Source organism: Palaemon carinicauda, chromosome 4 (genome assembly GCF_036898095.1).
Source record: "Palaemon carinicauda isolate YSFRI2023 chromosome 4, ASM3689809v2, whole genome shotgun sequence".
NCBI lineage: Eukaryota > Metazoa > Arthropoda > Malacostraca > Decapoda > Palaemonidae > Palaemon > Palaemon carinicauda.
Genome location: NC_090728.1, coordinates 101,422,627 through 101,494,715, shown reverse-complemented (window position 1 = coordinate 101,494,715; position 72,089 = coordinate 101,422,627). Strand labels below are relative to the sequence as shown.

General features: G+C 40.6%; 1 protein-coding gene across 1 annotated transcript; it reads right to left on the bottom strand.

Annotated features, from left to right (window-relative positions):
* Positions 1-27,971: 27,971 nt before the first annotated feature.
* LOC137640082 (T-complex protein 1 subunit gamma-like) lies at positions 27,972-65,188 on the bottom strand. Its single transcript, XM_068372536.1, has 10 exons — positions 65,034-65,188; positions 61,847-61,908; positions 51,296-51,472; positions 51,000-51,154; positions 50,563-50,749; positions 48,810-48,998; positions 42,315-42,578; positions 38,105-38,377; positions 29,008-29,202; positions 27,972-28,314 (listed from the first exon to the last, which is right to left on the bottom strand). Exons 1-10 carry the CDS (start codon positions 65,065-65,067, stop codon positions 28,210-28,212), a joined length of 1,641 nt encoding a protein of 546 aa, XP_068228637.1. The 5' UTR covers positions 65,068-65,188; the 3' UTR covers positions 27,972-28,209.
* Between the last annotated feature and the right edge of the window lie 6,901 nt (positions 65,189-72,089).

Genomic DNA, 72,089 nt, shown 5'->3' with positions numbered 1-72,089 from the left:
TCCTTAGGACGTTTTGACTTTTACAGTACTGCTCCCCCTAACGCTTTGTGAAACTGTCGTTAATGTAACTGATTCAGTCCAACCACACTTGATTGGGATTTACTATTCTGCACCCTGGAGTAGCGTCTGAACATCAAGGTGATATCGGTGCTGACAGTCCCGGTATAGAGTAATCTTTGGACTTAAACGTGGGCAGGGAATCAAGCCGTCTTCGTTGCGGTTCTCTAGTTTGTCAAGTGTGAGAGTGTTGGCGCTCTATCCTTCAGGCTCGGGTCCGGAAATCAGAAACAGGGAGGCCTTTCCTGGAATTATTTCCCACACTTAAATAAACAACATTGGTCCTTCGAACCGGATCTGACACCATTGATTTGTGGAATAATGAAATTTTAAACATTATAAATGCATTTGTAGCGTTTTCGCTACATAAACATCACCCGGTAAAGTCTTACCTCAAAACCTCACACAATAGCCAATTTGAAGAATGATTAAGCCCAGACTTTGATAGGTAACGAGATGTACAGTGTTTTAGGACATAATTTATGGTAACCTTTGATGAATAAAGGCACCTGTGTAACCAAGCGTTTTAGCCAGAAAGTTCTACCCTGAAGGAGAACTCAGGTTTTATTTTATTTCTTCGGATCATCGGTATATGTTGCACGTTTTTCGTATGTACTGTGAGCTTTGGAGCTGCTATTTTGATCTGTTAATTTTTCCCCTTAACCATTAATTTGTTTTCACGCTTTGGTTTACTGTTCCCCGTTATAGGTAGGCTACCTTTATCCTTGTCCTTTGTACCCCTCTCGGTGACCGTTTTTCTGTAACATTCTCTGTGCTGTGTGTCATTTAAGTTTGATTTTCTTTGTCTGCCTAATTTTTTTTTTTTTTTTTTTTTTGGACCTTCTGTACCATCGTACACATGGTCTTCCCAAGATGGCAGCCAAAGACAGTCACATTAAACTCCCACAGCAGGCTGGGGAGATGCCGGCTACTTTAGACCTTAATGCTCGTCTTGAAGAACAAACGCAAGAGTTCAGATTCATTTACGAAGAGGCAAACATAACTCTGAAAGCTGTTTCCTCAATAGATTTTGCGTGTGCAACCCCTGAGGGTTTAGAGCACTGTAAAAACGGAGTAGGTAGAGTTCTTGCGGAACTTAGGGACTTTAAAACTTTGTGGAAACCTCATTGGAACAACTCCACTGTCCTGTCTAGTTACACCGATTTTGTCAGTTTGTTAACTGACGCAGAAACGATGCACCTTCAACTTGTAACAGGGAAAAATCAACCCTTCAAATCCCCCTCAAGCGCCTAACGCTAACCCTCAGTTTGTATGCGTCTCAGTCGCTGCAGATCCTGATTCCCCTCCCTTCGATGGTCGTAGAGATTGTTGGTCCGGCTTGTGGAGTTTGTTTCGCCAGACGGTACATGAAAACTCCAAGTACTCTCCCACAGAAAAATACAAGATTTTGTTGCGTACCCTTGAGGGACCGGCGCATAAACTTCTCGGTAACCAAGTGTGGACAGAGGGTCAGTATGAAAGATCGATAGACAGTCTTAAGCGAGAGTATGAGTCCCCCATTCTGACTAAACACCACGTGATAAATAAATTTTATAAAACATCCTCCCCTAATGATGATAGCACTGATCTCCGTCGTTTCCTCATGGAATGGGACAACACGGAAACTGAATATGTACAACTAACTGGGTCGTCTTTACCAGAGGTAATGTTAGAACATGTTTTCACTAGTAAGCTCAGACCCTTCCACCTTGGTATAGTTTACCGATAATACAATCGCGAGGAAGTAACCTTGGCCGAAATGAAAAGGGCCCTGTATGCTCATACTCGCACGAAGGAAATGATGAAGCTCATGACCAGCCCTGACGACGGCCCCAAACCTAATACCTATGATAAACCTGCGCAAGCCAACCGTTGCGGAAACTCACGCTCTTACGGTAAATCACTTAACCAGCCTAGACCTCTTTCCTCCAACGTGAACAATCATGTACCTAAACTTAAAGTTTAATAACGGGCCTGTCCGGTCCGTGGATCTACAAACGACTCCTAGTCGATCAAATGGATGGCCTATCGCTGGCCCCAGTAACAGGACTGCTAGAGGTAAATGTATTTTTTGTGGCAATAGTGACCATGTGCAATCCAAATGTCCCCATTTCTTTGATTCAAGAACTAGGATATCAAAGTTGCGAGAAATGAATCGTTGCACAAAATGTTTTTCCACTCAACACTTTGCCAGCAATTGCAATGCAACCATTGCTTGCCTGTACTGTCAGCAGGCTCATAAATTGCCTGTATGCCCAAATATCCTTGCAGTATCCAAATACTTCATCCAACCCATTAGTGGGTTTGCTAACAAAACCCTAACTCCCAACCCCTTAGACCTCCCATTAATAACCCCCTTAACAAGCAACCCATTAGACCTCCCATTAATAACCCCCCTGACATGCAACCCCTTATCCCTCCCAGTATCAATACCCCTGCGGTAAACCTCAATCACATTGCCTGTATCTACAACAACACCGCGAGTGTTGAGCCTAATGACCTCGCCCCAGTCACATTACCGTCTTTCACTGCCGAATTAGTCTCCGGTAAATTTAAACACTCCACAAAAGTTTTTCTAGAATGTGGGGCACAACGTACTTTTGTGCACCCAAATGTTGTTAAATCATTAAATCTTAAACCTGTTGGACAGATGGTGTTCCAGCTTAACTCATTTAATTGTACCGAACACCCTAAGAGTTCTGATCTAGTACAATTTAATATGAAAATCGGCAGATGGAGACATAAGATTGTGGCTATTGTTAGTCCCAATGTAGGTAAAGGCATCAATACGCCAAGTTACACCCGTACTATCTGTACGCTAGAAGCTAATGGAATTCGTCTCGCGGATCAACGTCCCGATGATAATGCTGCCGGTAGTGAGATCATTCTCGGTGCCGATTATCTTCCCAGGCTCCTCAAGCGTACCCATAATACCCAAGGTGTAAACCTGTTTAGCACTCCCGCCGGTTATGTGGTATGGGAAGAGTTGCCTGATTGGTCACGTCCTGATGTGGACCCAAGAGATGTCAGCACAGTCACAATTACCATTAACCGAATTGATGTTGAATCGCCTATGACTATAAACTCGCCTCTTGAAAACCTTTGGAAACTTGACACCATTGGTATCACTAAAGAACCCTTCAGCCATCTTGAAGAGAAAGCAGTTGATCTCTTCAAGAGAACTACTCAATACAAAACCGGAAAGTATGTTGTTCAGCTACCTTTCAAGAGTGATAAGCGTTCCGCTTCAAATTATGCTAGAGCCTTTGTCCAACTCATGTCAGTCAAAAAATCAAAGAACCCCCAATTGGTTACTGATTACCGTAAGATTCTGGATGAGTGTCTTGAAGATAACTTTATTGAGCCTGTCCCCTTAAGCACCCCTGTTGATGGAAAATGCATTAATTACCGCATCATCCCATAGTTAAGAATTCAGCCACCACCCCTATACATATTGTCTTCAATGCTTCACCCAGGTCGAACCCAAATTCACTTTCTTTGAACGATTCTCTGTACACAGGACCCAATCTTGCATCGAAGATTCAATCGATGATTTTAATGTTCCGCGAGAAGCCCTTTGGTTTAACTGCAGATATTTCCAAGGCATTCCTTCGCATAAAGATTGTCCCAGAACAGAGAGACTTCTGTCGCTTTCTTTTCTTTGAAGATCCAGAAATGACAAGGATTGTCGCATATCGATTTAAAGTCGTTCTGTTTGGCGCCCCCTCGAGCCCCTACTTGCTTAACCAAACTATCCATAATCATTTGGACAGTCAGTCCAGTAGATTGGCATCGACACTCAAAACCAGTTTCTATATTGATAACTTTCAATGCTGTTATGTCGACCCCAAAGACATTCTGAGTGAGAGGCCCCTCATTGAGGCACTTATGTTAAAGGCTAACATGCCGTTAGCCAAATGGACGACTAATGCCCCTCCTAACGGCAATTTCACAGAAAGAGGCATTCATGATTACCTCGGTCTTGAATGGGATACTGTTAATGATACCTTGAATGTTAAATTACTCCCTGAATTAGAGATAAGTCATTCCCACATCAACACTAAAAGAAAGGTTGTGTCTTAGTTCTCTTCCATTTATGACCCTATTGGTCTTATTTCTCCTGTTACAATTCTAGTCAAACTCTTCATTCAAAAACTGTGGATGACTGACAAGGGCTGGGACACCCCTATTGACCCTGAGCAAGTTCAAGAACTAAGTGATATCATCAAAAGGTACAAAGGTCTTGAACAAATTAAAGTCCCTCGTAATGCGCATGATGGCAGTCAACCAGCATTGCACATTTTTGCTGATGCTTCCATGCTCGCTTTCGGAGTAGCTGCTTACATAGTCACCCAGGAAGGTAATTTTCGCCTTCTTACGGCTAAAGCCCGGGTCACCCCTAAACGTATGTTGGAAATGGATGAAAGTTTAACCATTCCCAAACTTGAGTTAACTGCGTTCTTACTGGGCTGTCGTTTTGCCAAACACTTGTCAGAACTGCGCCCAGGCATATGCGCTTCGGTCACTGTTTAGTCTGACGTTTCAACTGCCCTCCAGTGGGTCCATAATTCTAAAAGTAACTCACCTTACGTCCTTCACCGTGTGGAGTAGATAATCAACACTAAATTAACTTGTAATCTTAACCTGAAGCATGTCCTCACTAATAGCAATCCTGCGGACCTGGCATCGCGTGGTGTCGCTGTCAGGCATATTCTTAAGAATAAATTTTGGCTACAAGGCCCTCCTTGGCTCAGTAACCCTTCAGAGTACCCAGATCAAAGCAGGTTCTCTATTAACCCGGAGATATGTGCATGCCCTATTCGGCTCGATCCCCCGGAGTACGACTGTTTGATCATTACAGCTCCCTTGACGATGCGATCTAGTGCTACACTGCACTCCTTCGGTTAATTCCCCAATGGATACAACCCTTGTCACAACGGTGCCCTAAACTAACCAATAAATTCAACCTTCCACCCTTAACAGTCATGTTGAAATGTTCCCAGGCTCAAAGTTATCCTAATATTCTGAAGCAAGTGCAAGGTGAAGACGGTCATCTCAATTCGGACGAACGAGCTTTCATCGGCCAACGTAAACCTTACCTGGATAACCAAGGTCTTCTCAAAGCTAGTTCCCGTCTCAGTAATGCCCCCGTGGAATTAGATTATGTAGATTCCATTTTGCTGGAACATCATTGTGCCCTTTGGACACTTATCGTCAGACATTGGCATGAACGTTTGCTGCACTGTAATACTTCAACACTCCTTGTTGAATTACGTAAACAATTTTGGGTTCCCCAAATGCGGCAGCAAATCAAGAAAATTTTGCGCCGTTGCATCCATTGCCGGAAGGTGCAAGCGGCCCCATACCCAATGCCTCCATTAGCCCAGTATCATCCCAATCGCCTCATTTCAAGAGTGTCCTTCCGAGTAACTGGCTTAGATTTCACTGGAGCCTTTAAGGTATACAATTCACATGTAGATTTTGTTTACATCTTGCTTTTCACCTGCGCAGCAACCAGAGCCGTAGCTCTATAAGTCACAACTTCGTTAACGGTCATCGAATTTGTGCAAGCAGTGCGCAGATTTGCTGCTCGATTTGGTATGCCACACTGTATTGTCTCTGATAGTACTTCCACTTTCCAAGCTGGTCAAACTCTTCTAACTGAACTTATGCATCACCCTGTAATTGATGGGTTTAAATCTTCCCATAACCTGACCTGGAAATTCATCACTCCCCGTGCCCCTTGGCAGGGAGGTTTTTATGAAAGGCTAATAGGCTTCACCAAACTTAATTTAAGGAAAGCCATGTATCACTTGTATCTTACCTATAATGAATTTGTCACTTTGGTACAAGAAGCCGAATGCGTCATCAACGATAGACCTTTACTTTACTTGGATGTCAACGACGTTACTGATACCCCGTTGACTCCGAGTCATCTGCTTTACAGTTGAACCCTCTCACTGCTCCTCAGGTCCTTATGACCGACCTCGATGACCCCACATATAGGGAAGGGAACAGCCTCCCAGCTAGTTATCAGAACCTCACGAACATGTTGCAAGTGTTTTTAAAACGATGGACCCAGGATTATGTCAATTCCTTTTCGTGAACGTCACATAAAAAATAATCGTATCCACCCTGTGCCTCCTTAAATTGGAGATTTATGTTTGTTAATTTTGGATGAAGTAAATCGGGAAGATTATCCCATGGCCCGTATTCTTGAAACCTACCCCGGTCAAGATGGTCATGTTAGATCTGTGCAGGTGCGCACCCCTCACTGAATATATGTGCGTCCCATTAACCGTCTAATCCCATTGGAGATAAATGTCGCAGGTCCCTATATCACTGAACTGGAGCAAGGTGGTCCTGATGCACTCACGACACCCCAGTTACCAGATCCTCCCTCAGAGGACCCTCAAAATGACGATTCTTCTGATGAGGTCGCCTCTTATTATAGAAGTGCTGTAAATTTGAAAGGGATGGGGAATACCCCCTTCCTTCCGTACCCTCCATCTCATTAGTGGACTCCCCCCCCCCCCCCCCGTTTCCTCTCGCTCTTACTTGGCAGGGTGTGGAAATTCTTTCCACGCTTTATTTTAGTCACCCCCGTTATTCCATTTTTTATTTTTTGTTTGTTATTTTCTGGGTTTTACGCATCTCGTTATTCTTTGTTTCCTTTGTAACCTTCATTATTATACCCTTAAATATTCATTGCTGCTAACATGTCCATCATTCCCCTGTAATGCTTTACCTTTCATCACCTCATTCCTCTCTAGATGATTTTATCTAATTTCCTGAGCTCACAGTACATTACTCTGACGATGCAACCGACCGTCGACAATTTATAAAAACAGCGCTTGGTTGCGTTCTGTTCCAAATGCTCTTGAAGCTTTGGATGTTTAACCACAATTGGTTTGTATTTAAGTAACTCTTTAATTTACGTAACTCATTGATCTTAGCTTATTGCTATTTACATCTCGGTACCTATTTATAAGTCTGTTTAGCTAGGATTGTTTCTTGCGTTATTCAACATCACTAAACGCCACTTAATTTTTTTTTATATATATATTAATTTTTATAAGCCAGACAGTAGAATTTCTTTATAATCACTTTCCCCTGGAGTTTCAAGAATGATCCTTGTATTTATAAAAAGCAACCTTCAGCGAACCACGTACTCATGGAAATTTTAAGAAGAACCACTCGACCGGCTTGCCATAACTCAGCGGCGGCAGGCAGGAGGGTTCGAGCGGCCCACTTAAAAAACAGGAAGCGTGGAAGACGGACGTAGGCATAGCCCCTTCAACTTGGACGCCGCTTCAACTTAGGCGTCGCTTCAACTACCTGTTGGTCAACCAGTTACTAACCAACAGTATGCCTTGCTTTGAGCCATTATTTAGAAGATAGGCTGATGAAGACAAAACACGACAGTGCAGAACTGAAGATGCACCGTGTTCCTAACAGTTCACAATATGTTTCCACTACAAAGTCTACAATCAACCCTCAAGAGCGTGAGTACTAATTAACGGTGCTCAACCTTGGCCCAAGAACTTTCCCCCCCTTTTTTTCTAGCCTCTATTTGACGATGTGCACATTTAGCTAGGAAGTCATGTTCAAACTGTCTGGTTTAATCATTTGTGGCGTGTCCATTACTATAAGCTGTGTTCCCGTTCCCCTCTATCAAGTTTGAAATGTTTTGCCCAAGAGGAATGTGTTCAAAGTAGTGAGTAGAACTTTTGGTATTATTTCAGTCACCATTTTTACTTTCATTGGTTGATTAGTCATTTGATTATTGATTTACGATTTAATTGATTTGACCATTTTCTTGGCATTTTTCATTTTTCATATGCCATGCGGTCTTTATTCAAATTTCAATTAGGTAGTTTTGCTGGTTTTTTCCTGTGTCAGTTAGGTGAAAATTCCTGTGGTACTTTATGGAAATGGAAATAAACACCATTATTAGGTTAAAATTATTAACTGTTTTTAACTTAACCTTTACATTTTGAAATGACTAAATGAGTTACCTCATGAGGTGAGATATGACTTAAGGTGAAGTTTATATTTACGTCAATGTAAAGCTATCGGTGTCAATCCTTTATTGTAATGTTCTACGGTATTACCTCCCAGTGGTCCTTAGGACGTTTTGACTTTTACAGTACTGCTCCCCCTAACGCTTTGTGAAATTGTCGTTAACGTAACTGATTCAGTCCAACCACACTTGATTGAGATTTACTATTCTGCGCCCTGGAGTAGCGTCTGAACATCAAGGTGATATCGGTGCCGACAGTCCCGGTATAGAGTAATCTTTGGACTTAAACGTGTGCAGGGAAAGCAAACCGTCTTCGTTGCGGTTCTCTAGTTTGTCAAGTGTGAGAGTGTTGGCGCTCTATCCTTCAGGTTCGGGTCCGGAAATCAGAAACGGGGAGGCCTTTCCCGGAATTATTTCCCACAAATTCAATCAAAACCATAAAAGTTAAGAAGTCCTTACAATAGTTAAATAGTTTTCAGAAGACCTGCTTCTGAAATAAATCTAAAAATGCCGCTCGCATAGTAGGACACATCATTTCCAAGAATCTTGGCAAGGATGAACCTGCCATCCTCACCTCGAGCCTCAAACAGATATCTATTTCTTAAGTTATCAAAACTAGGGCATTCGGTCAACAAATGCCTCACTGTTAAAGGTACTAAACAGTCCTCGCAATACGGTTAGTGTTGGCCCTTCAGCAGAAACGCGTGTGTCAACCGTATGTGACCAATACGACAAAGAGTCATCTCCCATTTTCGGTGATATGATATTTGCTACTTCCCTCATTTTATTGCCATCTAGACTATCCCAGTGCTGTTGCCATTTATTACAAACTAATTTCTTGATGTAAGATAGGAAATCATTACACGGAATGGGATACCTCTTTGGTAGCAACTCGGATGCCGCATTCTTCGCCAGTAAATCTGCCTTCTCATTCCCAGACACACCTACATGTGCTGGAACCCAATAAAATCGAACTGTTATACTTCTCCGTCCAATAATAAAAAGCCATTCTAAAATCTTTAAAACTAGAAGGTTACTAGAATTAAAAACTTCTAAAGCTTGAAGAACACTCCTTGCATCACTAAAAATTGTAAAATTACCCTCCTTTCTCAAAGCTATTTTCTCAATAGCGGTTAGTATGCCATACAGTTCGGCAGTAAATATGGAAGCTGTTAGAGGAAGTGCACCTCTACAATCAAAATCATTACTATGTACTCCAAATCCAACGCCAGCATCAGATTTGGAGCCATCAATATATATAAAAGTCGATCCCCTATGTTCTGCAACATGTTCCATAAAAAGAGACCTGGATTCTAAGTCAGTCATATTCTTCTTAACTCCAATAAAGTATTTAAAAAAAGATACGTCAGGTAATTTCCACGGAGGCGTTGATGATACCTTGAATGGAATCACCTTATTTCTAATTATATCCAGATTGTTTAATAATTGTTTCACCCGAAACCCAAAAGGTTGAGGAGACTTTGGGTGCAACTCAAAGTAGGTTGAGTGCCTTACAAGGCTTGCTGTCTGAAAGGCTGAAGAATTAGGGAGTCTTTCCAATCTAAACCAATACCAAATAATAGAGGACATTCGGTAAAGGTCTAGAGGCAACGCCCCAGCATTAACAAGGAGACTTGTGATAGGTGAGGTTCTAAATGCTCCTGTGGACAATCTAATACTAGTATGATGTATAGAATCTAATATTTCTAACCAGCTTGGGGTGGCTGAGGAGTATATTTCGCATCCATAACTAACTTTGGAAAAAATCAAGGCCTTGTATAATTTTAAAATAGTATTGCAGTCTGCCCCCCATGATGTATGGGACAATACTTTTAAAAGATTCAGAGCTTCAAGACATTTAGCTTTTAATGCTTTTAAGTGAGAAACCCATGTAAGCCTACAATCAAATATCAACCCTAAAAATTTAGCTTCACTTGCACATGGGATCTGTTGACCTTTGATGTATATATCCGGGTCTGGATGTACTCCCCGGATACGACAGAAATGGACAGTTGTAGTATTACTTGTCGAGAACTTAAATCCATTCACATCGGCCCACTGGATAATTTTATCAATAGAGAGTTGTATTTTTCTCTCAACCATTGCCATTCTAGCTCCACCAAATGATATGGAGAGATCATCCACAAATAATGTTGCGAGAACTTCCTGGGGAATGACTGAGGATATCCTATTAATTGGTAGTGTAAAAAGGGTTACACTCAGCACACTCCCCTGAGGAACTCCTTCTTCCTGGTATTTACTCTCAGATAGAGCTTCCCCAACTGTCACTTGGAAAACTCTATGTGAAAGAAATGACTGAATAAATAGTGGTAGCTCTCCTCTTAATCCAAAGTCATGGATTCTTTTAAGTATACCGTATCTCCATGTGGTATCATATGCCTTTTCAAGATCAAAGAAGACTGTCACATGGTGCTGTTTGGAAGCAAACGCTTCACAAATGAAGTCGTATCAGCACATCAGTCGTTGAGTGCATTTTTCTTAATCCACATTGAATGGGTGATAAAATACCCTTCTTTTCAAGGTACCACATCAGTCTTACATTGACCATCTTCTCCATGATTTTGCACAAATAAGATGTTAATGCAATTGGCCTATAATTTGCTGCTAAAAACTTGTCTTTACCGGGTTTTAAAAAGGCTAAAATAATGGCTAGTTCCCAAACACTTGGATAACTACGATCATGCCATATTCTATTAAAAATGCTTAAAATAAATAACTTTGTATTAAAAGGTACGTGTTTAATCATTGCATATGGAATTCCATCGGGTCCAGGGGCTGTATCGTTACGCGTAGCAAGTGCAGAATAAAATTCTCTTTCAGTAAAAGGAGAATTGTATGACTCTTGCTTTCTTGTTGCGAAGTTTAAAACTTTCTTTTCTTCAATGCTCCTATACTGGTGACCAGGAGCTGCTTCACACTTGCACGATACATTTGAAAAATGGTCAGCCAGGGCATTGCTAACTTTGGTTGCTCCAGTCATATACTGGCCATTTACCCTTAACACTGGTGGTGGGTTTGGGGTGAATTTGCCTGCTATCTTTTTTAATTTCCTCCACACAGATGATGGTGTTCTACTGTTAATGGAGGAAACAAATGACATCCAAGACTGGCGCCTAGCTTCTTTCATGGCTCAACAGAACTGCGCTCTACATTTCTTGTATAAGACTAAATTCTCCTCAGTACAGCGCATGAGCAATCGAGTTAAAGACTTTCTTGTGGCTCTGTGCAGGGTAGTTAGTTCTGATGACCACCAGGGGACTGGTCGTCGTCTGAATATCCCTGTTGTTTTGGGAATGGAATTGGCTCCTGCTGTGTGAAGAGTTCCATTAAGTAAGTCTATGGCATCATCAACACTTTCAAACTGTTCTGCATGTCCTTCAATTTAACTTAACTCCTGAAATCTATCCCAGTTTGCCTTATCAAGATTCCATCGAGGCGATCTCTGTAAAGGTGGACCATTGTTGGTGTTTATAATGATTGGTGCATGATCACTAGTATGCCAATCATCTAATGTTCTCCAATTAAAATTGAGAAGACAGTTAGAGCTTGCAACTGATAGATCAATGCAGGACAAGGTACCTGTCTGAACATGAAAATGTGTGGGCTCTCCTGTATTAAGAAGTCCGACATCTTCATTCTCCAAAATTGATGATATAATATTACCCCTTGCGTTTGCCAAAACATCACCCCATAAAGGATGTCTACTATTAAGATCTCCTAGTAAGAAAAAAGGTTTTGGGAGTTGTTTAATCACCTCTACTATATTATCATACGAGATGTTATCATTTGGAGGCAAGTAAAGAGAACAGATTGTGTATTTTCTCCCTATATCAATCTGTACAACCACTGCCTGCAGAGGGGTACAGATAGACAAAGATATTTGGGGAACTTCTCGACGAACGTATATAAGACTTCCCCCATGGCTCCCTGCTCGTTGATCATATGGTGTCCTATAGCTAACATACTCTCGAGGACAAGGAGTATTAGCATCAAGCTTGCTTTCTTGTAGACATACAGATATATGGGAGTGCTCACGTATGAGGAGCTTAAGTTGTTCATATTTCACCCTTAAACCATGGCAATTCCATTGCAGAATGGAGGAAAAAAAACGGATTTTGAGCGAAGCGAAAAATCTATTTTTGGGTGAGATAGCCATGGCGTCCTGATGGAAGGTTCCTGTTTGGTAGCTTCCTTGGGTATAAGACTACTAAGATATTCCCAGAGAATTTAACCACAGGTTATCACAGAATTCTAACTTCTGGAGCGAGTATCTCAAAGGTTTCCCTTTAAGACATCGTAATACAACAGGGGACACGCATGTCTGGTCGTGCCACATAGCTATCTCCACCCCGAACAGAGTTAACGCTTCGGTGTGTAAGGGCTGAGAATAGCTGGGAGCCGTTCCACAGCTAATCTCACTCGTGGCTACTACTGATACTCGAGACGTAAACAAACGGACGCCATTGCTCTAATGACGTCACGAGCGTCTTTATCCTGGCGCCAGTTGCTGCCCATCACCATGATACAATTGTGTAGGGTGGGAACAAACTGACGAAGTAGTAGGGAGGGTCCATCAGGACGCCATGGCTATCTCACCCAAAAATAGATTTTTCGCTTCGCTCAAAATCCGTTTTTTGGGCTCAAGCCATGGCGTCCTGATGGAAGAGTACCAGAGAATCAATGTATCGTGGTAGATTTTCCCCCTAGAGTTAAGTGCCTAGGCATTGACAAAAATAGCAAAGTAATCTTAGGTAAGAACCATAGGAACGAAGTATCCTGCCCCCCATTGGTAGGAAGTTCCCATGGGCTATGCCGACGTCAAAGTGGTATTGAAGGGCTATTCATCTTGACAGAAGAGCTTTTAAGAGCTTAGAGATGAAGCAGAATGTTTGATATTTGTATAGGAACATTCTGAGTAGGCCAGTGGTGGTTGGGCACTGTGTGTAGGGTTCATCTCCTGATTATCAGAAGTAAGTATTCGAGTAGGAACCTTACTGAGACAAGGTGAATATAATTTAAGAATAGACATCCTAAATTCTTCATGACCATAAGAAAGGAGGAATAAATAAAACTATGACAGTATGTATTTCATAGTAAGTAGGAGCTGAAAGAGACGCACAAGTAATAAAATAGAAATTTTATTTCACAATGCAGAAAATAAATAATTTACAGCAAAAAGTAAAGTTCATTTACAGTAATAATAATGTACATAGAAATAAAGGCTTGCTCTTGAATCTGAAAGGGAATTTCAGGGTTAGTAGGTACTCGTTCTCGAGGAACGCAAGTCTTTAAATAACACATCATGCTCAAGGCATGCGGCACTTGTGTGACACTATGACATTCCACCTGGGATAAGAACAGTTATAAAAGCACTAAGTGTTTTTAGACATCACTATGAATCACTCGAGGGTCAACATAGGCACCCGAAGAGTTAGAGTCCCAAGTAACTCACTGTTCTACGCAGAGTTAGGTGCAGGTTTCATAACACTACCTGCGGCTACCACAAAATGTTTGATTTCGTGCACTTGTTTCGCATAATGTTTAAAGAAAACTCGCGAGGACTTCCAGCCCGTAAAGTTCTTAAGGCTCTCGAAGTCCATGCTCTGAAAGAAGTTCAGAGAAGATGCCACTTTTCTAGGATCATGACCAGCGGGTGTACTGTTCGGATCCGCTCTGCGAATGAAGTAGGTGATTTTCGCTCTTAATTGTTTCAGTGACAGGTCGCTGCCCGATGTTTCTCCTTTGAAGAGTTGGCCTCCACCAAAGTTTGAAGTTCTGCGAAGATAGACCTTGAGACTCTCTACTGGACATAGAGAGACATCCTCCTTCAGGGGGCATATTCTCCAAGGGCCCCATCTTTTGGTGGGTAATTCATTTTTGGCGAGAAACGTCGGATCGGGGGAGAGGGTCACTTCTCCTGAATCAGCAAACAGGATGTGTCCCTCTTCTCTTGATAATGCCACTATTTCGCTGACTCGAGCTCCCGAGGCGAGAGCAAATAAAAATATAACTTTCTGAGTCAGATCCTTGAGGGGGCATGAATCATTGTCCAAGTTGGAGGCGAAATGGAGCACCTTGTCTAGTGACCAGGAGATCGGTTTCGGAGGGGGTGCTGGACGTAGGCGAGCACATGCTTTTGGCAGTTTGTTAAAGATGTCGTTGGACAGATCAATTTGGAAAGCATATAGAATTGGTCTAGTCAAAGCCGATTTGCAAGTTGAAATCGTATTGGCTGCTAATCCTTGTCCATGAAGGTGAATGAAGAAGGACATACAGAAATCAATGGTGATTTCTTTAGGATTTTTTGCTTTAACAAAGGAGACCCATTTCCTCCAGGATGATTCGTATTGCCGTCTCGTGGATTCGGTCTTGTATTCCTCTAGGAAGTCTAGACTTTTCTTCGAGATCCCAAACCTCTTCTTTGCGGCAAGGGAGAGAAAATCATGAGATGAAGGTCCTTGATTTTCGATGATGAAGCGAAGACAGTCGACTTCTGTACTTGTTGAGAGAGAACTGGGCCCGGGAGAGGGATCAGCTTGGGCTGCAGCTCCAGGACCAGGGGGTACCAGTTGCTCCGGGGCCACTTGGGAGCCACTAGGGCCGCTGTCCCTTTGAAGGTTCTCAGTTTGGAGAGGACTTTCAACAGAAGGTTGGTGGGAGGGAACAGGTATATCTTCGACCATCTGTTCCAGTCCAGTGACATGGCGTCCACCGCTTCTGCTTTGGGGTCCTCGTACGGGGCTACGTACAGAGGAAGTTGATTGTTGTCGCTCGTTGCAAAGAGATCTATCTGAAGTTCTGGGACTTGATTGGAGATGAAGGAGAATGATCTTGCGTCTAGAGACCATTCCGACTCTATCGGGTTTGTCCGAGATAGAGCATCCGCTGTCACGTTGCGGAATCCTTGTAGGTGAACTGCAGACAGGTGCCACTTCTTCTTCTCCGCCAGACGGAAGATTGGGAGAAGCACCTGATTTATCTGGGGCGATCTTGAGCCCTGGCGATTGAGACAACGAACTACCACCGAGTTGTCTAGGGTTAGACGGATGTGGATCGAGGGCGGCGGGGATAGCTTCTTCAGAGTAAGAAGGACCGCCATGGCCTCCAAGATGTTTATGTGGAACGTCTTGAATAGTGGAGACCAGGTCCCTTGAGCTTGTTTCAGGTGGGAGTGACCTCCCCAGCCCTCCAGTGAGGCATCCGTGTGGATGTTGAGTGATGGAGGAGGGTGTTGGAGAGGAATGGACCTTTTCAGGGCCATTGCTTCCGACCACGGCTTTAGGAGGCGTCGAAGTCTGTTTGGAAGCCGTCTCTTGAGGTCTCTTCGAGCGATGGATGCCGATCGTCTCCAGACTCCCGCGGCATCCTTTAGCTGTGCACGAAGCACTGGGTTTGTCACTGAGGCGAATTGTAGAGAGCCTAGAACTCGTTCCTGCTGTCGTCTTGAAATGCGTTTGGATTTCAGTAGTCGCTTGACAGACCCTGCTATTTCCTTCCTTTTCTTCTGGGGGATGGAAAGGCGGTGTGACTGAAGATTCCAGTGGATTCCCAACCACTGAAACTTCTGAGCCGGAGAGAGGCGAGATTTCTTCTCGTTGATCTTGAATCCCAGGTGTTCTAGGTACTGGGTAACTTCGTCGCAAGACTTTGTACACTCTTCGGGCGAGGGAGCCCAGACTAGCCAGTCGTCGAGGTAGGCCATCACCTGGACGTTTCTTAGGCGGAGCTGTTGTACTATGGCATCCGCCAGCTTTGTGAAGATCCGAGGGGCCACATTGAGGCCGAATGGCATGGCCCTGAAGGCGTAGCTTTTCCTTTGGAGTCGAAATCCTAGGTAGGAGGAAGCGTGATGGTTCATTGGAATGTGCCAATAGGCATCCGCCAGGTCTATAGAGACCGTGTAGGAACCTTGAGGCAGAAGGGTCCTTATTTGTTGAAGCGTCAGCATCTTGAATTTGTTGTTCTCTATGAACTTGTTGAGGGGGGATAAGTCCAGAATGACTCTGAGCTTGTCTGAGTCCTTCTTGGGAACGCAAAACAGTCTCCCTTGGAACCTGGTGGACTTTACCTTCCTTATCACCTTCTTGTTCAAGAGGTCTAGAACATATTCTTCCAGAATGGGGGTTGATGGTTGAAAGAACCGCTGGAAGATTGGGGGTGGTTGCACCCAACTCCAGCCTAGACCGTTCTTGATGATGCTGTGTGCCCAAGGATCGAAGGTCCAACGATCCTGGAATTGGCGGAGTCTTCCTCCCACCGGAAGCACTTCATTGCTTCTGGTGTCCCGAGGACTTGTTGCCTCGGCCGCTAGCTCCCTTTCCTCCTCTACCTCTGGAGGGACGACGAGAGGCGTCTCTGCTTGCACCCCTGGACGAGCCTCTACCTCTGGCATGAAAGGTAGTGGATGACTGCTCAAAGGCAGGGGTGAAGACCGGTGACTGTGACAACACCGGTTGGGGGACCAACTGAAAGGTCTGTTGTGGTTGGGCAACCACTTGGGAGGTAGCGGGTCCCGGAAACTGACGTCGTTGTTGACGCTGCTGGGGTTTCGGCTTCTGAGGTTTCCTCTTAGGCTGAGGTCCATCGTCCTGAGAGGTTTTCCTTTTTCTGGACATGCCCCACTTGTGGAGAAGGTTCCTATTCTCCGTGGCGGCTCTGTCAGTTATTTCCTTGACAAGGTCAGAAGGAAACAGGTGCTTTCCCCAGATGTTGGAGGAAATCAGCCTCCGGGGTTCGTGTTTCACGGTGGCACCGACAAACACGAATTCACGACAGGCTCTACGAGCCTTTATGAAATGGTACAAGTCCTTCATTACCGTGAGTAAGTGGGATTTGGCCAGTACCATGTAGTGATCGGGTACTGCTGTGTCACAGGCCATTACTTCAAGTTGGACTTGATGAGAAAGCGAAGCTGCAAGCCTCTCCTTCGTGTCTTGTTCCCGGCGAAGGAGGTGGTCGTTGAGCTTAGGGAGGTCTTCATTAAACTGACGTCCGGCGACGTCAGGATCGAGCCTACCCACGACGAAAGTATGTTGGACATCTTTCCATTGCCTAGTGTCAGGGGGTGTCACGATGGAGAAGGGTCTGCACTCCTCCAGTGCAGGGCAGGGTTTCCCTTCTTCCGCCGCTTTAAGGCATGCAGCTAAGGCCTTTTCCAGAAATGGAAGAATCGCAGTGTCAGGTGCGACATAGGTAGGATGCTTCTTGCTCAAGGCAGGAAGCTTAGAGCAGGTAAAGCCCCTGCTCTTAAATGCGTTGGCTAGCATAGCTTGGGCCTTTGCGAGATCGAACACTATCTCTTCTTTAGGTTCGGTCTCCTCCTTCGAAGCAGGTTCGGAACGAAGTCGGACGTAACAGTCCGGGTAGGCCTCGAAGCTTGGGAAGAACTCCACATCTTCCAACGGGACCGTGCCGATCTTGTCGCTAACAAAGATCCTGCCGGTCGCAATAACCATATGCTCTGCATACCTCCACGGGTTGGCATGAGAGCAAGCTGGGAGATCCTTGACCGAGATCTTCTTCGTGTCTCTGGATCCAATCATAGACCTGATGGACTCCTGGTTCTCCTTCAGTCTGTCGTCCATGACAGCTCTAATCAGTCGGATCAGTTCTTGGGTGGAAGAGGAAGGATCCGGGGTCGAGGAGGTAGACGGAAGGGACAATTCCGTCGGTGTAGGAGTAGGCGGAGGGATGGACGAGGGAGTAGCTCCAATCTCCGACTCGGTGTATTCCACCTTGTCTTCGTCCTCTTCGGCTCCTTGAGCCATAAGCGTCTTCTCCGTGTCTTCCGAGACGTCGGAGATCCGTTCATCATCCTCGGAATCCAAACGGCACTCGTGCATGGACTGAGCCATGACCACATCAGGTTCCACTGAAATTTGGACAGTGGGGATTGCTTCCTTTGGAACCACTGAGTCAGGGGAGGCCTTAGGGAACAACAGGGACCTCAGTTCTTCGGTGGCCAGGTACGGTCCAGTAGCATTTCTCTGAAAACCACGCACCCACTTGCGCAGTTTCTCACGAGCAATGTCTCTAACCTCCGCTGAGGGAGGGTTATGGAAGGCCTCAACTAGGTAGGCCTGGCAGACCGTACATTCCAGTGGGTTCCAGAACTTCCAATCCCCTTTCTTGTCTGAGCAAGGGGCGTGAGTCCTGCACGCCGTATGTCCGTAAAACTGGGAGCGTTTCACAGCACAGTAGGCGAAATCGCACTTCATCTGCTCCTCCTGTGGAAGAAAGAGAAAATGAGTATGGGGGAGCCATAGGAATGGCTCTTAAATTAAGTTAATATTAATCATTAATTTTAACTTAAGGAAGGTGTGATGCATAGAGAATGAAACAGTAAAGGAGACACGCTCCATGCATCTCGCCCGGCTGGTTACCATAGGCTGGTCCTGGGATAATCCAAATGACCTAGATCATTGGATATAGTTTCCTAGGATTCCCATTATATTGGAACTCCATGGAAAGCCAAGGACAAGGTTGGGATCGAATTCATTCGGTTCCCAGATAAGAGCCAGAAGGCCTCATTAAGGGTAATTGCTTCTGGCAACCAGCCGCGCTAAGATGCACATAGCATGCTGGAAATAGAAGAATGCAAAGAGACAGCATGATCACTAATAGAGCAGTACTAGGTACTGATCTTAGAAGCAAAGCAGCTTATCTATTTGCAAGGTAGGGCTATCTAGACTTATGATAGCTACAGAGAGGGGGTGCAAGTATTCTTGACGCCTCCGGGGCATCCGGCAGCCGCCGGCACGCCGGAGCACGCTCCAGCATAGATTCTGGCATTAGAACAGACAATATTCAAAGTCAGTTAGATACCAGGATGGCGGCCGCCGGCACAACGGCGGCACGCCGGCAGGGAGCGGCGGCTCCGGCAGCCGGAGGATGCCGGATTGGTGACTGGGGTAAGGATGGTACAGGTAGTATCGGGTTGCCGGCAGTATATGCCGGAACTCCGGAGATCGACCGGCAAGCGGACGAATAGATAGGAGAAGGAGAGCCGCCGGTAGTAGCCGGCGGCAGCCGGCAGTCCCTCGGTACACGGGGGGCTGGGGGCAAGGGTAGGGAAGTCACCAAGAGGGAGGCAGGTATTGCCGGCAGTAGAGGCGGCAAGAGACCGGCACCCGGATAGAAAGAGAGACAGGGGGAGGGGGGAAGGGATGTAGGAAGTACCGTCAGGGTTCCAGACATCCCTCCCCCTCCCTGAGGGGGTGTACCCATGATAGAGACAGGCTCTAGCATCCATAAGCAGGGGTCACTAGGGACCGGGAGCAGGTAGCCCAAGGGAGGGCTAGGGAACACCCAAGAGGGGGGGGGGAGACTCCCCCATGCAGAGCTACACTAGTAACTAACCTTATAGGACACTATGAAGGCATATGTACCAGAGCGGACAGCACAGGGAAGCTCGGGTAGCCCTACTCTTCCACCCTAAGGAGGAATTGTAGGACAGGGGACAGATGAGTATAAACTAACCTAAGCATAGGCTAGGCTATACAAGAGATAGGTGGGGAGGGAGAAGAGAGGGGTCTTCCCAGGAAGGGTTTCTGTACCAGAGCGGCCACAAAGGGAAGGGAGGACACTCCCTAACCTAAGATTAGGCTGATCGGCTAAAAACGGTGCAAGAGTACAGTTTCAGCATGGAACAGAGAAACCTTCCTAACCCGGCCTAGATCAGGGTTAAAAGTCCTGAACTAGGCAAGGAAGAAGACGTATCGCTATCGCAGGAAAGTCGTAGACTATCCTAGCCATAGAGGTAGGCTAGCCTAACCTCACTCTCAGACGCAATCCTAAAGGGGGTTCATTCCTTTAGGGAGGACTGAGAGGCGATATAATACTCTATTAGACAATAAATCCCTTTACTCAGAAAAGGGATCAAGGCTAAATAGAGGGAGTGCCAAGGCAGGGGATGAAGGAAGCATATAGGGGTCCTAAGGTTAGGTTAGGCTAGAAAGAATCACTGACTAGCCTATCCCCTATATGGTCCCTGAAGGCGAAAACATTTGCATCACTAGTCAAAAGTATTGTAAAATAATAATGCCACTATCTTCATAACTTAGTCTAGGATCACTGATAAATCATGCATGAACACTTGTATATAGGCTCCTGGCCTGGGGGCTATAGTAGCCGACTGGTATGAGGTCAATCGATGACCGATAAAAAGCGTCTAACACGATATAAAAGTTCCTAGCTATGAAGACTAAATAAACTAATGTATTCGATTAGTATATAATGCCGGAAGCGTTGTTGTGGCTAACTAAATAAGACATGCAAAACAACAACGACGCCATAAAATGGCGGGTCCGGTAGAGGCACAGCTCCGCCACAAAACATCAAATATTTCGCGAAATAATATTTACTTTACGGCCAGAGCTTAATTAAACAATACTGGAACCTTGTACTCAACTTTCCAGAAGAAGGCGAGGCTGAAGGTAACGACATAGCGAAGATGCAAAACGATAAAGTTCACACAAGGGAAAATCCGTCTCAGTAGGGCAGCTACTAAACAAAGGATGAAGACGCTCGTGACGTCATTAGAGCAATGGCGTCCGTTTGTTTACGTCTCGAGTATCAGTAGTAGCCACGAGTGAGATTAGCTGTGGAACGGCTCCCAGCTATTCTCAGCCCTTACACACCGAAGCGTTAACTCTGTTCGGGGTGGAGATAGCTATGTGGCACGACCAGACATGCGTGTCCCCTGTTGTATTACGATGTCTTAAAGGGAAACCTTTGAGATACTCGCTCCAGAAGTTAGAATTCTGTGATAACCTGTGGTTAAATTCTCTGGGAATATCTTAGTAGTCTTATACCCAAGGAAGCTACCAAACAGGAACCTTCCATCAGGACGCCATGGCTTGAGCCCAAAAACTATGGTTTATTTTTCGGAAGACACCTTTGATGAAGTCTTCCCATTGGCAATATTTGATCTAACAATATTTCCCAGTGGTATCTCTAGAGAGGATCTTGATATAGTGGGCTTTTTGTGTTCCTCTTTTTCTTTGTGTCCTTTTGATCTAATTGTTGAGGAGGATGGTGGACCTCAACTTGAATTTCTGATTGGTTCAATTTACCTTCTAGTTGATCAGAAACATCAGCAGACAAGATATCATATTTATTTGAAGTCGTGACTTTAATGTTTCTTATGGTAGGAGGCGAGAGAGATAGAGGTCTCTCTCTTTTTTGATTAAAAGGTTGTGATCTGTCAGGTTTTTGCACCTTCCCCACTACAGGTTCACCAGGTAAATTGGTTTCAAGTGGAACCTCCATCAGATCGGGCAAGGACACGGCCTGAGAGAGGTTTGTACTATTGTTTAGAATCAGAGTAGTTGGCTTTTGAATAACTTTCAGATCTTTATCTGTTTTGAGTTTTCTACAATTTCTGGACATAGATTTTCAATGGGACTTTAAACCTCTTTAACTACTTTCATTTGTTTCTTTATCTTAGAAGTAGAGATATAATTTTGTCTGTGTGGTTTGGCAAGTTTTTCTTCAGAACCGTTGAAAAAGGTTGCCTTGGTCTTATCGGCTTTTCAAGAGCTCTTTTACCAGCCTCTTTAAAAGTAACCCTTTCCATGGTCCTAATGGCCTGAATTTCTTTTTCAAAAATAAACTTAATGCAGCTTTTAGATGTAGCTGGGTGTGCTTCCCCACAATGTATGTAATTAGGGTTTTCTATGCATACTCCATGACTACTTTTCCACAGTTGGCACAAACAGCTGGCTTATTATTTAGTTTTTCCTTGCATTTCTAGCTATAATGGCCATACATTTCATATATTTAGCAATGATAACATCGCAATGGTGAAGGGATATAAGGTTTCACCTTCAAAGATAGCCAACCAGCTTTAATAACATTTGGTAATCTACATTGATCAAATGTTATAATCAAAGTAGCAAGAGAAATATGTTGTTCTCCAACTCTCTTTCTCATTCTGACTACTTTTACTACTCCTTGACTTTTCAGTTCATCCTCAATTTCTTTTTCCTCTAAATCCAGCAATTCTGGAGCATATATCACACCTCTACTCTGGTTGAAAGTAGGGTGCGAAACGTATTTTACACTGTGACCATCCAATGTTGTAAGTGTTTTTGATCTTTCACCTTGTAATGGGGATAGTGTCTCTATCAAGAGACTTCCATTTCCTTGGGGTAGAATTTTTGGCTGCCCTCCACATAAAGTGACTATTTCCCTATTAGCTTTGAAAACATTTAAACGCTCATTTCTTCCGTTCTCAAATTCCAAGATAAAAAAATGTTCATAATTCACTACTTCATAGTGACCAGGTAATACTTCTACTTTACTATATCTTTCTGTACTGTCATCATTTCTCACTCTCTCTCTCTCCTTCTCTAGTGTTTTCTTATCATTCTTTCTATAACGCATATAAGGTTCCAACGTTTACAATAATGTATTAGAACCCGAGTTGGAGGTATCTGTACCGAGGTCCATGTTTGTATTTTCCAGGTCGTCAACAGAGGGGTGGGTTTTTTGTTATGAGCAAGACGGGTTATCCACCTCTTATCTGAGGATGTCAGTCCTCCTATCCCATGTGGCCCGACACGAGAAGAGGTTTCAGCGGGGACCAGTTCTCTATTAGAGAGGGGCTGCGTCTCTTAAGGTGGGCGTACACTGGTCAGTGGGGGTGGTTAGCCCCTCCCACTGGCGACTCCAATGCCTGGCGTCACCCATTACCCGCAAATATGAGTGACTTAAAACCGGATCACTGGAGCCCGACTCTTAACAGACTTGGTCTGCATCCAATGGGGTCTGCCAGAGGGTGATGGCGTCTAAATTGGCACAGGTTGAGATAGAATGCCGTCCATCCCACACTGTGCCAGATCCAAAGCAGCCAAAGTATCCTCAAATAAGCCAAAGTCGTCAACAATATCGTGCCCAAAAGGAAGAGATGGGAAAAAAAAGAAATAACCAAAAGGAATAAAGTGCTGAATGATTTAGTTGTTCAACAGCTGGGCACCGAGGTCCAGTGGGAAGTAGTTCCCACTGTTCATTAGAGCCCAGCTGCTAATCCCTAAGGCCCCCATCATCATCAAGGCTTCAGCATCTGGGGGGCTGAGATGTTGAAGGAAGGGGGGTGTGACAGTACTTGAATGGTTGGTGAGATTGTTTGATATGTGTTTTGTGTTGTCAATGGTACCAGTAGATTGGGTTTGTGCATGTATTGTACCACTATATACGGGTAAGGGAGATGTGCACGAGTGTTGTAATTCAAGGGGTATTAGTTTGTTGAGTGTAGTTGGAAAGGTGTATGGTAGAGTACTGATTAATAGGATTAAGGATAAAACAGAGAATGCAATCTTAGAAGTACAGGGTGATTTTAGAAGAGGTAAGGGTTGTATGAATCAGATTTTTAGTTAGGCAGATATGCGAGAAATATTTAGGAAAAGGTAAGGTGTATGATGCGTTTATGGATCTGGAGAAAGCGTATAATAGAGATGATAGGGAAGCAATGTGGAATGTGATGAGGTTATATGGAGTTGGTGGAAGGTTGTTGCAAGCAGTGAAAAGTTCCTATAAAGATAGTAAAACATGTGTTAGGATAGGAAATGAAGTGGGCGATTGGTTTCCTGTGAGAATGGGACTGAGACAGGGATGTGTGATGTCGCCGTGGTTGTTTAACTTGTATGCTGATGGAGTGGTGAGAGAGGTGAATGCTCAAGGATTGAAATTGGTAGACGAGAATGACCATGAATGGGAGGTAAATCACTTGTTGTTTGCGGATGATACTGTACTGGTTGCAGACGAGGAAGAGAAGCTTGGACAATCAGTGACAGTATTTGGAAGGGTGTGTGAGAGAAGGAAGTTGAGAGTTAATGTGGGTAAGAGTAAGGTTATGAGATACTGTATGCGGGAAGGGAAGGTGGTGCGAGGTTGAATGTCATGTTGAATGGAGTGTTACTTGGGGAGCTGGATCAGTTTAAGTACTTGGGGTCTGTTGTTGCAGCAAATAGAGGAGTGAAAGCAGATGTACGTCAGAGAGTGAATAAAGGATGCAAAGTGTTGGGGCCAGTTAAGAGAGTAGTAAAAAATAGAGGGTTGGGCATGAATGTAAAGAGAGTTCTGTATGAAAGTGATTGTACCAACTGTGATGTATGGATCGGAGTTGTGGGGAATGAAAGTGACGGAGAGAAAGAAATTGAATGTGTTTGAGACGAAATGTCTAAGGAGTATGACTGGTGTATCTCGAGTAGATAGGGCTAGGAACGAAGTAGTAAGGGTGAGAACGGGTATAAATGAGTTTGCAGCTAGAGTGGATATGAATGTGTTGAGGTGGTTTGGCTATGTTGAGAGAATGGAAAATGATTGTCTGCTAAAGAAGGTGATGAATGATGGAAGAAGTACAAGAGGAAGGCCAAAGTTTGGGTGGATGGATGGAGTGAAGCACGCTCTGGCTGATAGGAGGATAGATGTGAGAGGGACAAGAGCGCGTGCTAGAAATAGGAATGAAAGGCGAGGGATTGTGACGCAGTTCTGGTAGGCCCTGCTGATTCCTCCAGTGCCTTTGGATGACCGTGGAGGTAGCAGCAGTAGGGGATTCAGCGTTATGAAGCTTCATCTGTGGTGGATAACAGGGGAGGGTGGACTGTCACCCTAACAGTACCAGTCAAACTCGGTTGACTCGCTCGTCAGGCTGGGAGGAACGTAGAGAGGAGAGGTCCCCTTTTTTGTTTCATTTGTTTGATGTCGGCTACCCCGCAAAATTGGGGGAAGTGCCTTGGTATATGTATGTATGTATGTATATCTTGAAAACTAAGGGATAAAATAGAATTTGATAATTAATAAGTAGTTTTGAGATACATGCATTCAGTTTTTCTTTGTATTTTTACAGACATTATTAATAAATCATGATTATCATGAATTTTGTTCCTTTCTAGATATTAATAAACCAAGAGTTATTTATTATAATTTAACCATAAATGAAGATCCCTTTGCTCAATATCTTCGTTCTTTAGGCGAGACGCTCTCTTCTTTACTAATTCCGTCGATATTACCCACTTCTGAACTCTTATTAGAGCAAATTTTCTTCTTCCTTACGTTAGCGAGATGCTGAAATTGTCTTTTCCTCTTTGGTACGATTAAATTCTTGCAGAAACCGAGAAAAACAAGACATGAAAAACGAGTAAATGTCAAGAGGTCAAACTCAAACTGTACTGTACTCTCTCAGAGTTTCGTTCTAGGACTGAAGACCGAAGGGTGTAATCACCGTGTAATACATCATCTTGTGACTCATGGAATCTATGCAGGTGCCATTGCTCAATTTCTTTTATATTAAAATGTAATAATTATCAAAACTCACGACGAGAAGAAATACTACATTTTCTTGTAGGGAACAATGTTTTTGGTTTATCGAGTTACTTTCACTAATTACCCTGTAACTTTGAAAGAGGGATTTTGACAAAATATTTCCTTTATGGATTCTCTATTGCCATACAAAGCTCAGTGAATTTTTGTAGGATTTTGTTTTTCTTCCTATAACCCCATATATTGGTAAATACATACCGGCGGGGACCCTTAAAGGTTTGTACAGGAGAAACAGGAGGCCTATCATCTTTGGAAGGGTAACATATCATATTTGAGTTGGAATGACTATACTCAGCTAAGAGCTTTTGCTTCAACTGAAAAGGAATTCAATTCAACCATATAAGAAACCCTTTCTGGTACAACTCAGGAAGATAAGTGGTGGGCTACCCTTAAATATGCACTCTTTGGTGTAGATGCAACAGTTCCTCCTGTACTTAAACCTGATGGCTCTGTCACTCACTGTCCAAAGGAAAAGACAACCCTTTTAGCTGATGTGTCTGACAGTAGCAGAGTAATAGGAAATTGGATCTTCCTTATTCCAGTTTTCCTGAGGCTAAACTAACTACTTTAGCTTTTCGATCTCGTGAAATTAAAGGTCTGGACCTTGATGCTTATGACGGTGTAGACCCACATGGTATTTTTCCTTTTTTTATAGACTGCAGATTTCTTGGCTCCAAAGTTATGTTATTTTGCCCAAGTTAGCATGAAGAGCTATTAACACTTGTTGGAGAATCAGAAATGTTACTCCACTCTGTAAATGTGTTTGTGGTAGCTAAAGTCCAACTGATTATCTCCTAATTTCGTTACTCCCACATTATCCGAGATACTTGAACGTCTAAATAGGTTTGCAGAAGGCAATTCTGTTCCCTAGTTTGCAATTTGGCTTTTGTATAGGCCTTAGATCACATGATGATGACCTTACATTCTCCAATACTGTATAGAAATCTCTTGATTGTGGTCAGGAAGTTTCACATGTCGTGTATATAGTATGAAAAGTAATGGGCCGAGAACACTACCCTGTGGAAAACCAGATATCACATTCCCATACTCACTATGGTGGCCATCAACAACTCATTTTGCGACCTTTTACTTAGAAATTCAGTAATGATACTGAGAAAAGAGCCACCCACTCCAAAACTGTTTTGAGTTTCTAAACAAGGGTTTCATGATTAACTGTCAATGACAGCCCTAAAACCAAAGCCAATCATTCATACTTCATGACCACAAGGAATTTCTTTACAGCAATGAAAACTGTAAAAGCCAAATTGCAAACTATGGGAACACATTATTACACTCGACACATATTTAGACATTTTGCCAAAGACTTTCAAAACCTTTACATCATATGGGAGTTATGGAAATTGGCTGGTATCGACAGGGCTAGGGCTACAACTAAAACATTTATCATTATTATTATTATAAGCTAAGTTATAACCAAATTGGAAAAGCAATCAAAATAAATATACTAAGAACAGTACAAACATTAAATTAGATCTTACATAAAAAAAAAGAACAGGAGAAATAATCCAAGACAGTGGAAGGCCATAGTACAGAGGCTATGGCACTACCCAACAATGGTTTGATTTTGGCTGTCCTTCTCCTAGATAGAGCCACTTACCATAGCTATTCTCTTCTACCATTAGAGGAAAATAGCCACTGAACAATTAAAATTTCAGTAGTTAACCTCTTGAGAAAAGAAGAATTGTTTGGTAATCTCAGTGTTGTCAACTTTTCAGGTGTATGAGGACAGGAGAATATGGAAAGAATAGGTCAGACTATTTGTGTATGTGTAGGCAAAGACATAATGAGCCTTAATCAGAGAGAGGGATCCAATGTAGTACTCTCTGGCCAGTCAAAGGACCCAATAACTCTAGCGGTAGTATCTCAACAGGTGGCTGGTGCCTTGGCCAACCTACTACCTATCAAATGTAGTAACATAAATTCTCCAAAGGTAAAAACTCTCTTCTTGCTAACTTGCAAAAAATAAGACAACTTGGAAGATAGGAAATCAGCAGTCTGTATACAAAACTTTGAATTTTTTAAAAATAAATTCATCACAATTGTTTACAGCATGTTCTAATCTATATTGCAGTTTTTAATCATATTATGATATACAATCTGGTTTCAAAGTTCAGTGTACAGTAGTAAGTTTATGTTCTTTATTTTGCAAAAATTTTCATCTGGCTTGTTTGGGGTCAAATTCTGTAACATACTTTGCTGGAATATAAATCCGATTGATTTTCCCTGTAGCATTGTTTGCAAAAAAAAAAAAAAAAAATGCAAATAGTCTGTAACTACAACTCTGTCTTTTTTTTTATTAAAACAAACTTCATTTCTATACTTTCAACACCAATTTTAGTGTTATTTTTTCACTTTACTAACATTCCTACGTACTTTCCCCTGAGCCTTCTCATTCTCCAGTTTTCCATTTTACCTTTAAATAATTTAATTACTCCTCTACCTTGTTCACTGATTACTATTATATGCACTTGAAAATTATTACCAACGCTTACATGAATGTTAAAAGAAAGGATTCCACAGATAAAACTTTCAGACTTTTAGCATATAAAGCTTTTATTTCATGTAAATATTCACTTATTGTAAAAAAAACAAAATATGGTATTATTTATTTATGTAGAAGGAATGTTACCAACATAATACAACATATCTAGTTGTATTTGCGAAAAACAGAATTAGAAAGCGGAGACAGATGGCCATAAATTAATTGCAACAATTTTCGAGTAATTTGTTTCTACAAAATCCAAATGCAGAATGAATTTGTCAAATTAGTCCATTGGGCCAGCATCTTGCATTTCCTTTGGATTACCCTCGCCTTTATTCTTTTTGGAGCCAGAAACAATGTCATCAATACGAAGAAGCAACACAGCAGTCTGAAAAAAATAAATATTTATCAATTTCTGGATTATATTGGATTTCCTTTTACAATGTATTCATATCACGATTTTCAATATAAAACAATAGGCAATTTTAACTGATAACCCAGTATACTCAAGTACCCTTATATAAAAATAATACTCTGACAACGAAAGTTGTCATTTCATCCCTTCCCTAAAGACATAAAATATCAATGGATTGCATTTATTGATCTAGGTGTTGAATCCTGTTGGGACATTTCACTGCCCAAGTGCATCTGCACTAAAGCATTAGTTACACGTAAGTGTTAAAAGTTTGAAAAGGTTAGAAAACGCAAGAATGGAGGTAAAGTAGATGGATATAAAGCAAGGGGAGCGGCAACACTGCAAAGACTCGACTAATGCCTACAGTGCACTGTTGGAGGTGCACTGACGGCACTACCAATGAAGCAAAACAACTGAAAGAAAATCTTTTGAACAGGTCAAAAACCTTTTTGGATCAAAAAATCAAAAGTAACAGAAGAGAAAATCCTTAACTGAACTAAAATTGGTGACCAACTTTAACTAGAAGTAATCATAGGTCTAGTACTCTTTATTTGTGCACCAGAAATGTGAATAGCAACTGGTATGTATATAGATTTTAATTAATCGAATGGAACAGATACAGCAATCTCTCTGAAAGAAATCATTACCACAAAAAACTCTCATTACCTCAACAGCAGTCTTGTAAACTTGCAGCTTTACAGTCAGTGGCTCCCAAATTTTGATGGTCCTCATGTCTGTCATTTGTCCACTCTCTCCATCCACACCCCAGAATGTCTCCCCATTGGCATGCTTTGCACGCAAGTTTGTTAACAGTCTGATGATGTTGGCACCGCAGTTTTGTGCAAGAGTTCTTGGGATGACCTAGAAATAAATGGAAAATGAAAATAAGTATGACATACCATGTACTTTCATTGGAAGATAATCATAATTCTAGGAAAGCAAACAACCAACTGCTAGTGTACTATCAAATTACAATAATTTTTTACAACCATAATACAACATTATCAAGCACCGTAAGTCTCAAAATGTTACAATGTAACAAACCAACCTTATTTACAAATTCAATAAAACCTTATAGCAAAAGTTGGCAATTAAGGTTAATATCGTCAGGGGGAATAATTTCAGGATGATTCGAGTTATGAAATTTGGGTAATACTGAGCAGTGCAGGGGCCGGGTAGGCCATTTAGTGCCAAAGTGAAAGTGAGGCAAATCCTAACTTTTGCACAATGTAATGTACACTTTAATAAGTAGCTGGAAAGTAAAATGGAAATGTAATTGGAATAGAGGAAAAGTAGAAAGCAAAAAAATCAATTTGGAGATTTTAGGGCTGAAGGGATATTGCACACCCTTTAATAATGCCTTCAGATGATACAAATCTCCTTATGGGCTTGGGGAATGGAGTCCAGCCTTGACTTCTTGAAGTGAAATACATTCACAATAATAATAGGGCAGTAATAATAACAATAATGAGTTTCATAATGTAAATTATTTTGTTTATAAAATGCCCCCTGTGGCCGCGGGGGCATATAAAAATTAGAATAGCGCCAACGTTATCCCTGCGTGTCGTAAGAGGCGACTAAAAGGGACGGGACGAGGGGGCTGGGAACCCCCTCTCCTGTATCTACATCCTGTGAGACATCAACAAAGAGATGGAGCTGGGGGGGAGAGTGACTGCTCCCCGCACTCTAGTTTTGGGGTGTTTGAATGTGCGTGGATGTAGTACGATAGAGAGTAAAAGATGTGAAATTGGAAGTATGTTTAGGAATAGAAGGATGGATGAGTTGGCCTTGTGTGAGACGAAGATAAAAGGAAAGGGTGAAGTGATGTTTGGTGAAATGTCTGGTAGAGTGTCTGGGATTGAAAGGGGAAGAGCGAGAGAGGGTGTGGCTTTGTTGCTGAGTGAATGGATGACAGGTAAAGTAGTGGAATGGAAGGAGATATCTAGGTTAATGTGGGTATGGGTTAGGTTGGCAAGGGAATGTTGGGCGTTTGTCAGTGCGTATGGGCCAGGTAGTGAGAAAAGTGAAGAAGAGCGAAATGAGTTCTGGAATGAATTAACTAGGTGTGTAGAAGGACTGGGTAGAAGGAATTATGTAGTTGTCATGGGTGATTTAAATGCTAGAGTGGGCGCTGGAGAGGTAGAAGGTGTCATTGGGAAGTATGGTGTACCAGGTGAAAACAAGAGTGGTGAGAGACTGGTAGAAGTGTGTTGAGCAAGAGATGGTGATAAATTTTAGCTTTCTCAAAAAGAAAGATAAAAACAAGTATACATGAGTAAGAGTGGCAAATGGAAGAGTGGTAGAAGGGGCTTTAATGGACTATGTGTTGATAACTAAAAGAATGTTTGGAAGATTGAAAGACGTGCACGCGTTTAGGGGTATGGCTAACGGTATGTCTGATCATGTTTTGGTGGAAGGAAAATTAGTTGAAGCAAAAGAGTGGGGGAATAGAGTGGGGGGATGTAAAAGGGAGCTAGTAAGGGTTGAAGAGTTAATAAAACCAGACGTAAAAAGTGAATATAAAAAAAGGGTGAAAATGGCATATGACAGAGTGAAAGTAAGAGAAACTGGTAATTTAGAAGTGGAAGTTAGTAAAAGAACATTATGTTGGGATTGCAAGTGATGTGTATGGCAAGAAGTTTGTTGGAGGCAATGTGAGGAAGGATAGTGAATGGTGGAATGAAGGAGTGAAGGTAAAAGTGGAAGAGAAAAAGAGGGCATTTGAAGAATGGCTGCAGAGTAATAGAGTAGAAAAGTATGAAAGATATAGAACAAAATGTGGAAGTAAAGAGCAAGGTTACCGAGGCAAAGAGGGCGGCTGACCTGAGGTGGGGTCAGGGGCTGGGTCGTTCATATGAAGAGGATATGTAGTAGTTTTGGAAAAAAGTGAAGAGAGTAAGGAAGGCTGGTTCGAGAATTGAAGAGACAGTGAAAGATGGAAATGGAAGGTTGTTAAAAAGAGAGGAGGCAAGGAAAAGGTGGGCGGAATATTTTGAAAGTTTACTGAATGTTGAGGGTAATAGGGAGGCAGATATAATTGCTGTTCCAGGTGTTGAGGTGCCAGTGATGGGAGAGGAGAATGAGAGATTACAAGAGAGGAAGTGAGGAGAGCACTAGATGAAACGAGAGTAGGAAAAGCACCTGGTATGGATGGTGTGAGAGCCGAGATGTTGAAGGAAGGGGGTGTGACTGAACTTGAATAGTTGGTGAGATTGTTAAATGTGTTTTATTTTGTCAATGGTACCAGTAGATCGGGTTTGTGCGTGTATTGTACCACTATATAAGGGTAAGGGAGATGTGCATGAGTGTTGTAATTCAAGGGGTATTAGTTTGTTCAGCGTGGTTGGAAAAGTGTATGGTAGAGTACTGATTAATAGGATTAAGGATAAAACAGAGAATGCAATCTTAGAAGTACAGGGTGGTTTTTGAAGAGGTAGGGGATGTATGAATCAGATTTTTACAGTTAGGCAGATATGCAAGAAATATTTAGCAAAAGGTAAGGAGGTGTATGTTGCGTTTATGTATCTGGAGAAAGCGTATGATAAGAGTTGATAGGGAAGCGATGTGGAATGAGATGAGGTTATATGGAATTGGTGGAAGGTTATTACAAGCAGTGAAAAGTTTCTACAAAGGTAGTAAAACATGTGTTAGATTAGGAAATGAAGTGATGTCGCCATGGTTGTTTAACTTGTATGTTGATGGAGCAGTGAGAGAGGTGAATGCTCGAGTGCTTGGACAAGGATTGAAACTGATAGACGAGAATGATCACGAATGGGAGGTAAATCAGTTACTGTTTGCGGATGATACTGTACTGGTTGCAGACTCGAAAGAGAAGCTTGGCCGATTAGTGACAGAATTTGGAAGGGTATGTGAGAGAAGGAAGTTGAGAGTTAATGTGGCTAAGAGTAAGGTTATGAGATGTACGAGAAGGGAAGGTGGTGCGTGATTGAATGTCATGTTGAATGGAGAGTTACTTGAAGAGGTGGATCAGTTCAAGTACTTGGGGTCTGTTGTTGCAGTAGATGTACATCAGTGAGTGAGTGAAAGATGCAAAGTGTTGGGGGCAGTGAAAGGAATGGTAAAGAATAGAGGGATGGGCATGAATGTAAAGAGAGTTCTGTATGAGAAAGTGATTGTACCAGCTGTGATGTATGGATCAGAGTTGTGGGGAATGAAAGTGACGGAGAAAGACAAATTAAATGTGTTTGAGATGAAGTGTCTGAGGAGTATGGCTGGTGTATCTTGAGTAGATAGGGCTAGGAGAGAAGTAGTGAGGGTGAGAACGGATGTAAGAAATGAGTCAGCAGATAGAGTGGATATGAATGTGTTGAGGTGGTTTGGCCATGTTGAGAGAATGGAAAATGGCTATCTGCTGATGGTGATGAATGCAAAAGTTGATGGGAGAAGTACAAGAGGAAGGCCAAGGTTTGGGAGGATGGATGGAGTGAAGAAAGCTTTGAGTGATAGGAGGACTGACGTGAGAGAAGCAAGAGAGCGTGCTGGAAATAGGAATGAATGGCGAGCGATTGTGACGCAGTTCCGGTAGGTCCTGCTGCTTCCTACAGTCGTCTTGGATGACCGTGGAGGTAGCAGCAGTAGGGGATTCAGAGTTATGAAGATCATCTGTGGTGGATGACGAGGGAGGGTGGGCTGTGGCACCCTAACAGTACCAGCCGAACTCGGTTGAGTCCTTAGACAGGCTGGGAGGAACGTAGAGAGGACTGGTCCCCCCCCCCCCTTTTTTTTTTTTTTGATATCGGGTACTCCCAAAAATTGGGGGAAGTGCATTGGTATATGTATGTGTGTTACTGAAAGTAAATGCAGCTACCTGGCCAAAGCAAAAGGATGGTTTTCTTTCAAATACCACTGCCAACCTGGGTTAAAATATAATCATGATATAATCCCAGAGAAGGGGTACTATATAGCATATGCCAGGTGGAATGGATTTATGGAATATGGGCCAAATGGTCTTGCACTGGTGCCTAGTACTGTGAATTGAAGTTACAAAAGGGTTCTTTGCAACTTTCTTTGACTCCAAATGCATTGTATTCTGCCTTTTACTTTTAGCTGTTCTCTTACTTTACTTGAACGAGACTGACCAAATTACTGTTCTTAAAATATGATTTGGCTACTCAACATCCAGATTTCTGTATTTATAATTGTTTCTTCAACTATATACAACTCCTTTAAAATTTTAGTCAATTCTTGACTGCATATTTACTTTTGAGACATTCCGAATGTGGCTTTTTCAATTGGACAAAAAATTGGCTTACATAGTCTTTTAATATTATCAACCCATCTTGAAGAAATGTTTTAATTCTGTAATTCTACCTTGTTTCGAGTAAAGTCAAACTCTAGCTACGAAAGAATCGGCTTACGAAACTTTCACTTCACGAAAGGAAATGCTAAGAATTTTACGACTATCACGAAAAATGTTTCAGACAACGAAAGGCAGTATGGAGCGGGAGCCCAACCGTATCCGAGACAAATTTTAAAATTTGCGCGCCGCCAGCCCGTAAACTCGCTACCATCCTCCTGCGTTCCCATTGGTTATCTCCCTACTTGGATGCTAGTTACCACCATGAGATCCTGCTCTCCTATTGGTCGACATCTACTGTACTGTACTGTATCCCATCGTGCATCTACGCACTGGCGTTCCTGTCTATTCGTTTGTGATTTTACTTTCGTAATAATTTTACTGTATGTACTGTTATCGTGTGTGATCCTACGATACATCATTCGCCATGGGTCCCAAGAAAGTCAATGATGTTAAAGGAAAGAAGAGGATGATGCTTTCCATGGAGATGAAGATGGAAAAAATCAAGAAATACGAAGCCGGCATGCGGTTAAGTGTGCTCGCGACGGAATATGGCCGAAATCCATCTACGATAGGAACGATCCTGAAGCAGAAGGAAGCTATCAAAGCAGCAACACCTTCTAAGGGTGTGACTGTTTTCTCCAGCAAGAGGAGCCACCTCCATGATGAGTTGGAGAGACTACTGCTTGTCTGGATAAAGGACAAAGAAATGGCTGGAGACACTATCACCAAGTGATAATCTGCCAGAAAGCCAGCGCCATTTTCAGTGATCTCGTGCATGCTCAGGCCGAAGCTGACGCAGGAGAAGGAACATCAAAGCAGGAACCCCAAGAGTTCAAGGCTTCTCGTGGGTGGTTTGAAAAATTTGAGAGCTCAGGCATTCATTCGTTGGTGCGTCATGGGGAGGCTGCAAGCTTGGACACGAAAGCGGCCGAAACCTTTGTTAAGACCTTCGACGAGCTGACTGTCCGGGAAGGCTACAGTCCCCAGCAAGTCTTCAATTGCGACGAGACTGGGCTTTTTTGGAAAAAAAAAAATGTCTCGTCGAACGTACATCACAGCAGAAGAAAAGACGCTACCTGGGCATAAGCCTATGAAGGATAGGCTTACCAGAGTGCAAATGCCAGTGGGGATTGCAAGGTGAAACCCCTGCTGGTGTATCACTCCGATACTCCTCGAGCCTTCAAGACCCACAAAGTCACTAAGGAACATCTAAACGTGTTGTGGAGGGCTAATGAAAAAGCCTGGGTAACAAGACAATTGTTTATCGAGAGGATAAATATTTGTTTTGGCCCGACTGTGAAAAAGCATTTGGAAAAGAGGCGCCTCCCTATGAAATGCCTGCTGGTACTGGACAATGCCCCTGCTCACCCCCCTTCCCTCCATGAAGATATTGCACCACAATATTCCTTCGTCAAGATTCTCTATCTTCCACCGAACACCACCCCCTCCTCCAGCCCATGGACCAGCAAGTGATTTCCAACTTAAAGAAACTCTACACGAAATAGCTCTTCAAGAGATGTTTGGAAATCATTGAGAGTACAAACCTCACCCTTCGTCAATTTTGGAAGGAGCATTTTGATATTGTCATATGCCTCAAAATGATCGATCAAGCTTGGCAGGTGGTTTCGAGGCACACCTTGAACTCTGCTTGGAAGAAGCTGTGGCCTGATGCTGTCTCCGCATGAATTTCGAGGGCTTCCACGTAGACCAAACTGAAGACAATTCCGAAAATGTTGACGATCCTGAACCTGATGCTCAATCTGAAGTTGCCGAGAGCGTTACACCCGAGAAATCCATGGGTCTGGGGGGAAGAGGATGACCCACTGACAACCGCAGAAATTAAAGAGGGTCTAGATGGCTACTTTAAAATGGTGACTCTCGTGGAAAAGACACACCCAGAAAAAATTCTCACAGGTCGTGCGCGCTTGAGTACTGTAATGAAGTTTGCCCGAGTTATTTCAGGAAAATTTTAAGAAGCAGGCAGAAACAAGCTTCTTTGGACAATTATTTTAGTAAGAGGCCTTTGGTAGAAGCAGACCAAGCGCCAGCTAAAAAACGAAAGAAAAGTGGCAGTGATGAAGAAAATACATAGTGTAATTAAATTTAGAAAATAGAAAATGTAAAGTAGAAAAAAAATAGATAAAGGAAAAAAATTTTTTTTATTTTAAGTTTATCGTAAAGTTGTGTTGATATTTCCTACCATTTGTAGATGCGTTTCTTAAGATTAAGTGTTAATGTTTTCTGTCATTTATAAATCTGTTTTGTAAAGTAAAGTGTTTACGTTTTCTGCCACTTGTATGTAGACGTTTCCTAAAATTGAGTGTTAATGTTTTCTGTCATTTATAAATCTGTTTTGTAAAGTTAAGCATTTACGTTTTCTGCCACTTGTATGTAGAAGTTTTCCGCCATTTTCATGCTCCTCTACCGCCCCACACTTAGCTCTCCGACATCGCCTTACTCAAGAGGTAAGGTTCCACATTTTTGTAACTATTTTCACAGTTTGCTCTAATTAAACACTTCTTTTTCAAAATATTAACATTAATTTATTATCAAATGATCAAAATACAGTACTTTTCATATATTTAGCACATTTAGGGCCGAATATCATTTTTATAATCATTTAATGTGGTGTTTTTCTAGGGTCTGGAACAAGTTAGGCTATTTACACGTAAAAGGTGACTCACTACACGAAAAAATCACTTCACGAAAGCCCTTAATGAACCAATTAATTTTGTGTTGGGAGGCATAACTGTATTGTTCTACTGTCTGGTCTTCAGCTGCTGATTCTCATCGTAATTTATTGAACAATAATTTGCATTTTATTAAATTTCTTAGGTTAGCACCCCCAAGAGAGATTAGTTCACCAAACGTTCAGCTGAGCTCCACACGGCATTAGATAAGTTTGAAGACTCAGTCCTACATGGCTGAGCACTATGAAGTGCGAAGTAGGAGAGATGATGAATGGAGAAGTATTGAATTAAAAGCTCAAGATAGAGACGACTGGCGATATCTAATCGAGGCCCTGTGCGTCAATAGGCATAGTAAGATGATGATGATGATGATGATGAAATTTCTTATTCCTGATCATTATACATGTTGCATAAGATTTCTCATAATTCTGACAACCCTTTGCATTCAGATGTCGGACTATACCATCCTGTATGTATTACTAGTAATGCAGTAATTCTAGCAGTTTTGCCTTCTTCACCATAATGCTCAATGCTACACGGAATTCTAGAAGTTTAATTCGAGCTGTGACATGATTGTTGAATAATCATCTTGATCAGGCACTGATTTGACCTGATTGTGGAATAATAATCTTAATCAGGCACTGATTTGACCTGATTGTGGAATAATAATCTTAATCAGGCACTGATTTGACCTGATTGTGGAATAATAATCTTAATCAGGCACTGATTTGACCTGATTGTGGAATAATAATCTTAATCAGGCACTGATTTGACCTGATTGTGGAATAATAATCTTAATTAGGCACTGAATCTGAGAAACTTCAGAAGTTCAAACGTGTAGTAAAAGTTTTCATGTTGAACATGTTGACAATTCTTTTCATTGTTTGTATATGACAGATCTATTCTAATATTACTGATCTTATATTTTATAAATATTTCATTTTATTATTATTTCACATATATAGTTTATTTACTTTACTCCCTGGGCTATTTCCCCTGTGGGAGCCCTTTGGATTTTGCAATCCTGCTTTTCCAACTAGTGGTATAACTTAGCTAGTAATGATCACGATGATGATGATAATATTGTCTAGTTGAGAGTATACTCCATGGAATAACATGAAATACATTCTAGAGGTGAATATGTGCTAAAAAAAATCAACAAAATATTACAAATTTCCAACCAATACCAAAATACATCATACATATACCAAAGGCACTTCCCCCAATTTTGGGGGGTAGCCGACATCAACAAATGAAACTAACTAGAGTGCGGGGAGCAGTCACTCTCCCCCCCAGCTCCATCTCTTTATTGATGCCTCGTAGGATTTTTATACAGGAGAGGGGGTTCCCAGCCCCCTCGTCCCGTCCCTTTTAGTCGCCTCTTACGACACGCAGGGATAACGTTGGCGCTATTCTAATTGTTTTTTATGCCCCCCCGCCACCAAAATAAACACATTGATGAATACCTGCAATGTAGGATTCTTATATTTTTCCCAATTATAAAAAAATAGTACAGGAATGTAAGTTGAAAAAAACCTTATTGAATAACCATACCAGCGTATATTAATTAGTCTGATACTGAAAACTGTACTGTAAAAATGTTTTAGCTATCTATGGTTACAAATGACTAAAAGAAGTACTTGATACTGCTATGCCTAATGACTTTTAATCGTCTAATCAACATTTTTAAACTTTTATAATAATTATTTTGGATTATAACACCACTACCAACAAAAAATATAAAAACAAATACCTCTAAAGCTTGTCCAAGAGCAGAGTAGGGCCACTGTTTAACTCCAGAAACCGACTTGGCCTTTTCTTGAAGTATGTGAGACAAAGCCATTTCCACTGCACCACCTCCAAGGACAAGCTTGGGCTCTACCACAAGGTTGCGTGCTACCCCCAGAGCATCGTGTAGATTTCGCTCAACTTCATTAAGGATATCTTTGCTGGGACCACGCAAAAGAATTGTACAGGCTTTGGGGTCTTTGCATTCAGTTATAAATGTGAAATACTCATCCCCTATCTGAAATAATAATTTATTTAAATTACATATAATTCATAAATTGTGTGCATGGAATAGCATTAAATACATAAGATGCCAATATTAAATGAACACTTGGCACTGTCACCTTATTTATTAAAAATTACCCAATACTGTACAGTAATAAAATGCTTAACCATTTGAAAGATAATTCTATGCTAATGTGGTACATACAAAATTTTCTTAGCTCAAAACTTTTTTATATGTATCATTCTATCAACGCATAGAAATCAATTTCAAAGGAAATTTTCATATGGATGTTTTTCTTTTTAACTGGACATATTGATTGTAGGCTATAAAATTCCCTATTTTTCATGTGTGAATGACAGAAAACCGATCAATATTTAAGAAAGTATTAGTTATTTTTCTCAGAAGACTTCATGTTTTGAGAAATTGGCTTTCAAAGTTTTTTTTTTTATTTTTTTTTTTTTTTGTAGATTGGTTTATTACACTTTAGTATGCACAAGTATGAGCTTTTAAAATTAATTTAACCTCACCACTGGGGATCATAATGAAATATTCATTATATTTCAGGGTTACTTATTAATCAGTGGTGAATCCCTTTCCTCAAATCAAGAAATACATATGCTACATGTATCCAATGCCGACACATGAGCAAGATGTTGCTAGCCTAACACATTGTCGTCTGCTTAATTTTCTGGGTAAATTTTACACATTAAGCAAATTTCGTTATCGTCGACACTCTATGCATATTTCAGCATAACCATAACATAAGAACTTTAAATACATAAACGATCAATGTATCTTGGAGAAACACACATCAAACGTTTACTTACGGCACTATCGAGAGAAGAATCTATCTTCTCTTTCTGAGCTAATCACAGACAATTACACTCTTGAAGTTTATGGGATACTTGAATTAATCTTTCCTTTAATTTCTCAACGGAAAAGTAAATAAGTACATGCCCTGGTCAGACAAGGGTTGCGTAAGAGAGCGAATGTGCTTGCATAAATATAAAAAATTAATGTTTTAGCCATAAAACAAATTTTCATTAAAAAAAGGACTATTTGAAACACGAAATATAGATGTTCTAGCAAAATTGCAATAATGTGAATTTCCAAAATTCCAAGCAGAGGTCGTGAGTCGAGGCCCTTAAAACATTTTAGAATAGGGGGCAGTTTTTTCAAACATTTTCTGCTAATCTATTCTAGAATTTAATATTGCCTTAATGTTATTGGTTACCAGTACTTGGTGAGTAAGTTGGCACCATGGAGCAATTCTTCAGCAATGAGGAGGACCGTGAACTGGTAGAGTAAGGGGTGCAGGCACTATAAGGGCCGATTACAAAGTAACATCAAATTGTGAGCTTAAGGTTGGAAGAATTTCCTTCAACCCTTGAACCAATACTTAATAAAAAATAAACGAACACCTAAATATCTGTCATTAACTGTACAGTTTATCTGAAAATGAAAAGATTAAATTGGACTTTTTAATCATTTTAACCTGAGGGCCAAATGGCTTCTCATTCAAAACTTGCTATTGTCAACATATGTCATACATACAAAATTTCCCATTTTACCCCAATTAAATAGCTTCAATCCCTTATATACTACTCACAATAGGGTGTGTATGGCAATGAATGGCATAGGTAAACTATTTCCGTATACAAGACAGTATATCATTAAACAACCATTTCACCTTGATAATTAGTGGGGAGGCAAGGGGAATTATGTGAACAACAAGAGTATGAAAATAAATTTCATTATTAAAATATAAATTTACTTCCATGCATTTCACCTGAGGTTCATCACATAGCTAAATTCCACACTATGTAGGAAGGTTAGTGTGGGAAAAAGACTAAGCAATTAGTGTGGGAAAAAGATTAAGCAAATAAAAAATCCTGACCAAAAAAGACTAGCCTCAAATCTTCTTAAATTGAAGGCTTCACACTGAAAGCTGGAGAGAACTTTTGCAATACTGCATAATTCCAGACTGAGAAACAAATAACTTTTACACTGGAATATGACCTGTAACTACCATAGGACCCAATACCCAGCAACTCTTTCAAAAACCAGGATTCCCTGAAACAGACCTTGGCCAAAACAATTTTGTACCTCACGGAGCTGCTGCCAAAACTCTTCCAAGGAGAGATTCCTATCGGAATCCTAATTTCTATAATAGCTGCAGTCTTAATATCATCAACCAGAACTTTCAAGTCCATGACTTGACTGGAACCCAATTCAATGTGAGCTTCAAGACACTTAAATTCTTGATAAGGAAAGTTTATAGAATTCTTGGAGAGAAGATACCCTGGCATCTTGACCCCACAAAAATAATTAGGAAAAGTTTCCTTATAGCTAATAGCCTCATCTTACATAAAACTAAACCACACCATATAATCGTACAAAGAAACCTAAGCTCAGCGAAGCACTAGACACTTTTCTCCTGTGAAGGAATGTGGAAATAATGCGAAACATTTGCCCTGAATCATTCTTTACCCTAAATCACTTTATCAGTAACAAAACCCATAAGAATGAGCCTGCAATTCAATAATATTTTTAGCTATCGCTAATAAAAAAAAAAAGCATATTAGTCATTCTTGAAGGATAGTCCTTCCAAAGGCTAAAAAAAAAACAACCGGATTTTTCAAATGCCGTACTGCTTCACTCTAATTCTAAAAAACATCTGACAACCCGAGATTTCTCGATAACAAGAGACTTTACAACATCCATAATAATCACCGAAGAAGATAAATATGAACTTGCAAAACAGCCTGTCTGAGAAGATTGGCTCTAAAGAACAATCACTCTTTCTGAGAACAAAAGGGAGCCATCAGTGACATCTTGCTTGTTTATCACCACCTGAATCATAAAGAATGGGGGAAATGCCTAAAGGTCCAGGTTTGACCAGTCATGCAACCAAACAGCCACCTTCCATGTCAGGGAATCCAAAACATGCTAGAATATTGCCATCTTCTTGTAGAGGGAGGTAAAAACTCTTTACACAAATGGATGGAGACTCAACTTTTTACCACTTCTTCCAACTATAGGCCAGTGACGTTGTGTTGTTTGTAAATACCGCTTTGCATATCACCATCACCAGTTACTTCCGAGCCGAGAGCACCCTGAATACTGTTAAAGACTCCCTTTCTGACCACATCCCTGATAGAAGATAATCTATGATAGCATCCCACCCTTCTGTTGATACATCCGTGAAAATAGAAATGTCCGGGACCCTAACCTCTTAACGAAACATCGTAAAAATTGTTGCTTCTATATTATTTCACAAAAACTATTGGCACCCAAAATAACTAACTCCATTCCTAACTTATTTATGTAAATTACATAACTTACATTTCCTTTGAACTTTTAACAATTACCTTGGAGAAATTAACTTTTTATTCCCTGAAACAAATTTTAAGTCAAATGGACCATCTGTTAAAAGTACTCCTTACTGCAGGAAATTACTTTCAATCTTTTGTAATGATCAAATAAAATCTATCAGTCTTATTCTTATTTGAAGTAAGAAATTGGCAAATGTAGGACACTGAAAATAGTAATTTATTTATCTTTGTAGATATACACATCTTGAGTCAATGTACTCAACACTAATACATAATTGTATATGTTGCAAATAAAGTACATTACTATCTGTTTTAAAAAAAAAAAATCCAAAAATAAGTCAAAAATTAAGAGTAATTTATTTTTCTAGTATCTGCGTACTCTCATCTAAGTGAAAACATCTTAATTGTGGGGGAAACTAAGGAACTAATGATCAGGAGTTATATTCAGTACTTTGTAGTGGTTAGCATCAACCCGGGTGATGAAGGGACATTGGAAAAACCCCCAAAAGCTATAATACACTACAACATGTACTCTATCCAGTCAACAGAATTGTTTCAACTGATAATTCATGTCCATGTAAAATATCTATAATCAGAAAAGTTATGAGCCATACCTTCTTGACTTCAAATAGACCTGCTCCAGTTCCTACATCTTCTTCCTTGAGCTCTTCTGTGCGATTGACAATTACAGCTCCACACGCTTTTGAAAGTCTGTTGTTGTCAGATTTCTTAACTCTTCTTAAGCAAGTAATCCCTGCCTTGACAAGATAATGCTGGGCAAGATCTGAAACTCCTTTTTCTGTGATTATTAAATCTGGGCTGAGGGCTATCAGATCAGCACACATTGATTTGACATGTTCCTCCTCCATTTCTAGCATCTGGAAAGCAATAAATAAAAGGCATACAGATAATTAAACTTCCAATGAAGAAACCAAGAATAAAATTTTTTCAACGCTAATTTCTATTCAAATATGTTTCATTGCTCCAATATATCTCTTGCATTCATAGGAATAGATGGACATATGATTGTAAGAACTGCGTATATCACAAATTAGAAAAAAAAATGGGACAGGATCGTGGCAATAAATAACAATGTACTAATTTACATACAGTACAAGGATCAATGGACATGTGCTTATAAAATCTCTATGTTTTGGAATGGAAAACTTGAAAGGTGCAGGAACATGGCAATAGCAATGAAAACAAATCATGGAGGGAATTCATAAAAGAAGGTGTAAACCAATAAAATTAAGATTAATGCTTGTAGACCTGTATGGCATTCCTGTAAGATTGTTTTAAAGATACTGTAGACCCATTGTACACTTTTGTTTAACATACATACATACATATACCAAGGCTCTTCCCCCAATTTTGGGGGGTAGCCGACATCAACAAATGAAACAAAACAAAAAAAGGGGACCTCTACTCTACATTCCTCCAGCCTAACAAGGGACTCGACCGAGTTCAGCTGGTACTGCTAGGGTGCCACAGCCCACCCTCCCACATTATCCACCACAGATGAAGCTTCATAATGCTGAATCCCCTACTGCTGCTACCTCCGCGGTCATCTAAGGCATCGGAGGCAGCAGCAGGGCCTACCGGAACTGCGTCACAATCGCTCGCCATTCATTCCTATTTCTAGCACGCTCTCTTGCCTCTCTCACATCTATCCTCCTATCACCCAGAGCTTTCTTCACTCCATCCATCCACCCAAACCTTGGCCTTCCTCTTGTACTTCTCCCATCAACTCTTGCATTCACCACCTTCTTTAGCAGACAGCCATTTTCCATTCTCTCAACATGGCCAAACCACCTCAACACATTCATATCCACTCTAGCTGCTAACTCATTTCTTACACCCGTTCTCACTCTCACCACTTCGTTCCTAACCCTATCTACTTGAAATACACCAGCCATACTCCTTTGACACTTCATCTCAAACACATTCAATTTCTGTCTCTCCGTCACTTTCATTCCCCACAACTCCGATCCATACATCACAGTTGGTACAATCACTTTCTCATATAGAACTCTTTTTACATTCATGCCCAACCCTCTATTTTTTACTACTCCCTTAACTGCCCCCAACACTTTGCAACCTTCATTCACTTTCTGACGTACATCTGCTTCCATTCCACCATTTGCTGCAACAACAGACCCCAAGTACTTAAAACTGATCCACTTCCTCAAGAAACTCTCCATTCAACATGACATTCAACCTTGCACCACCTTCCATTCTCGTACATCTCATAACCTTACTCTTACCCACATTGACTCTCAACTTCCTTCTCTCACACACTCTTCCAAATTCTGTCACTAATCGGCCAAGCTTCTCTTCTGTGTCTGCAACCAGTACAGTATCATCCGCAAACAACAACTGATTTACCTCCCATTCATGGTCATTCTCGTCTACCAGTTTTAATCCTCGTCCAAGCACTCACCTCTCTCACCACTCCATCAACATACAAGTTAAACAACCACGGTGACATCACACATCCCTGTCTCAGCCCCACTCTCACCGGAAACCACTCACTTCATTTCCTATCCTAACACATACCTTACTACCTTTGTAGAAACTTATCGCTGCTTGCAACAACTTTCCACCAACTCCATATAACCTCATCACATTCCACATTGCTTCCCTATCAACTCTATCATACGCTTTCTCCAGATCCATAAACGCAACATACACCTCCTTACCTTTTGCTAAATATTTCTCGCATATCTGCCTTACTGTAAAAATCTGATTCATACAACCCCTACCTCTTCTAAAACCACCCTGTGTTTCTTTTGTTTAACGAATGCATTAAAAAACAAGTACTGTACATGTTCAAGACTTTACATACTGTCCTTCTGCATGAAACTAAAATTCTTTTTTAAAATTTTTGTCATTTCTATTTATGCACACCTGAGTTATTTATATGGGTTTACTCCCAAGTTATTTTGCTATGACCAGAAAAGAAAAAAAATTAAGTGGCAACCATGCAGGTTACCCGCTGTATTTCCACTTTGGATGAGCGCAGACCTACCTGGTGAGGCTGGGCCATTTTTCTCATGGTCAAGATTAAAGAGGTGGATTAAGGAAGACATTTAGATAAGTGACTGAAGTTAGTACAGCTAGGAAAAATACAAATTGCTTTAAAGATCTGTAGTTTGTTCCTAAGAGGATACAAACTTCCAGAGTCATTTGTATGAGGAGTCTTCCTTAGGTAGGAGGAAATCTCGGTTGTTAGATGGTTATCTGTCTAGCAATTGTTTGGGGATAAAAAAAAAAAATATATATATATATGACATTCAAAATACTGTAGGCTTGTAAAGAAGCAAGGTCAAGGTGTCAGCCTAAAATCCCAAATCATTGACCCAACAAGAGTAAATATTCTGGTATGAACAATATCTAGAATATATCAATAAAAATTCCCCATTCATACTGTCACAAAAAAATAAAAAAAATAAAAAATTCAATTATTCTTACCTGCACAAAGGTTTCTTCAGTGAGGTTACTCTCAAGTGAGGGATGAACAAAGAAGGAAGTGAAGAAATCACGCATTGCACTTTCATACCTTTTATGTCAAGAATAACTGACAATGTGACAAAAAGGTTGTCTTACAAGAGTTTGGCTTGAGATTATTTGTTGTGCTGCACCAATAGGCCCCACAGAGAAAGTATCCAGTGATCTATGGGTATAGTCCATTAAATAGTGTCCCGTGCCAGACATCTGAACTAAGGACTTGAGCCACCGAGTGCTTCTTGCAGAAGTGCTGGATAACTTCCAACCGTGAAGAAAATTGCAGGGAACTGTGACTGAACTTCCTTACATGTAGTTGATGCAGTAAGGTTGGCCAAGCTGGAAGTTCCCTTGAAACTTGACGAAAAAATTCAAGTTTTGATACGACTCTGCTTGAGACCACCTTGGGGCAACTAACGTTAGTCTTGCTTCGTTCGGAACCTGACACATCAGGCAGAATGGGGGGAAAGGCATATTAGGCCATCCCTTCCTATTGGTCTTGGAATACGGCCTCCATCGCCGCAGCCGAGTTGCGGATTGGGGAGCAATACACCGAGTTTGTTGTTTAGGAGAGTGGTAAACACATCCAGGGTTGGGGAACTCCATGAAGTCAAAATCCTCTCTGCCACTTGAGAAAGTAAAAGACCATTCTGAACCAACTGTCGTCCCCAATCATCCCAGATTGTCTGTAACATACTCATTTTCCCTGGAATAATTGGGCTGTAAGAGAGCGTATTTATTTGGGCCCATTGGTGTATTAACTGCTAGCTGGCAAAGCAGATTTGATACAGAAGTTCCTTGCTTGTTAATGTAGGTCCCTACTGTGGAGTTGCCGCTCAACACCAGAGTTACACCTTCAAGTCTCTGAAAAGTGGAATAACGCGAGAAAAGCCACTTTCACCTCTAGGGAGTTGATATGGAGGATCTTGTCTTATCGTGACCATGTCCCTAAATTCTGCTTTCTCATAAAATGGGCACCTCATCCTTGGCAAGAGGCATCTGTAAAAAGAAGAGACTTTGGATAAAGAACTTGTAGTGGGGATCCAGCTGACAAGTTCTCCAGTTTCAGACACCACAAGAGATCTGTTCTCACTTCTTGGAGCACTTCTACTAAGGCTGCAGAAAGCCGTGATGTCTCGGACCATTGGCTCTTTAGAGCCCACTGCAATGAACGAAGGTGCATCCTTCTAAAGGGAACTGGTTTCTCTAGGGAATACATGTCCCTGGAGTTTCTGCCAAAAATGAGCTGGAAGAGATTCCCTTTTAAGAAATGGGGATGCCACTGTCTGAATCTCTGTACCATGTCTAAAGTAGAAATCACATCCACGCCTAGGTATAAAAAATGCTGCTGTGAGATTTCTCAATGTTCAGCTTGATTCCCAATGCCCTACAGAAGAGGAGGAGGAGATCTGTGAAGCAGCACCCGAGATCATGATTCAGCCAGGAGAAGAAAGCAGTCCAGGTACCTAAGTAGCCTGAAACCCATAGCATGAACCATGCCGAGCATAGGGCAAAGACTCGAGTGAAGACTTGAGGAGCTGTGGACAGGCCAAAGCAGACCTTGAAGTGGTAGATCTGGGTTCTGATAAGTAATCGGAGATACTTTCCAGACCTGGGATGGATAGGGATTTAAAAGTACGAGTCATTCGGGTCTTTGGTCAACAAGAAGTTGTTCTTTATGATGGCTTGAAGAACAGTGCCTCAAGTCACCATCTTGCACCTCATTTGGAGCACAAACTGGTTGTGGGAGAGGTCTAAAACAGGTCTCCAGCCTCACAGAAGCATTCTCTACTTAGAAAATGTGCCTGAAGGAGCCTGGAGATCTGTCTGAAACCTACTATACGGCCCCTTCGGCAAGTATTAGAGACATTTCCACATCAAGTTGAAGATCTCTTTGAGATCGTCTCTAACAGCATGATGGAGCTGTTGGAGTCAGTGTAGGGAGGGGTGACAGTTAGTGAATGGGATGCGACATCCTGAACGAAGTATCTTTACCATTTAGCGATCCGCCCAGAAAAACTGCCACCTGTCTCAATTACTTTACAGGCATTCCCCTACCTGTGATAAGTCAGGGGATCTTCCCTCCCTATCAAAAGCCATGACAGCATCTGCCCTTTCATTCCGTGAAGTGACCTCTCACAGAAGCCATAGGTCTAATCCTGTTTTCTTATAGGCTGGTTGTTGTCTGCAGGTACCAAAAGCAAACGCTGCTATACCTGCTTATAGGGGGAAAGGCTTTTGAAGTTACTGAGGAGTAGGCATCTTGTCACTGCTCATTCTCATTAAAGGCAACTGGCTAGCCTGCTCACTCATTTCTACAGCTGCAGCTACTTCGGTGGGAGGAGAGTACGGGATGGTTGATCATGTTCGAGTTGCGCAAATGGAGCACGTCTCAGGGAGAATATAGTTTTGAACATTCAGTCAAAACTGCATCTTGGCATTTCAAGATACATTTTCCCAACAGGGAAACTGTCTGATGCAATAAGAACTCTAAGAACTTGGCCCAAAATCTGGACATTTCTTCAATTTTTTTTCTTGACCTCTGGGTCTTTCATATTCTCTATAATAGCAGTCACTGAACTGAGAAGTGGTCCAGTCAAGAGCAGGCCTGAATAGCTGACATGGCAGCTACCTCTGTGCTTTACATCTCAGATGCCAAAAAGGTGGAATAAGACCAGCTAGCTTGTCGCTAGGTAACACCTGGACGAAGTGCTGCCACATCTGGGTCAATGGGTAAAGGGCTAGAGTGTGCCTTGGAATTGACATAATTCTTTAATGGGATCACGGGAAAGGATGTAACTTCGACGATCTGCCAGATCTTAGAGTTCGCAACAGAAAAAACTTGTTTGTTAAACAGATCAAATGCATTACAGGCTTGATTAGACAAGGACACATCACACCTGTGTTTAGTACTGTAGGATTCTGGAAAGTTTTGATAGACAGCACAGCACCTACTAGTTATTTTGGAGCACAGCGTGTCTCCAAGACCATCTAGCCATCATACCAGGCTCAAATTCGTAAGGAAATGAAATGTCACTGATGGCCAAGACTTCGAGAGGGGTTACAAACACAGTGCAGGTAGGAGCCCCAGGAGTGAGATCTGGCATATCTTAACCATGCACGGTTGCCAGTTAGGCCCTTCTTTCTTTTCTGGTCACAGAAAAATGATTTGGGAGTAAACATATACGACTCGGAAGTTTGTATCTGCATAGGAACAAATAAGGATTGCATCAAGTGTATAGTGGCTCTTCAAATCTTGGGTAGTAATATACTACACCCATAAGGATATTAACATTAGTAAAAGCTGACTTTTCTGATGAGTTAAGAGTTTCCCATTCAGATTAGTTTTGTTGATCTTGCTAATCAAAGAAACTTTTTTCTTAAATTGAAGGTAAAAAAAGGGAGCTAGGTGAGTAGAGAATCAAATAAATGGGTGAAAATTGTAAAACCAATGTACTCAAGTTAAATAAATATTGCACAGAATCTATTGTGGGTACTGCCTATGGTGTCATTTAGGGACAATATAAACAGTCAATCATTATACTGTAGATGGTTCACAAAATGTCTAGTATTATTAAAACAAATATGGCCATTAAAGAACTTACCTTTGTGAAATCTGTTTCTGCAGTAAGTTCAACATCTGTCTGAGATTCCCCTTTCTTATATTCCAAAGGACAATCTAATAATATTATCCGTGGGTTTTCAATACGACGCTTCATCTTTTGGTGTGTGACATCTTTGTTGACCATAATACCACTAAGAACTTGACACTCCTCGATGGTTCCACCTGGAATCTAGAGTAAGAAAAAATGTTAAATCAACATCCCAACCTAACAATGTATTGAATTTTCTTCCATCAATATCCACCAAAAAGGAAACTAAAAATAGTTACATACTATGGGGAAGAGAGGTCAACTATATTTATTAAATCTGTAGATAAGGGTGTAACATTATGCTGGAATAAATTATACTTTGGCAAAGAATAAGAAACTAGATGAGTAATATGAATTTCATGGCATCTTTTAATCAAGCTTTAGAAGCTCAGCCAACCATTCAGAATTAGCAGCATTCTTATCTTTATATTTTGAAATCTTAAGGACATAAAGCAAACATGATGACCCCATCTTGTATACATCATTGTTCCTAAAGATACAAATTATCATTCTGTGGAGTGATGCCAATAAACTCAGTGAAGGCCTTAGTCCTGGTGTTAATTATTTCAGAATATTTTTGTCAACTTCGCCCTTTTCTCTGTTTTCATATCTTCTAATGTATACTTTAAGGGGCCCGGTCGGAATGCCAACATATAGGGTTATAGTAAGAAAAACAAAATCCAAAAAAAATTCACTGAGCTTCATATGGCAATGGAGAATATGTAAACAAAATATTTAGTCAAAATTCCTTATTTTCATGGTTACGGGGTAATTAGTAAAAGTAACTCAATAAACTAAAAACAAAGTTCCCTACAAGAAAATGGAGTAATTCATCTGTTATCATAAATTTTGATAATTATTAATTTTATTGTAAAAAAAATTGTGAGCAGTGGCATCTGTATAGATTCCATAAGTCACAAGACGATGTATTACACGGTAATTACACCCTTCGGCCTTCAGTCTTACCACAAACCTCAGAGTACACACGTTCGGGTTTGACCTCTGACATTTACTCGTTTTTACATCCGATTTTCTCAGTTTTGCCGAAAATTTCATTAAGACAAAGACGAAAAGGGAAGAAAATTTGCTCTAATAAGAGTTCAGAAGTGGGTAATATTTGCAAAATTAGCGGTGTTAGTCTAGGAGAGAGATGATGAAGGAGCGACCGTCTCGCCTAAAGAAACAAGATATTGTGCAAAGGGATCTGCATTAATGATTGCATTATGATAAATAACTTTTTGGGGGTTTATTAATATCCAAATTCATAATAATCATGAGTTATTAATATCGTCTTGATAAAAATACAAAGAAAAACATTAAACAGCCGTATCTCAAAACAATAATTAATGACCTTCAAATTCCACCTTCGCCTTAGTTTAAAATATATAACATTGAAATTTAGTATATAACTTAGAAATACATTATAAAACAATCAAACGTTGCCTCTACAAACTATAAATTGGACTAAGGTTCACAATATAAACCATAAAGATAACATGTCAGAAACACACACAATACTTTACTTCAAAAGAATCTAAGGATATACCTTAAATATATGAAGATGGGACTTCATTTGAATATTGGAGAAGATTCATTAAAATAGTGTTACATCAAGTTTTTGTTTAAAGTAAATAGCACACCCTGTCTCACAAAAAATTTAACAACCATTTTAACAAAAAAGCTAAAAACCAGCTCTAAAACTCACTTTTTCAATTCTTGCCCACTTTTTCACGTCGATTTCCTTGCGTCCATCAGATTCAGTTGTAATAGTTTTTACAGCTTTAAGGGCAATAGCACATGCTAAGTCTGCATACTGTCCCATAAATTTGGTACCAATACAAGACTTGATGACATCAACCATTTTCTCTTCACATTCCAAGTCAATTGGAATACTGAAAATATAAAATGAAGTATTCAAATTACATAAGATATTTTTACTTAACTAATAGCAACATACCAATATCTATATCAAACCAAAGGTTTGCAGTCTCAAGGAGAAATTTTAAATAACCACCAACCGGAGGTGACAGGACCCTTGGATATCTGCTTGCACAGGTAAAGAACAACTAAACTCTACTTCGTACATCAGTGGGAAGGTTGAGTGGGTGACATGATGATGATAATATGTTTCTGCAAACTCACCTTAGCTGATCTTCAAGGGTATTAATAGCATCTTCTAATGCTTGTCTGTAAGCTTGAATAATAATAACAGGATGCATTTTGTGCTGCAAAAACTGTTCAGCAACCGCCAACATCTCTCCAGCTAGAATGACAACACTTGTGGTACCATCACCAACCTACAAAGTGGAAACGGAGTCAATTTACTCATACCATGATCATAGAAACCAAAATAAATAACACTCAAAATAGTATAAAAAGCCAACATGTTGCTTACATAAAGTAGCGTTATTTCTTTATCTTAACTGCACCACACTTACCTCCTCATCCTGAGTGCGAGCGATCTCAATCATGTGCTTGGCAGCTGGATGCTGAACAGTGATTTCTCGAAGAATTGCATTACCGTCATTTGTCATTACAATCCCTCCCATGGGATCCATCAACATTTTTAACATAGACCGAGGCCCTAGGCAAGTACGTATCACATCTGCAATCATCTGCAAGAAAAATGGTACTTCCCTGAAACAAGCATTGTGACTTGGTGCTTATACCACATTCACTACCTTACCCGTACAGTATAGGATGAATTCAAATAGAAATTTTCCATAAAACTTATACTGTACTGCATTGTATAACTTCTACAGTCCATTAGGTCTCAATTATTAATAAAGCATCTAAATAAATACCTAGCTGTTATTTTAACACAATCCTTAATTCCCATATTGTGAAAACTACATTCAGTCAAATTCAAGTCAACTGAGACTCACTGGTCATTAAACTGATTACTGTACTTTTAGTTTAGAGGGTGCACTAGTTTCTCCAAGGCTAGAGTTGTTCAACTTTTGGTTTTAATTATAAAAATCAAGGAAACTACAGAGGTTATCTGAGTAATGAAAACAATTTAAAAAAAATACCTACACTATATTCAGAGTTCAAGCCAGTGGTGCACTGGTCCCACAGAAATTTAACAATTATGGAAATTAAAAAAAAAAAAATCAGTATGGGGTAATCAAAGTAAGAGGAGAGAGTTTTCCTTGGTAATTAGCAACAATGTGTTAGTGGTTAATATTCTCAGCAATTCTATCAATACAGATACTGTATTACTTGTGCTTGGTTAAAATTTATGCAAATGCAAGCTGGAAAACTAAAAGGTATTCAGGTATAAAAAATCTGTGTAAAATACCTAATACAGTACATATCTTGCATGCCTTGAGCATGCTGTGAGCATCAAATCTTCTTACATACTACAGTATGTATTTGTCATTAACTTGGCAAATATCTCAATTCGTTTAAGAACTTATAAAATATGCTCTTGTCTACATCCAACCAACTTACCATAAATTAGAATGCTAGGCAATATTTACCTTCAAATTTTTATTTCAGTTTCTACCTTTAAGTAACAACCAAAAAACCACTTTGGGGCTCTCAACATAATTCTTGTCTTACTCTTGCCGTTCTCTCACTATTAGTCACCTTTAATTTTCAAATTCCCTTCTAGTTGAAAAAAGTTAAACTGAAAACACCATGCAAGTACAAAAAATATTATTGAGGAGCTAGAAATTGTTTTTGGTTACCATAAAGCAGATACAGTATTGATAGCAATTTGAAATTGGCTGAGTGAAGGTAAGCACTGCCTAACATTGAAGTATGTAGGCTAAAATGGGGAGGTAGACATGGACATAGTTTAATAAAATAGCCATTCTCCCATTTACTCCACCTATCCAGTGCTTTGACTACTATTCCCATCCTTCCTCAAAACATCTGCAAATCACACACTCTTCATCCTCCATTCCCAACGTGACTTAATTTAAAACATAATGAACAATCTTTCCCTTAACCCTACCTGTATGTGCTACTACAGTACATAGTAACCTCCAAACTTTAACCAATCCCCATACACTTTGTGAATAATTCATCTCAACAGATTCTATTTTAATTCAACATTCAAACTTGTATTTCAATGAGAACCAACTAAAAATTATTTACATCAACTTTGTTGGATTCCATATATAATCGACTTATTACACACATCTGATTGCATATTTCTAGTTTCCTTGTATTGCATATTCTATGACTTACCTCTCTGTCATTACCATGCAAAATAAAATGTGTTGTAGCAAATTTTTTATCTCCATTTACTACCTAATTTTCTCCCTTTACTCTCACTTCTTATTAGTACTTTTAAAATGATTCCAACTGTCTCCACAATCTACTCTATCAACACTTTAAAACCAATACTCTACCGTTGTTTTCATTCTCTATCAACCCAAAAAACCACTTGTAAACATCTGCAATTCCAAATTCAATTCATGATCTCTTAAATAAACAACTTTGAGCAATCTATCCTCTCACACTTTTTATTTGTTCCTAAATGAATCCAAACCTTTCGTCCTTTAATGAGTCGGAATCTAAGTGCTATCTGCAGTTCAAAATTTACCTGGTGAGACATCAGTCTCATACCAGAGTTTTACCCGACTTCCCGGCCCACCAGGTGACATAATTGATAGCTTTTAATTCAAATTACCCCTAATGAGTCAATATGGATGAAAATCAACACAATATCGTGGTTGAATTGAAATAATTTCTATCTCAGAGCAAGATCAAAACCTAGCCCCCTCAAATGAAAGACTAGGCTGTTACCAATCATGCCACCAGAGGTTCTAAAAGAAGTCAGAACTTAAGTGCTATCTGCATTTCAGGATTTACCTGGTGAGACTGAACAATTACAGTTTGGTAGTTAATCTCATGAGAGAAGAATCGTTTGGCAATCTCAGTGTTGTCAGGTGTAAGAGGACAGAGCAGATTATGTAAAGAATAGTCCAGACTATTCAGTGTATGTTTAGAAAATGAACCGTAACCAGAGAGAGGGATCCAATTTACTACTGTTTGGCCAGTAAAAGGACCCAATAACTCTAGCGGTAGTATCTAAACGGGTGGCTGGTGCCCTGGCCAACCAACTACTACAGTATGTATATTCATATAAACAGTATATAGCCCGACACTTGCTCTTTATTATATAGGGGATTTTTCTTTTGGGGGGCCCAGCCAAGTGTGTCCCAAGGACAAATACATTCTACTTTACCTTGATGTTGTGGACACTCAATCGCTGGATAGACCATCACCTTCTGCTGGTATGTCAGAAGTATCTGCCAAATTGGGCTCGTGGTATGGTTGACGAGAGCTCAGTCACTCCTCCTTGGAGGAGGAGGGTGGCTACAAGGGCAGCATACACACTACCCTTAAGCTTAGTGCAGGTGGGACCGCTCACCTGCAACCAATATCACAGCTGCAGCTGTCCCACCGGGTTCACACTCCATTTGATAAACCCCAAAGGAACTAGTCAGAAGGCAAGCCCCCTTACTCCCTCCTGTCACAGGAAAGCAGCTATCTTACGGCATGGATACTAAAGTACTCTTACTTTAAAGCAGGAATAGGGAAAGTGGGGAAAATGTCTTATTTTGTCCGAGCCAATGGAATCTGCTATCAGTCCCCGTTTCACTTGCAACTGATCCAAGGAAAAACCAGCAACAAAGGTGGTAAATGAACAAGGAGATTAGCTTTCTAAGGGCCAGGATGCTTCTTGTATGTCACAATAGGAGTGACGAAGGTAGAATAACTCGCCTTAACTTGGCCTATGTATCTACTTGAATGAACCCTAAAATAACAGTCAATGGGTGAGATCAGCCATTATCCTGAAGACAGCATGCTACAAATCTGAAGAAAACTTTTTCAAGAAGCCTCATGTGCAACTACTAATACAAGTGTGCTACCTCTGAGTTTGTTGATACGCACAAAAGAATAATTCCAAGTTGAACAACATTTCCAGGTAATTTGTCTTTTGGTTTGGTTTGAGATTAGACTATCTTTAATCAAAATCCTCAGATGGTAATATGAGCAAGCAGTCTTCTCAATTTAGCCTTGGAAACACTACGAAGAGGTCATTCTAAGCAGCTCAACCCTGTCACTTGGCTGAACACTTTCAGAATGACCGAAGGCTTGCATACACTACAAGTCCTTTGAATTACCAAAAGCATGAATTTTTCTTCTCTGGAAGCGGAGCAAAAAACCCAATTTCCAACTGAACACAGCCTGACAAGTTCCAGTGTGGTTGAGAGGAAGAATGATTTGTGCTCCAACCATACAACAGCTCATGTTATCACCCACCAACGAGGATAATTGTGCCAATGCAACTGCTCAACTCAGACTGATCCACTGATCAGCATGGGATCGAGTACTACGTGGTAACGATTTTGTTCTTTCAAAAAGACTTTTCAAAGAGTCCTCCCAGACTTCTTGCAACAGGGCTTCCGGGACTTCAACTCCTTTCCTGAGATGAACTGTACGAATCAAATGGGAAAGAGGAAGAGGAGGCTAGCTTCACACGACAGCATATCCTTCTCCTCAATCACCTAGGAGTAGGTGTTTGGTCCAGAACCAATCACCTGGTACTGGTGCAAACAGCAGTCACACACACACTGGTCTTACCTTGCTGACTGAATCTGAAAGTACCAGTTGGCGATAAAACTCTAACGGCATGAGGAGTAGCGTGAACATCACCCCTATCAGCTTTCTATACAGTGCTGAAAATCAGTCTGGGTAGAACTGTTCACCTGCAACAGATAGCAAAGCAGTTGTTATAACAGGCTAACAATTTCTAGCCCAAAAAGTACAGGTAATTGCATGAGCTCTGTACTGGCACAATGAGGCAGCGTGAACGATATCCGTATCTTCCAACTGTGAAATCGATCCAGGTAGAAGCATCGACAGAAAACTGATGAAACCACAGTGGCGTAATACCAAGCTCACAACTGCTAATGGACCCACAACTTATTGGCATAGCCTAGTGCATAAGGGAAAAGAACAGTGTTCCTCTACCACTAGCCTATGATGTTAATGTCTAGTCAATAGTAGGACTGCTCCCACCTGCACCAGATGTAACAGCAAACTTCCCCTTGCCAACCAAACATTCTACCTTGTGTTAAGTGAGGAGCCATGGTCTGGGGAACCGATAATGACTCCTTTCGCTAGAAGGAAGCAAACGAGCTTTCTTTGATGCAACACAACTACAGTGTAGATTTTGTTACAAGGAGAGTACTGGGAACACTAGTTACACCAGTTGTGCCCACCAGATGAATAATTTTCATTATTGGGCATGCAAGTATAGGCGACACACTTGAGGTAAAGCAACTACCATAAAGTGAGAGCACTTACGCTCCTAGTTCGTCTTCCTGATCAGAAAACAAAGCTCTAAAAAGTGTGGGGCGGCTTATAGTTAGCCCCTTAAAAAGGTTATAATACGGGGCTTCGATGGTTTTAATTCAAATAGAAAAGAAATCTATTTACCTTTTGGCACAATTCCACTAAAATCTATCCATCAAGAAAGCAGTGCAAAAGTATGTACTGGATGCAGCCAAAAGGAAGAGTGGCTATTTTGTGATGCATAGGTGGGAGGTGGTTCCCCCTTGTACCACCTGTCATTATCAACTACAGCTACTTGTTAACAATTCAATGATCATTCCAACGCCACTGAAAATATACCCACTATCTTTTTTAAGGACAAAAGATGTGTATAAAAGTATGAACAAACTACCTAATTATAATTAAAATTTTGTATAAACTAAAAGCATTCCTTTGAAACTATACATCCTCAGCACCTACAACAATTCCACATTTCCATTACAGCTTTCTCAAGGTCCTTTACACTACATAGTTTTTTTTTTTTTTTTTTTTTACCATCAAACCTCCCTTACAATTATTTCACACACTAAATCCAACAATAAACCTTCCATGTTTAGATTTATATTTAAATTTCCATGAATTGCTTAGTAACAAGCATCAATAAGCTTCTATTTCTGATACAAAATTGAGTAATACTATCATCCATTCAGCTTTAGCTCCTAACTTACACATTCTTTTCGATGCACCATCATGCAAAAAAGTAATTAAACGTGTATTTGAATAGCTAAACCACAGAATAACTAAAGATAAAAATTGGGTTAATGGTTACACATGCAGAGCAAAAACTTTTTTTTCAAACAGAACAAAGGTTTTTGAACAATAATAGTACCTAACCTTTTTAGGAAATGGCAAAAATTTTGTCCGATTATAATATGACAACCAATGTTCAGCAGATGTTTTGTATTATACACACACACATATATACAGTGATACCTCTACGTACGATCTTAATTCGTTCCAGAAACTGCTTCGTATGTTAAAACGATCGTATGTTGGAGCAAATATTCCCATAAGAATACATGGTAATTGATTTAATTCGTTCCTCAGCCTAAAAACCCATAATAAATCCTTAATAAATGGCTACACATAATTACACATGACATTAATACAATAACTGTATAATAAATACATATTACAAACCAAAGAAAAGAATAATAATAATGAAATAATAAATAAAAAACGGTTTGTAATGTAACACTTTACCTTAGCGACAGGCCAGCGCAGGTGTAGGGACTTCTACGCAGGAGGAGACGGAAGATCAGCGAGGAGGTAGGGACGGTGACTTTGTACGATAACGTGTACGATAACTTACACTACTACGTGAACTTTAACTTAACTTAGCTTATTTTTTTTTTCATTTTTATAATTTTATATTTTTTTTTTTTACATTTTTTCTTTTCTTATTTCTAATTTTCATCACTTTCACTCGATTCGGTCTTCCTTTTCTTTGCTTCACTTTCATTCATTTCATCATGATCACTAGACCGTTTTAAAGATTATTTAAAGATTTAAAGAAACTATCAAGTGAAAGTTGCTTTGTACGGCTTTTGAGGATTTTTCTAAAATGCGTTAGGCAAACATCATCGAACTGCGCAACAACACGGCAAACCTGAAGTTTCTGTGGGTGATGCTTGTCGATGAAATCAACAACATGTTGATGATATGCCAACATCTGTTTTATTTCCGCCGTACCTAAGATTTCGCCTACCTCCTTGAGTTCCTCGGTGGTGAGCTCTTCGTGATGCTCATCAACGAGTTCGGTGATGTCATCTTCATCCACCTCCAAACCCATGGACTTGCCAAGTAATACAATCTCTTCGACGTCTTCCTCGGCGGCAACCACAGGTTCATTCTCGGGGCCAAAACCTTCGAAATCTCTGGGAGCAACAGCATCAGGCCAAAGCTTCTTCCAAGCGGAATTCAGGGTCCGACGAGTTACTCCCTCCCAAGCCTGATCAATCATCTTTAAGCAGTGCACGATATTGAAGTGGCTCCTCTAAAATTCACGCAAAGTTAAGTTGGTGCTTTGCGTGACATTAAAGCACTGCTTAAATAAGTGCTTGGTGTACAGCTTCTTAAAATTAGAGATGACTTGCTGGTCCATGGGCTGGAGGATAGGGGGTGGTATTCGGTGGAAGATACACCACCTTGATGAATTTGTATTCGTCGATATCATCTTCGAGTCCGGGGGGGTGAGCGGGTGCATTGTCCAAACAAAGCAAGCACTTCAAAGGCAAATTCCTCTCCTGAAAATACTTCTTGACAGCAGGGCCGAAAACTACGTTTACCCATTCCACAAAGATATACCTAGTAACCCAAGCCTTAGAATTAGAACGCCATAGAACATGTAGTAGGTCTTTATTAATTCTATGTGCTTTAAATGCCCTAGGGTTTTCGGAATGGTAAACCAATAACGGCTTTATTTTGCAGTCCCCGCTGGCGTTGGCACAAAGCGCAAGAGTCAACCGATCCTTCATTGGCTTATGTCCAGGCATTTTCTTCTCTTCAGCGGTAATGTACGTTCGACTAGGCATCTTTTTCCAAAACAGACCGGTTTCATCACAGTTGAAAACCTGCTGCTCTACGTAACCTTCCTCCGCCACGATGCTTTCGAACTTTTTAACAAAGTCTTTAGCAGCCTTAGTGTCCGAACTCGAAGCTTCTCCATGACGAACAACTGAACGAATCCCGGTCCGTTTCCTAAATTTCTCGAACCAACCTCGAGACGCCTTGAATTCCTCCGTCGTAGGATCGGCTGAACTCTCCCCCGCGTCACCCCGAGAGCGTGCCGCCTTCAAGTCACTGTAGATAGCGCTGGCCTTCTCACAAATGATCATTTCCGTGATCGTATCTCCAACAATCTCCTTGTCCTTTATCCAGATCAACAAAAGGCGTTCCATCACTTCCAGAGTAGGGCTACGACGTTTAGAAATAATCGTGATCCCCTTCGAAGGTTCACTGCTTTAATGGCTGACTTCTGTTTTATGATCGTCGAGATCGTAGACATATTCCGGCCATATTGTTTAGCCAGATCGCTAACACGTACACCTCGCTCATGCTTTTCTATGATTTCCTGTTTTAATTCTAATGAAAGCATAGACTTCCTCTTTTTCTCACCACTGCTACTACTTCCTGAACCGAAACTAAGCTTTTTAGGACCCATGATTACGGAACACAGAAAACAACACGTGAAAAGGCAAGATAAAAAAACTGTTAAAACTGAGCGAATAGAGGACAACCACACGATCCGCACGCGATGAGAGGACTGATCAAGGTGACGCTCGATTGGCGTCCCTCCGATGTGCTGCCGTCTAACGGCGTCAACAACAAACGACGCTGGACGCTTTCGAGAAAATTCCACAGGTAAGCGTATTGTTTACTTCGTATGTTGGAGCAACACTTCGTATGTTGAGACAGAAATTTGGTCGAATTTTACTTCGTATGTTGTAAAATTTGTATGTTAGGACAATCGTATGTAGAGGTTCCACTGTATATATGTGTGTGTGTATATATATATATATATATATATATATATATATATATATATATATATATATATATATATATATATGTGTATATATATATATATATATATATATATATGTATATATATATATATATATATATATATATGTATATATATATATGTATATATATATATATATATATATATATATATGTGTATATATATATATATATATATATATATATATATATATATATATATATATATATATATATATATATATATATATATGTATATATATATATATATATATATGTATATATATATATATATGTATATATATATATATATGTATATATATATATATATGTATATATATATATATATGTATATATATATATATGTATATATATATATATATATATATATATATATATATATATATATATATATATATATATATGTATATATATATATATATATATATATATACATTGTATATATATATATATATATATATATATATATATATATATATATATATATATACATTATATATATATATATATATATATATATATATATATATATATATACACATGTATATATAAATACATACATATATATATATATATATATATATATATATATAAATATATATGTGTATATATACACACATGTATGTATGAGTGAGTGTGTGTATATATGTATATATATATATATATATATATATATATATATATATATATATATATATATATCCTCACAATAAAATCTAATTTCTACCTTCCAGCTACGGTGATAGATAATCCACATAATAACGGAAGGTTTGTTAGCATGGGAACAAAATTTGTTAGTCACTCATTTAATTTTCAGCATTTCAACAGATGAACTTGCTCTTTGTTTGTCATGTCATTAAATTTGATTAATTTATATTTTATCATTCATGTGCTCCTATCACGCTGACAGCAAAAAAAATTACACAAAACCAGAAAAACAAAAACAAAAAATTATTTTGAAAACTGACATATATACTGTACATTTCTTCAGACAAAAATCATAAAATGTAAACTATCCTAAGGTACATAGTGCCTCCCATTTTATTACATTACTGTCTTTAAAATTATGAGAAGAGAATTACAGAACCTGGCTAATTAATAATAAAACTATCAATACAAAGCAATTTAATAAAAATTAGTAATATCAAATAATCAAATTAAGTAAAGCACTACTGTACTGTATAACATTCAATGTTCATTTTGAAAGAATGACTACCTGATGTAAGCCCTTTTAAAATACAGTAGTACCATGTAATTAATTTTTCCCATTGTCTTGTATAATTCTACGCATGAAAGTCCTACAACTGCATGTAAAAATCCTTTTTATCTATACTGTCATAAGTTTCTTTTGGCTCTGAAATGGATCAACCTTTAATATTTTGGCTCAGGAATGGATCAACCTAAATTTTAATTATTTTCTAGGGAATAGATTAATGTTTGAATGGCCTTCTAGAACAAAATACATTCAACCTTTGAGGTGTTACTGGCATTGCCTATGCAGAAGATTACAACATGGATTAGAAGAAGAATGTTCAGCAAAAGAAGAACAGGTGCTTAGGATTCAACACCTTTATGTCTAGAAAACAATAAAAATTTATGAAATCTTATAGCTTTAATATTCATGTTTCTGGTGTGATTTCCAATCATTAATAAAATAAAAAAAGTGAGGCAACTGGAAGAGACCATTTTCAATACTTCCAAGATATGTAGTGTACTAAAAAAAAAAAAAGGGGACGACCACACAAAGGTGACGCAAGCAAAGGATTCATGTTAAAAACATAGGCATAGGTATTTTTTACAACAAACTTGATGTGTTTTGAGGTATAATTTCAAAACTCATTTTCACAAAAGAAAAAAAAAAACACAACACACACTCTAAGCAGACCTATAAAATCACAAAAAGCAGGAGCTGCACTGGAACCAGTAGATCATGAGGCCATCATCCATAATATACCTGCACATATAAGGAAATAGTCTGACCTTTAAATATCTCAACACATCTTCATGTGAAAAAAAAATGCCAAGTAACAAATGAAACTTAGTACTGTATAAAAAGAAAAAGTATAAAGTTATAAGACAATAAAATAGTAGTTATGTATTGTACATACCTTTCCTGCATTTATATTTTGTAGCTGGACCTTCTTGCCGCTTTCCCTTTTAGTGTTCTGATCTGTGAAGAAAAAACGTCATTATTAAAAGGTTGCTATTTTTGTTATGATGGAAGGAAATTGATTTGCAAATTGGTATCCAAACAAGAAAAAAAAACCCACAAATTTTCAAAGTAATTTGTAGTTTTCCTAACTATAAAACAGCGCAGCTGGAACTCAGCTCTTAACATTTATAACGAGGCGTTAGTAGTTACTGGCAGGTAAAATGGAAGCTCTGCCACCCCCCCCCCCCCCCCGGCACACTGAGTAGCCATTTTGACCTTTACCAAGGACTTGCAGGGTGGTTGAGGAGGGAAGTATAACCATCTGTCACGGAGCATTGTCTCCAGGAGAAAGACAGGACAAATAATAGGAGAAAAATCCAGAAGAGAATCATAAATAGGTACTTAACAGGTAGGCAAGAACACTTGAGGCAATGGGCAGTCTGAAGCTCTGGTTTTGAACTGAAAATGAGGACAAGGTGGAAAATAATGCACTGAAGGATGGTTATCAAAGTGTACATATCCTTCATTCTTTCCTGCTAGTTGACCATATGGCACTTGCCATTCTCTTGATGGCCCACCTGAAAAGGGGAGGTTGGTTACTAGATAATAGAAGAGCCTCTATAGAAGAGTTGACCATAAAGGCTGCCAAGAACGCTGGAGTGCAGGAGAGCGCTGACGCGCAGGAGAACGTGGCTGCGCACGACAGCCCTGCCATGTATGAAATCCCAAGCAGACTGGAATGGGATTTTGCATGATCTTTAGTGCTTGAATTGGTCACAATTATATAGTAGTGTAGATCCTGTTGTCCCTTTGAATGAGAATTTAGTCAACATAATTGATAGGCGTATCGCTTCTCGTGTGCTAAGGTACCGAGTGAAGGACAAACTGTGGTTCAATGATGATTGTAGATGTGCTTATTTGGAGAAGCAGGAGGCCTATCACCTTTGGAAGTGTAACGATCAGATTTGACCTGGAACAACTATACTCAGCTTCGAGCTTTTGCTCAGAGAGTTTATGCCTCAACTGAAAAGGAGTACAATTTAACTCAGGAACATAAATACTTGAATGTGGCGGGTAAAATGATGTAGGGGGAAAATGGGGAGGGAATTGAAGAGAAGTAATCCTATTGGTGGTGGCGGAATTTATGCACAGGTGGGAGGAGCTTAAGCGTAGAAGGTCGAAAACAGCCATGTACAAACGAACGAACGAGTCCAACTATGACTGTCCCGTACAAGTCAACAAAAAAATGAAAAATATACCATCAGTATACGATATACTGTAGATAATTAGCGTATTTTTTCATCGGTTTATTATACATCCAAGAAGGTAATGTATAGAGAAGAAAAGGCTTGTTTTACCATTATATACCATTTCCCCACCCAAAACCCCGAGTTCCCACTGGGAGTCCGCCATTATCGGTGGATCTATATATATATATATATATATATATATATATATATATATATATATATATATATATATATATATATATATATTCTGAAACTATTCATTTCCGACAGGAACGAGTGTCATTTTTGAATAGAACGGAACTTAATCTAAAGAAAAAAGTAGTTTTTCCCTAGGTTACATTACCCTGGAATACAGTACAATAATACCGGATTCTTTCTTAACCCTTTTACCCCCAAAGGACGTACTGGTACGTTTCACAAAAGTCATCCCTTTACCCCCATGGACGTACCGGTACGTCCTTGCAAAAAAATGCTATAAAAAAATTTTTTTTCATATTTTTGATAATTTTTTGAAAAAATTCAGGCATTTTCCAAGAGAATGAGACCAAACTGACCTCTCTATGACAAAAATTAAGGCTGTTAGAGCAATTTAAAAAAAATATACTGCAAAATGTGCTGGGAAAAAAATAACCCCCTGCGGGTTAATGGTTGGAAATTTCCAAATAGCCTGGGGGTTAAAGGGTTAAAAAGGTACAATTCAGTGTTTAGCTTTTGGCATTCAAGAGCTTCACCTGCTTTTGGAGATAAGCAGATTAGTTTCATCCCTCGGAAGATGAGATGTCCACAGTATTTTGAGTTTGACATGAAATATTCTGAAAAAGACCCTGGTCTGATGGTCAAATAACTTTTACACGAGTACAGGTTAGTTTAGGCGGGTTTGTTAGGGTCTGTAACCTTTCACAAACCTCAAAAGTGTTAAATAATTATGTTTTGGACAGTTTTCACCCGCATACATGAACCATACATATTTCCAACTGGTTACGAAGTGCTCATTTTTTTTTATTTCTGACCATTATTATCGTTGCAAATCACTTGTTTATGACATTTCCCCACTCAAAAAGCCCCGGTTTCCCACTGGGGTCTCCCATAATTGTCCTTATAAGAGCGAGTACAAGAACTCATGAACAAGTGGTTTGCCCCAATAATCATGATCAGAAATGCATAAAACACAAGATAGCGGGTAGGAAAAATATATGGTTCACGTACTTGGCTAGAAACTAAATGTATCATATATTTACCAAGGTGATTTTACCATGATTTATCGATTTGCCAGTAAATTTTCTCCACCCAAAACCTTGGTTCCCACTGAGTGGTCGCATTACTGTAGGATGTATTAGGGTATATCTTATATCAACTATTTACTTGCGTGGGACATAAAGGTCATTTTCGAACAAAAATGGGTTTTTCTAAATATGAGTTTTTCATTGGTAAGTTTGTACCGTGTAGTTCTACAAAAAAATACCCGACAAATTCATATTTTCTATATTATATTAACAATATACATGTCGTGCGTTCTTTGGGGAACTATTCTTTTCAGTGTACAATATACAGGAACAGGTAAACAATGTTAGTAAAGCAAATGTGATCATTGGAGTGTCAACGACGGTAGGGTGGTTATATGGCATGTGAACGCTATTACAATGCGTGCATGTCTATCCTACGGTAAAAAAAAACATGTGATCATTGTACCTGATAATTACAAACAATTCCAATTATATTTTGCACCATACAACATGACGTCATTTCACTAAATTCGTGAAATTACTCCCCATTCTTCTAGATCTTTCCTCCCGGTAAAACACGCTACTCTGACAAATTGTCAAATAAAGCATAAATCTACACTATATATTCAATATGGAGGTTACATTATCAAAATCCACAATTCATACTTACTGAGAACAATTATTGGTTGCCCTGACCCCATCATCTTTGCGATATTGTTGTATATGAAGGCAGATGCGTGAAGTTTACACAGAGATCACCCGGGCACCAGTATTGATGGAAGGAATGAATGACTCACGCCGCCTACTGCAACAACTAGATATCTCGACGTTTCAGGGGTTAGACGATACAAGCCCAAATGTCCGCCATCTTACCCCTCTCTATTGTATTTCGGTTAAAAGAGGTGTATACAAATATATGAATATCAAACACTTCTTGGCCGGTTAACGAAATAACTCACGTATTATTATTATTATTATTATTATTATTATTATTATTATTATTATTATTATTATTATTATTATTATTATTACTAGCCAAGCTACAACCCTAGTTGGAAAAGCACGATGCTGTAAGCCCAAGGGCTCCAACTGGGAAATAGCCCAGTGAGGAGAGGAAACAAGGAAATAAATGGACGATATACGAAGTAATGAAAAATTAAAATAAAATGTTTAAAAAAAAACATTAACAACATTAAAACACATAAACCATATATAACTATAGGCTAAAAAGACTTATGTCAGCCTGTTCAACATAAAAACATTTGCTGCAACTTTGAACTTTTGAAGTTCTACTGATTCAGCTACCAGATTAGGAAGACCATTCCACAACTTAGTCACAGCTGTAATAAAACTTCTGGAATACTGTGTATTATTGAGCCTCATGATGGAGAAGGCCTGACTTAGAATTAACTGCATGCCTAGTATTACGAACAGGATGGAACTGTCCAGGAAGATCTGAATGTAAAGGAGGGTCAGAATTATGAAAAATCTTATGCAACATGCATAATGAACTAATTGAACGACACTGCCAAAGATTAATATCTAGATCAGGAATAATAAATTTAATAGACCGTAAGGGCTCAGCCACACCAAGTGCGATGAGTGTCGCGGTAGCGGCATGACATGGGCGGTAGGCCAGCGACAAAATGTTGTGTGGCCAGACCGGAACCACCACATCTCTCTTGCCTCCTCGTTCGTTCGTTCGTAGTGTATTAAAGCCAACACTTCTTGTTGGCACGGGCCTTTCCCTTGGTCGGCTCGTAGGTACCCTGCTAATTGTAAGGTGCCTCCTCACTAGTCCCGGCAGTCAAATATAGCCTTTTTCGCAAACATGACAATGGTGTCTAGTAGGAAATCCATTTTAAACTGAACAATAGATTATACAATAACCTGGATTCACGATTTTAATAAACAGAGAAGGAAAAATAAGTTAATTTCAAAATTAATGTTGCCAGTCGCGTTTGTACAATGACAGATTTAATGAATATCTGCGTATTTCACAAGTCTTTTGAATCTTTGATGGCAACATCCTTCCTGAATTCAGGCTCTAAAAAACAAACGTCGAATTATAGACAACCTCAATCTCTCTCTTACCAGGTATTATAATTGCTTCATATATGATAAAGTTCATGAAAAATCATTGTCCCTTTCATTCCAGAATTAACTAACATTTGCATAAGATATATTGTTTAACGGTACTGTAAGATGTAAGATGAGGCTGCTTGGAGCCCCTAAGCGCCACCCACATAAGTGACGTCATTGTCCACGTCACGGGCTATCTGTATATCCTTCCACTGAGTATCAGTTGCAATGAAGATACGAAACCACGCTGACTATCATTTCCTGTTCCTGCCTAGCTTAAGATCCAGCATGGCGCAGTGAATGAAAATAAAAAGAGGACCTACATTAATAACCGTGGCACAGCAAGGCACCACCGTCGAGACGACCTTCGTTTGCATCCCCTAGGAGCAGGATTGCAAGGACAGGAACCTCTGGAACCGGCGTCAGGATATCGCCGGCTTCCATGCTATAGGCTCACCACGTGTTACAAACCCAGCAACAAGCCATCCCGAATCTTCAGGCCAAGATAACAGCGTTGTCACTCCAGGGTACCAATGTCCCCCAACCTAGGATCCCTTCGTCTACAGCTCCGGAAAAGTGCGAGGCTGAGGTGTCCCTGCAGCCTTCAGGTCTTGGAGATGGTCAATGGAGTGTTGGTTGTAACTCTGTAAGTTGAAGCATAACGAGGCAGTTCATCATATAAGGCTGCATTGTGTTCCGATATTGCAACATACCCTCGATTCTAGGTATACTGACGCCCAGTGGAGTGCCCTGTCTACTGAAGGGGCATTCAATGCAGTAAAGCAAATGGTAGTGAAAGCTTCTAACCAAGCGGTGCAGTGGCTTGAGTTTTTATTTGGCCCAAGAGCCTAGTGAGTCCTTTAATGATTATTCTATCAAGTGTACGCAAAAGGCTACTGATTGTGCATTCATATGTCCTAATTGCAATCATGATTTATCTGAATATATGCTTTTGCGCAAGCTCATGGTAGGCTTAGGTGATAAAGTGCTCAAAAGGCAAGTGTTTCAATCATGCAATGATATCCATGATATCGATTCCCTCAGAGTCATGTGCAGTGCATTCGAGGCCGCCCGTGATGACGCCCTTTGTAATAGGGCATGGCTTAGCAGCTCCCCTAGAGCAGCTGCTGTCGGTGGGTTCGAGGAGGAACACGAGGTGGAGGTGGCAGCTGCCCTTGCTAATTGTGACAGGAGTACCTCTGTAAAAGTACAATCGCGTTCTTGTGGTAACTGTGGTACTTGTCATACCTCTGGGTATTCCTCATGTCCAGCAAGAAAAATGACATGTTACGGGTGGGGTATAACCGGTCACCTGAAGAAGAAGTTTTGCAGAGGGCGGAGTGCCAGGAATAATGTTAGTGATCTGGCAGCGGAGTCGGACATAGCGGGTGCAGTGATTGCAGTTGTCGTGGTGGCAGAGGCAAGGTTGCAAAATGGGCCGTCTCCGCAACCCACTATTCGTGTCAATGTTTGCTTGGCCAACTTGGGAGAGTGGTCCTGTGTCCGAGCGGTGCCGGACACTGGTGCCCAGGTTTGTGTTGCGGGACCCACTATTCTTGCGACGTTGAACATAAAACCAGCTAAGCTGAGAGGTTAAAGGGAGGATTGCGAGACTTCGCCAACCTGCATCTGAAGTGCTTAGGGTCGACCTCTTGCACCATAGAATACAAGGAGAGGCATACAACCCAGGAAGTATACTTTGTAAAGTCCTCCATTGATTTCTATTTATCCCTGGATGCTTGCAAGAAACTTGGTCTTGTGTCAGAAACGTTTCCTAACCACGCCCCCTTCATGGACTCTGCCCCCACAGCAGCAAGTGCAACCCTTACATTAGCTGAAGCCACCGATCAACCTGTGAGACCATCGGCCATTCCATTTCCCCCTAGTGAGGAGAATATTACCAGATTAGAAAACTGGTTATTAGCCCATTTTTCAAGTACGACTTTCAACACCGAGAGAGAACCCCTCCCGGTAATGGATGGGGAACCTCACCATATCCGCTTATTACTTGACGCAGTTCCTTACGCCTGCCACACATCTACATCAGTACCTAAGCACTGGGAAAAGGAGGTGAAAGCCCAGTTGGAGAAGGACGTAAAGAGAGGGGTCTTACAAAGAGCTCCCCCTGGAGAGCCCACAGAATGGTGTTCACGTATGGTGGTCGTGGCCGAGAAAACGGGGCAACCAAGACATACGTTCGACTACCAAAAACTCAATGCAAGTTGTAGAAGGGAGACGCACCATACCCCTACGCCCTTCGATATGGTATCCAGCATTCCCTTTTACTCATACAAGACTGTGGCCAATGCTTATTGGGGATTTCACCGGGTAGAACTGGACAAGGAAAACATACCCCTAACCACATTCATCACACCTTGGGGCAGGTACCAATACCAAAGGACACCAATGGGACATTGTTCTGCCTTCGACGCATATACACGCCGTTTTGATGATGCCATTGAAGAAGTACCCAGGAAGATTAAGTGTGTGAACGACACACTTCTGTTTTATTCGAGTGTAGAAAGCGCCTTTTGGCATGTATATGACTTCCTCGCAGTTTGAGCACACAAAGGCATCAGTTTGAAACCAGAAAAATTCAAGTTCTGCAAGAAATAGGTGGAATTCGTCGGATTCGACGTCGGTTGGGACTCCTACAAGCCTTCAGAAGATTATTTATCTGCCATCAAATATTTTCTATGCCCCAAAAGCCCACAATATCCGACATCAGGTCATGGTATGATTTTGTCAATCAGCTGGCCCCCTTCCTGACAACAGCACCCATCATGACCCACTTTAGAGACCTGCTGAAGAAGCCCTTGGGCAAACAGGTCTATTGAGATGAGCACCTTCAGGAAAAGTTTCGTCAAATGCAAGACATCGTCAGCAAGTTAGCCAAGGACGGCCTCACCTACTACGATAAGCTGCGGCCGACTGTTGCAGTCACTGACTGGAGTAAGGAGGGGGTGGGCTTCGTCATCCTCTAACAATATTGCAGTTGTACCTCCGTCGAAACCCCCTTCTGTTGTAGAGATGATTGGAGAATAGCACTTTGTGGTAGTCGGTTCCTCACGCCCGCCGAGTCTGGGTATGCAGCTGTGGAGGGGGAAGCCCTTGCAGTGGCCTGGTGCTTAAAAAAGGCACGGTTATTCTTACTGGGCTGCCCAAACTTAACCAGTGTCACGGACCACCGCCCTTTAGTCAAGTTACTAGGCAATAGAAGTCTCGGCGATATTACCAACCCAAGACTGTTTAGATTAAAAGAGAAAACATTATTATATAATTTCAACGTTAAATACCAACCAGGCAAGAGAAATCATGCTGCTGACTTCCTCTCTCATTTTCCTAGCCTGAGGACGGCGCCAGATAGACAGGATGCGAGCTTCAATGAAGAATTAACGATTGCTATGGTGTCAGCAATCACAGAAAACCTACAAGAGTAGTGCACTATAGACGTGAAAACTGTTGAAGAGGCAGACCTGGATGACCCAGCATATCAGCTACTAGTCGCTCGACTGACTGTAGGGGACTAGAACCCAAAGAAATCTCAAGAAATTGCATGTTTGAGGCCCTTCTATGGCATCAGAGAACGTCTCTCTATATCTGGCAACCTGGTCACATACTGCTTCAACGACAACTGCATCCGCCTTGTCATTCTCGAAGGGCTCCGCCATCAGATAACCGCTACCCTCCATGCTGGACATCAAGGCCTAAACACAATGTTGAGGAGAGCGAGACATTCAGTCTATTGGCCGGGCATCGAGGGTAACCTCCAGCATCATCGTTCACGATGTACATCGTGCGACGCCCACGCACCATCACTTCCTGCCGAAGTCATGAAATGACCCCTTCCCTAGAGTATCCATTCAAACAGACTGTCATGGACCTGTTTCAGCTCGAAGGACACATGTATATGGCATATTGTGACAGGCTTACTGGCTGGCTAGAAATAGCCCACTTCCCCAATGGCACCTCGTCTGCAAAGATCATGACAAAACTTAGGCATTACTTCACTCGATGGGGAGCACCCGAACAATTGTCCACTGACGGCGGCACCAACCTGGTGAGTGAAGAGATGATGACCTTCTACAGGAGATGGAGAGTTGACATACACCTATCATCGGCCCACTATCCGCAGTCAAATGGGAGAGCCGAGGCTGCAGTTAAGTCCGCGAAAAGGATAATTAGAACAAGCATCAGCGGGACTGGAAGCCTCGATAACGACAAGGTATCATTGGCCATGCTACAATACCTGAACACACTCTTAAGGGGTATAAATAAATTTCTGGCGCAATTGGCAACTGGGAGACAGTTAGGGGATGGTGTACCGACTACAAAACTCAACTATATGATAGACCAACACTGGAGAAAATCCATTAGAAAAAGAGAACTTCAAGTAGCAGAGAAAAATGAGATGATCGAAAGTGGCAGCGACAGGAGGCTAACCCCCTTACAGCCAGGCACGCATGTTAGGGTTCAGAACCAGATGACCAAGGCCTGGGACAGGCTGGGAATCATGGTCGAGCAACAACCTCATAGGCAGTACATCGTGAGACTCGATGGTAGTGGGTGTCCGTCAATAAGGAACAGAAGACACTTCAAGATCACTGAACTGCCTGTCAATGAGACAAGAGGAGCCACTCCTGCCGACGACGAAGTGGGTCATGAACCTAAGTTTCCTCCATCAGCGCCAGAGGTACGGCCTCCAAGGAAGAGAGAGGCCCCGGTCTGGATGAACGATTATGTATAATTATCTCTGCTTTGATTCTGCATTTATAAAATGAAAGCAACTTCTGTTTTATTTTACTGCACTTAGACGTGCATTAATTTAATGTTTACATAATTATATTTTGTATAAGATTTTAAGTTAGGTTGGTGTTGCATTCACGACTCAATTTTAGTGCACATCTTGCAATGCTGATGTAATTATTGTTTCACTCGTGGTTATGTTAATGCCTCTCTCTCTCTCTCTCTCTCTCTCTCTCTCTCTCTCTCTCTCTCTCTCTCTCTCTCTCTCTCTCTCTCTCTTAACTTAATGTTACCATTAATTGTTACTGTAAGGACAGTGAGACGAGCTATCACCAACAACTGACTGTTTATTCAAACAGGTGCGAGAATATAATACAAGGTGCGGACGGAAATGTAGCATGCGCGCTGGCGCCAATCTAGCTTGAACCAACCGCTACAAAATGTGTGTTTTTTCACACGTACAAATACTTGAAATACAAGTCAATGACATAATGTAACGAAATGATAAATACATGAAATTGTAGCTCTGAGGGAGCGGAACAAATATATACAATTAGCCACAGTGTAGCGAAAGGAGAATTTAAATGAAATGGAGAATTCGATGAGAATGCTGAATGATGGAGGGAGCGATGTCCTTACAAGTACTCCCCCCCCCAAGACATCAGGCGGCGTAGAAGGCTGATGAGGCTAGTCTTCGTATCGTTTCGGGCGTCGGAGGGTTCCTCTTGTTTTTGAACGAAGGGGCGCGTTGGCGGTCGGCGTATGGATCGTCGTCATTTGTTGCTTTTCTTCTCGTTGGGTGCCTTGTTTTGAGGTGGCACTCTGGAAATACGGGGACCTGGAAGTAAGACTTGAGAAGGTCCATCTTGGTGAAGTGTTTCACGCCATGCAACACATT

Excerpts from the sequence above, each read along its gene's own strand:
- LOC137640082 (XM_068372536.1), bottom strand. The coding sequence starts at position 65,067 with ATGATGGGGTCAGGGCAACCAATAATTGTTCTCA. Across the intron at positions 51,155-51,295 it reads CTCGCACTCAGGATGAGGAG|GTTGGTGATGGTACCACAAG; the intron begins GTAAGTGTGGTG and ends TCCACTTTGTAG. Across the intron at positions 28,315-29,007 it reads TTTACAAGACTGCTGTTGAG|ACTGCTGTGTTGCTTCTTCG; the intron begins GTAATGAGAGTT and ends TATTTTTTTCAG.